This window comes from Lissotriton vulgaris, chromosome 4_1 (genome assembly GCF_964263255.1).
Source record: "Lissotriton vulgaris chromosome 4_1, aLisVul1.2, whole genome shotgun sequence".
NCBI lineage: Eukaryota > Metazoa > Chordata > Amphibia > Caudata > Salamandridae > Lissotriton > Lissotriton vulgaris.
In genome coordinates, this window is record NC_141691.1 from 25,291,693 (window position 1) to 25,363,781 (window position 72,089).

The window sequence follows — 72,089 nt, forward strand, 5'->3', positions numbered from 1 at the left end:
ACTGACGTTGCCTAAGCAAGTAGCGATTGTTAAATGTAGTGCGCATCGTAAGGTGACGGATGATGTTGGTCGTGGTAATGCGTTTGCAGATGAGATCGCCAAGGAGACTGCCCGGAACCTTAGCACTCGGATGTATGTGACGAGTTCGGTTAGGTGGCCTACAGAATCGAGCATGTGTGAGGACACTATCGAAAGTGTGAAAGAAATTCAGAATGAGGCCACCGAGACTGAAAAGATGAAGTGGAAAGAAAGCACGGGAAAGTTGGATGTGAATGGTTGCTGGATTGATTTGTCGGATCAGAAAAGATGGTTGTTGCCCGATGCGTATGTGCTGGCCGTTGTGACAATGGCACATGGGTTAGCACATATTAGCGCGAAAGGTATTTGTAAGTTGCTGTCTCCTGTATGGAAGAATTATGGTATCACGAAATGTGCTGAACGTCTGGTGAAGAATTGTATGGTGTGTATGATGTACAATCCTGGCAAAGGAACCCCAACTCCTCCTGGCAGTTTTGCTCCCCCTTCATGTCCCTTTGAGGTGATTCAATTGGACTTCATAAGATTCAGGCTACGACTGGTATTTCGTGGCCTGACGCTTTACCTTTAGCATTACTGTCAACTAGGGCGACTGTACACTCCCGAGTAGGGCTTAGTCCCTATGAAATAGTGTTCGGCCGTCCTGCGAATGTGTGGGGGGTTCCTAGGCCAGGAACGTTCTCTGATCTTGAGTATCCAATGTTGATCGATTATCTACATGACTTGACTGATAAACTGAGGTTAATTCACCAACAGGTTTACGACGCATTGCCGAAGCAGACGGAGGGTCCAGGCCACCAGCTCCAGCCCGGAGATTGGGTGGTGACAAGAAATTTTTCACGCAAGAATAACCTGGACCCAAGGTTTACTGGACCCTACCAGGTGCTCCTGGCCACGAGGACTGCTGTTCGTCTCGAGGGACGTAAGAATTGGGTGCATGCCACCCATACCAAAAAGGTCCCTATCCCTTTGTCGGCAGACCCGTGGGTAAGGAGAGGCATTGCATCAACTGAAACCGAAGGATTGCCAGCGTTTGTACCTTTCAGCGACGCGCAGCCTGTTGGAGAATCCTCAACACAGCAGAAAGACTCTGTTGAACAATTGTCATCAAAAGACTCGAGACCAGAACACTCAACTGATCAGCAGGACGCTGTCTCTTCAACGGATCCTTTGTTCGACGAGCAGACACGTCCTGGGAAAACGCGATACTTTCTACGATCCCGCACTAAAGACTAATAAAAGATCCTGTTCTTTGATAATTGCATTATCTTGTTTTCCACGACCAGTTTGAACATTCATATTGCTGTGATTATTCTTGTATATACACACTGAGCTTCATTCCTTATACTTTTTGCTTCCACAGCCGAGAGACTTTGTTTTTGTATATATATATATATATATTGTGCATTAAAGGCCGTAGGGCCGCGCGCGTACTTCCTTCTGGATAGTAGGTCCTGACGCTAGGTTAAAGGCCGTCGGTTCCTGGGAACTCCTAGGGATTGACTATTGCTACACAGAACGAAGTGCGTCAAGAAACGTTGCGGACGGTCGTAGGGAATGGCATTCTCGAAGCTGAACGATTTGGAAGGAGCCCAGGCTCATAGATTCAAGCTGCAGCAACTCAGTCGTACCAAATGTTTTATATTCCAACTGTTTGTATTGTTTTTGACTGCTTCTGCATTATTGGCAGGTGGGGTGTATTACACGATGTCTTACTTCTTACTTTCTGCTACACCTACTCCTACCCCTGACCCTAAACTTACCTCCACTGCTTCCCCTCATTCTTTTCATATGTTACCCGAACACGAACAGGCTAGACGTGTAGAATTCCGCAACAATTCCTTTATTCAGCTCCTTCATCAACATCAGTTAGTGGTTAACACTACTAATTGTTGGGTGTGTGGGTTGATGCCACATACTACGGATAAGGGAATTCCATATCTGGTGTTACCGTATAGTTCCCAAGGGTCTGCTCGAGCATTTCAAACAATGTTTCGAAGCGCACTGGGTTTCCACCCCATTCGAGAACCACGTTCCCCCTACTCTGGTCCTACTTCGTATCAAAAACCTTTGTCAATAGCAATAGAGGATTTAGATAGCGATATCTATGATCCCTCGCTTATTCCCGAAGAAGAGGTACAAGCCTATAGGGTCCTAAGTAGAGGTGAATATAGTGCGTTCACTAGCGAAAAGCAGCTTAAAAGATCGCCTCCAATATGGGTCGTACCCCACACTGGTAATTTCTGTCTCATGGGTCGTGGCCGAAGATCACAAGCCCGACTTGGAGCAAGTGCTTGCACTGAAAATTACATACTGCCGATGTTCTCGTCCCCTGTGTTTCTGGCTGCCAAGGGTACATACTTTATCTGCTATGATCGTGCATATGCATGGTTGCCCGCTGACTTCATGGGCTCATGCTTCATTGCAAATCTGTTGCCTCCGACGTTTACTGTAGATGCCGATTATCATAAGACTAGAGTTGTGCGAGGCGTAATTAGCGAAGAGGATACTGCCGGTCAAGAGGCAGGAGACTTTTTCAAGGGTTTCCTCCCGTTTTGGGGGCCTATGGTTAATAGTAGGAACCTGAGACAGTTGACTCGAGTGGTAGAATCGACAGCTAATATTACTGCCAGTGCCCTTGGTAATATCACCACAGAACTTCAGGCGGATAGACTTATGACGTTACAAAACCGTATGGTTTTAGATGTCATTTTAGCAGATCGAGGTGGGGTATGTAAGGTGATCCATTCGAGCTGCTGCATTTTCATTCCAGATAATGCTCCAACTGTTTATCAAGCCATCTCGAGGTTGCATAAAATCTCCGAATCCATACACGTGGAAGTAGGGGATTGGACGCTACTTGGATGGTTTTGGGGCCTGATGTCGACTTGGGGTTGGAAGATTCTGATGATCATCGGAGTCGTTGTGGTGTTCCTGTTCACGTGTTGCCTTTGTGTGCAGTGTGGTCCTGCCTTATGTGGCCTCTGTGCTACAGCGTGTATGAGACAGCCGCCTGTTACCAATGGGACTCGATTGGACAGAGCTCTGCTACAGCAACATCTCGATGGTCTGATGAATATCGAATATGATTCCGACTAGTGCTTGCCTACATGAGGGCAAAAGGAGCGTCTGAGGTTCCGTGACAATTGTAAGTGGTGCATTCGACTCGCACGAATATGGTCGAGTCTGGTATCTATGAACCGCAAATGACGAGTTTAATGAGTGTGCGCAGTTTCGCTGCGCTAACCTAAACCGTTCGTCTGTTACGTGGGTATTTCCATCTGTACCCACGGGTTCCATCTTAGATACGGCATCCATTTTGTCTCTTGCCCTCAAGTAGCCAGCGAACGGACGTTGTCCGCGTCGCGACCCTGGGACTCCCAAGATATTTGCGGAAGACACATGTTTGTAAGGGTCTTTATGACGAGGGGGATGCTACTGTAAGGCAGATGGCGCCGCTCGAGGCTCATCTTGCCGCACGGACTTATTGTCTCAGCCGTGCATCTCATTAGGCACGTCTCTTTGATGCCTGTATCTCGTGTTTCCCGATACCTCCCCTTTTACACCCTTTCCGATCTCCCCACTGTCTCCGTCTTCCTCTGCACCTGTCTTTGTTCCTATTTCGATCTGTTTATTACCGATTGGAATGCACTAATGTTGGGAAGATGGGTTCTTACAGTTGGGAACCGCCAAATGTTTCCGCACTTATGATCCGGACCTTGTGTGTTTCAAAGTGACCAAAGCGACCCCTCTGGGGGATGATGGTGGGAACCGGGTTGTAAACTTTTGTGTACCATGTTGTCTTATGGGTAAAAACTGTATAAAAGGAGCGATCTACAGAACCAATTTGAAGCAGTCTCCCCAAGTTGCACGTGTGTTGCTTGTCGTGACTACTGTATTCCCTGCAGTAAATAAACCTTGAATCTTTGACGCCGAAGGAAGTGTCCCGTGTCTCTGTCATTCGTACGCCGGAGCAGGTTACCCACGAAGGTTTCAGGTGTTGTGCCCTGGCACCGCTGGGTCCTACAGAACCCAGTCCTTCACTGCCCATGCCGCGAGTTCTGATTCAGTAGCTGATTTTTGAATATCTAGTATCTCTGCTCTAGCATCATACCATCGCTCAGCCTGTGATTGTGTCACGTACATGGGGGAGTCAGTTCGAGACATAGCCGTTTGTCTCGCTATGCTGTCCGCAAAAGCATTTCCTTGGCCCACTTTATCAGTGATCTTCTTGTGGGCACTGCATTTAATAATCGCTACTTTCTTGGGGCAAAGCAACGCGTTTAGGAGATCACGCACTAGTTCTCCGTGCATGATGTGTACTCCATGCGAAGTCAAAAACCCACGTTCTCTCCAGAGTAGCCCGAAGTCATGCGCTACTCCGAAGGCGTACCGGCTGTCTGTGTATATGTTCACACATAGGCCAGCACTCAATTCGCAGGCTCTTGTCAAAGCTATCAGCTCTGCTGCTTGAGCCGATTTCTGTGGTATTCTAGCTGTTTCTACCACTGTCTTGAGTGTCGTGATCGCATATGCTGCGGAAGTCGTACCATCTGGCAGCCTCAAACACGATCCATCAACCCACAGTTCCCCATCCACATCTGGAACTGGCATATCCTGTAAGTCGACACGAACCTTTGTCTGTTCCTCGGTCAGGAAAACACAATCATGATGTTTTTCTTCCTGGCCCCCCTCAACCGGATAGGGCAATAAAGTGGCAGGGTTCAGGGTAGCACATCTTTTCAATGTGATATGTGGCGCCAAAAGTGTAAGCTCATATCTTGTCAAACGTGCACTCGTGAGATACTGGGTTTTCGTCTGATTCAACAGGGCATCAACTGCATGGGGAACCAACACCAACAATTTGTGCGATAAAACTATTCCCTCACTCTGTCGTATAGCTACCGCTGTTGCTGCAACTGCTAGGAAACACCCAGGTAACCCTCGTGCTACAGGGTCAAGCACCGGCGAGAAGTATGCACATGGCCTTTGTTTGTCCCCGTGTGTCTGCACTAACACTGATAACGCGTACCCATCTTTTTCGTGCACATACAACGTGAAAATATTTGTATAATCTGGTGTACCTAACACGGGTGCAGGGCAAAGGGCCTGTCTCAGTTGTTCAAAGGCATGTTGACATTCATCTGTCCATTCAAGGGGCATTGGTGTGGTTTTGGACAGTAAAGCTAACAAAGGTTTGATAATATGTGAAAACCCCATGATCCACTGTCTACAGAAGGACGTTAATCCTATAAAAGCACGTACATCTCTCTGTGTGCGGGGGACTGGTGTATCTAAAATCGCCTGGATTCGATCTAATGTTAATGCACGCCCCTCCTTAGACAAAAGATGACCGAGGTAGGTCACCTTGGGTCTACAGTATTGGAGCTTCTTCTTCGAGACTTTATGATTATGCTGAGCCAAAAAGGAAAGTAAAGCAAGCGTACTCTCCTCACATTGTGCATAAGTGTCAGCAGCCAACAAAATGTTGTCAACATACTGAATAAGGGCAACTCCAGATTGCAACTGAAAGGAATCAAGCTGTCTTTTCAAAGCCTGGCTATAGATACTCGGACTCTCTGTGTAACCTTGAGGAACACGACAAAATCTATACGATTTATTATTTAACGTAAAGCCAAACAAATATCTGCTGTCAGGGTGAACAGGGATAGAAAAGAACGCATTTTTCAAGTCAATAACACTAAATGTTGTTGCCGTTGGTGGCACCAGTGTAAGCAATGTTGTGATGTCAGACACCTCCGGGTATTGGGGAATGACAATTTTGGTAATTTCTCTCAAATCAATAATAAAACGATAGACTTTGTCGTCAGTATCTTTCTTAAGGATCGGGAGAATAGGACTGTTACAAACATTATAGGGAACCTCCTCCACCACTCCTGCAGTGATCAAATCTTGGACAATCCGTGTCAGGGCAATTTCACCTTCCCTGGAAATCTTATACTGTGGCACACGTGGCAAAGAGACTCCCTCCTTTACAGTAATTCGAATAGGTGGAATACGCATCTCTCCCACATCCGTGTCTGAGGTCGCCCATAACGTATGCGGGAGAGAGGCCAAGGCTGCAGTGTCTTGTATAGTACAAAACCTGTCCGATTCAGGGTAATTGTCATTTTAAATAACCCGCACTCCCTCGGGAGAGCAGCGTATAGTTGCTCGGAAGTATTTAAGCAAGTCGATGCCCAGGATGTTATCTGGTGTATGGGGAGATAGCAAAAATTGACCAAAACTGAAACATTTATCGAGACAAAGTGCAAGAGGCTTCGATAATGGGCTGGGAGTGGGTGTGCCGTCAAACCCAATACATGTAATCATGACAGGGGAGCCCTCGGAACCAAGTTTTTAGACAAAGCGCTACGAGTAGCCCCTGTGTCGACTAGAAACTGATCAGTAGAACCCAAGATGCCCGCTGATACATATGGACCACTCTGATCTACTGGCACTTCAACTGATTCCTTACCCCATCCTACGCAATCCTATGCATGTACATAATCCTGATGCTCCACATTCTCGCCTTCCGATATCTGGTACTGGTTCCGTCTATCAAAGATGTTACGCTCATCCTGGCCATGGCCCCTCTCCTCAAACCTGCTACGATCACCTCCACTACCTCTCGCCCCCGAATAACTTCCCCTCGACCGTCCACCTCCACGACCACGCTGACTACGTTGCTCACGAAGTACCGGGCAATCATCAGCCCAATGCCCAAACTCCTTACAATAGGCACATTGGTCCTCCGCTATATCGTACGCCCGTACGACACATTACCCCCTCCTCGTCTGCCTCTATCATTCCCTCTAGATTGCGTTCCCCGAACCTGCGCCAACATCACCTTTGTTTTCAATTCCTTCGCCTTCTTATCAACACTTTCCTTAGCCTCCAATTCCTGTCGCTCATAATACTGAGCCATAGTTAACAAAGAAGCAGGGGTCGCCGTGGCCCAGGAACTTTCACTCGAGTTTAATCGTTTTGCAATCTCCGGTAGGAGATTAGCCACATACTTATCTACAAACAAATGCCTACCCGTATCGTCTGTTAACGATTGACCACTGTAATCGTGAAACGCCTCTTCGAAGCGTGTAAAGAAATCTGAAACCGTTTCATCTGACTTTTGTTTACACGAAGCTAACATGGTCCAATCAATCTTTTTAGAAGGAACAAGCGATTTTAATTTAATCAAAATAGCCGCCGGCAGGTTTAGGATCAACTCACATGGCTTGCATGCAGGTTCCCTATCTAAATCAGCTGCATTTATTTCTTTCCATGTTCCCCCAAGTATTGTTTCATCATTATTTTTACGAATTAGTCTCCACATGTCAGGCGGAAGAATTAACCCAAAAAACAAATCTATATCAACCAGAGTCATGACACAGGACGAAATAGCCCCTTCAACCCCTTCATAAAATGCTGCCGGGTTTTTACGAAGGTCAGGCAAAGAATTTTTCAACGCCATAACATCTGCTCTATTCCAAGGCGTATATACCCAATTATATATAAAATATCCCTTCGCATCCTTTGACATTTTATCATCATCTGTACCCTCCCCTTTAGGCGGAACATACAAAGGTGCGGCTTCACGCATAGGCATAACATGCACGTTAGAATTCTTATCTGAACCCCGGAGAGAACACTCCTTAGCCTGCCCAGTGGTCTCCGACCCGGACTCCTTATTCTTTTTCCGCTCGTCCCGCAATTTCGACGTCTCATCCCGCAGCTGGATCAGTTGCTTGTAAAAGGCATCGACATCTGAAAGATCAAATACACCTTTATCCAAATTCTCTTTTTTTTTTTTTTTTTTTTTTTTAACCGTATTTATTGTTTGCAAGAAGTGACAAAGTTCATACTAGATCAGTTCCATAATGAACATACAATTATAAATTCATAACATAGAGGAATACAGACATAAAACAATATTTCTTAAATCAAAAACTTCACATTACTTCTAAAGAAAAAAAAGAAGAAAAGAGGAAAGTAGAAAGATATCTGTATAGGCCTAATCATGGATCTTAACCCTCGAAAAATCCCTTCCATATCTTTTCTTTTTTCAATAGAGCATTAGGGCCTCTAAGTTTTGCTAGGGAGAGCTCCATTGTTCTAATTTCATATACCAATGCTAGCCAGTCAGCAACTATGGGGGGTTCTTTAGAGATCCAAACCCTGGCTATTATTAATCTAGCACATGCTATCAGAATCGTTAAAAGATCTTTGTTGGGACAGTTCATATCTTGAATATCTAACAGAACCCATTGTGCCGTGAAATCCAATGAACATATTTGGTAAAATTGAAGATAGTAGGATATACGATCCCAAAAATTTGAGAGTGCCGAGCAATAAAATAACATATGTTCGATCCCAGCCGCAGCAGTATCACATTTAGCACACTTGGATTTATCTGTCCAGGAGTTACCTTGTGACCAACTAGATATCCTTTGTGGCGTATAATATAGCTCCGTAACAGTCCTATAAAGTTGCATTTTCAAATTGGAAGAATGAACTATGTCATTTAAATGAGATAAGGCATTACCAATATGAACTGAATTAATGTTTTGATTTAGTCTACGAGACCATTTAGCTGCAATTTGGGTTGTGTTTTCATCTTTCACCTTAATAAGCCATTGATATCCCCATTTAATCAATGATTTAGTTTTTCCTGAATAAATACCCTCAAGAATTTCAGATTGACCAACTTCCATTATCTTCAATTTGTTCCAAAAAAAATCTCTAATCTGTCTATATTTAAAAAACATATCGTCAGTGAGCCCATATATAATTTTTAAATTATCGAAATCCATCAAGCCATTAATATCATACAAGTCTCCTAGCGTGCTTATACCTAATCTCATCCACCGATTTCCCACACCATCCGAGAAGATACCAGGCAGGCCCGGATTGTTCCATAGTCTAAGCTCAGCGTTGTAAAATGTGGAATTGCTAATGTGCAAGATTTTATCCCAAATTCTGATAGCATGCTTAGCCGTCTTAAACTTTACTCTTTTGAAGTAGTTAGGGTCATGAACCCGTAGTAAAAATTGATTGGCATCTGTTCCCAGCATATAATGATGAAAAAATAACGGAGGGGTGCTCTTTAATAGACTCCTAATGCGCAAAAAGAAAGAAGCCAAAAAATAAAAATTAAAATCCGGAAAATTAAGTCCCCCTTTAGAGATAGGTAATGTCAGAAATTTAATTGCCCTCCGTGCCTTTTTATACCCCCAAATAAAAGCGCTACAGATCCCATCTAATTTCTTAAAAAACAGTTTATTTGGCAGTAGCGGTATAGCTCTACACAGGTAAAGTAACTTAGGTAAGATTTTCATTTTAATCAGATTTACTCTCCCTAGTAGACTCAGAGGTATCTTATGCCATTTTTTAAGACTTGCAGTTGTCTCTTTGAGAAATGCCCCATAATTCATTTCAACTATTTTCTCCACTTTAGCCATAAGCTTAATACCTAGATATACCGCTTCTTTGCTGGTCTTATAAATACATGCAGCCGGGATGTAATTAAGTATGATTTGGGTTTTGTTGACATTTAGTTTATATCCTGAGATTTCCCCGAACTTGTGTGCTTCCTCTATAATTGCAGGCATAGCTTTACACACATCCGATGTATATATTGCGATGTCATCCGCAAAAGCTGTTAATTTAAGGGTTATGTCCCCATGTTGAGCAGGTATTATATTTGTTTGGGTATTTAAAGCATTAAAAAAGGGTTCTAAAGATAAAGCAAATAATAAAGGTGAAAGGGGGCATCCCTGCCTCGTACCTCTAGAAATCTTAAAATTATTGGAATCTATGCCTCCATAGCTAATCACCGCCCGTGGTTCATCATAGATTGACATAACCCAGTCTAGGTATGAACCTTTTATACCCATTTTTCCTAATACTGTCCATAAATAATCCCACCCCACTCGGTCGAATGCCTTTTCCGCATCTAACATTATCATACCGAGTGGGGTGTTAGTAGTTTCAGCTACATCCAAGACTGTTATAGAAGTATTAACATGCATGGTGGTATCTCTACCTATCACAAAGCCATGCTGTTGGGGATTTACAATATCTGGCATATGGGGCGCTAATCTATTAGCTAAGATTTTAGCAAAAATTTTCACATCCGAATTTAATAAAGATATGGGCCGATACGATCCACACTCTTTTTCTGGCTTCCCCTTTTTCAAAAAAAATATGATTTTAGCAAGTTTCCATGAAGAAGGAGCTTGTTTAGAAACAATAATAGAGTTAATAACTGTTTGTAATAAAGGAGCCAACTCTTGATAGCAAAGTTTATACATTTCCCCTGGTATGCAATCTTCCCCAACTGCCTTACCTACGGGTAAATGATCTATAGCTATTTTAATCTCCTCCATAGAGATATTTGAGTTTAAATGTTGAATTGTTTCTTGTTTAAGTTCTTGCGTTGAGTTCAAATGTTGATCAAGATATTTTTCGATATTTACTTGACTCGGTAGCTCCTCAGGGGTATATAGGTGCTGATAGAATTTAACAAATTGAGTTAAAATTTGATCCTCCTGCCCGTATAGCACAAGATCTGACCCCATTATTTCCTTTATTCTAGTTTTCGCTTTCTTGTCCGCGGTTTTATAGGCTAGTATTTTTCCGATACGGTCGCCCCCTTCATATTGATCTAATTTGTATTTATGAAGTCTAACCGCATATCTTTCCCTTAGCGTTTTCCTTAGTCCAGCTTGTATCCCTGCTAGTTGTGTTCTAATCTGATCAATATTATTTTTTGATTGCAGTGTTGCATCCGCCAGTAGTGATTCCAAATCTAATAATTTAGAAGTCATATCCTTATTCTGCTTGCGATTTTCTGTATTGAGCCTATATACATACTGTTGGACACAGCCTCTGATACTACACTTACAGGTGTCCCATACAGTATTAATACTCGCTGTATTGATATTTAGCGTAATAAACTCTTGTATATGATTTTTAATTGATGTGATGAACGTTGGGTCACTCAATAAGTGTCTAGGAAAGGTAAATTTTCTTGATTTTGCATTCTGATTATCAGTGTTAATTTCCATAAGAAGAGGATTATGATCCGATGTTACTTTGGGACAAATTTCAATCGTGCATTTTTCTAAAATGTTTTCTGAGGCCCATATCATGTCGATCCTAGAGCATGATCTGTGCGGGCGGAATAATAGGTATAACCTGGCGTCTTTGGGTGTTTAGACCGCCATATGTCTCTAATATTGTTTAATCTTGCCAATTCTAGAATTGCCATTCTAACTTTGTACATTCTTTTAAAATTCCTTGGCCCCGTAGAATCCATTTTATAATTCATCACACAGTTAAAATCTCCGGCAATTATAATTTCCCCTTCCCATTCTAGTAATTCTATGCTTAGATCTTCATACATTTTAGGTTTATCAATATTTGGGCCATAAACCACACAGAATACTAATTTAGCTTTAGCACCTTGAATCTGTGCTATTGCCCATCTGCCTCTATTATCAGTCGCAGTCTTTATTATATCTAATTGCAGTGTTCTTTGTTTCAGAATAGCGACCCCCCTTATGGTCTCATTCAACGAGGTACAGATAACCAATTCATAACCTAATTGTGTAAGCAATTTTTTATCCTGATATTTTATATGAGTTTCTGACAACAGCACTAAGTTCGGATTATACATTTTTATCTCTTCTTTTACTAGATTCCTTTTACTTTTATTATTTAGGCCATCTACATTCCAACATAAAATTCTTAACTTAAGCATTTATTAATTATTAAATTCATACATAGTAAATTCCTATTCCTATTCCTCTTTGTTTTAATCTTCATTAGCATTATATTGTCACCTTCTTTAAACCAAAATAAAACGTCAATACCTGCAAACACATTTTTCCTTTTAATCACCACCCCCACCCCTGACTCCCGTTGCCACCCTTGCCCTTGTGGCAACCCCACCCCCTCCCTTTCAGCACCCTGTTTCTAGGGGGGGAGCTCCCCTCTAGCATTGCTGCCGCTGGAATGGCAGCTCTGTGAAGAAGCATGCATGAGTGGTCGCTCAAACCTAAATTGAATCATACCTATAGCACCTTTAGTAACTATATTCAACTCATATTTCGGAGTATCGCAAAATATCAGCCTGTATTAGAGGAAGAAGAAAAAAAGAAGTGAAAAAAGAATGTATATACATATGCCTGTATCAAACCTGCCTTCTTTTATATTAGAGATTAGAAAATTAAGAAAAGGACACAGAAAGAAAAGAGCAAAAAAGGTATAGCACTAGTTCTCTTTTTCTTTTTGCTTTCTTCTTTCATTATCACATGAGAATTTTTCCAAGCATTGTTCCGCAGTTAAAGGATCAGTGAAAAAAACCACTTGTCCATCCCGGATAACTTTAAGGCGGGCAGGTTCTTGCAAATAGGCCAAGCATCCTATATTTTTGAAGGCATCAATTAATTTCCGAAGCTCCCACCGTTTATCCATAGTTACCTTAGTTAAATCAGACTTCACAAAAAAAGTGAAGTTATCAACGGTTACTGGATTATTTGGTTTAGCTTTTAGTGCAACTGCTTGTCGCAAAAGAAAGTTGCCGAAGTAAATCAAAAAAGGTCTTGGGAACTTGCTATTTGTATTCTTTTGAACTAACGGTAGTCTGTGTACCCTTTGGAGTTGGGAGTCCCAATCCCAGTCTGCGAGATCCACAAAGGCCCTTTGAAAAAATTTGACCACAAAAGCTCTCGGGTCTGATCCCTCAATACCTTCCGGTATTCCAAATAATCTAAGGTTTTGTCTTCGGGCCCTATTTTCCAAATCTTCCACTTTGGTTTCCAGTAGGGTCAATCTAGAAGTATTTTGTTTAATAGTTGAGGAGGCATGATTAACATCTTCTTCCACCTCCACTATTCGTGTTTTAATGTCTTCTATTTCTTTGCTTATTCCTCCTAGATTCTGACAAATGTCTCTCATAGTTCCTTGTAATTTAGTGTTATCCTCTCTCAATTGGAGGTATTGTTGTTGGCTCTCAACCCTCTGCTCTAGCAAAGTCTGCATAATTGCCTCCATTGATATGCCCTGTGGTGGTATAGAATTAAAAGTATGGAAGAAACTTGGCTGAGAGGAGTTCCCAGCTTGCAGTAAAGATCCTCCAGGTACTGGTACGTGCAGATTTAATTGTGTGTCTAATGACCCTGCAGCCGAAGAGTCCAATTCCACTACTTCTCCTGGATTATTTTCAGAATTCTTAACAGTTTGATCTAGTTGTAACTGTGTATTTCTCAAACTAGATACAATAGTTTCCTCGGGTACGTTTATCTCCTCACTATTTAGGTCCAACAGCTCACGATTAGGTTCCATACCTGATTTCTTGAGCTCATTTGATATAGTTTGCAGTGTAGAGATATCTGGAGCACCATTAGAAATAAAAGAAACTCCAGGGGTCTCTGAATGTGACTCTGGGTGCGTCCCAGCTTTTAAATCATTATTCTCCTCTTCAGAGACTAAAATCATAATATTTGAGACCTCTTGGTTCAAAGGGAGTACACTTCCATTAACATTGGTTAGGGGGTCAGTAGGCCTGTCCACATTTAGGCATGTATTGATGTTTAACTTATCCTCTTGATTTTTGCTCCGCTGCCCATTGAGCTCTTCCGGACTGGCCCCCGAGAGTCTTAAGGCCATATTCTTTACTCCGCCTTTAGCTTCTATCCACCTTCTCAATGGACTGTCATCAATTAAACGGCTTTTTTTATTTTCCACCATATCTTTACCTGTTGCCTTTAATAGGAGGAGTTTTTGCTTCGTCTTAACCTTTCTTTTAGCTTTCTTCGGTACCAATTTTTTATTAGTTTTATTAATTATCGCTTTAGAAGTCTCATTAAGCCCTTCTTCTTCTTCCGTTAGTTCCTCATATTCAACATTTGAATCTTCGTCTGTCTTAGTTCCAGATTCCTGACTCAAATCAATCTCACCCTCCTGCTCCTTTTCTTTTGGCTTATTTTTATCAACCTTCACACATATGGTACTACTAATATTAGAAAGCTCGGCGCCTCCCAGTAGATCTTGTAACTTCTGTGGTGGTTTATTGATTAAGTCAGTCTCGATATTAATCTGGACCAGCTTTGTTTCAGTAACTCCCTTAGTTTCCTTAGTTGCAGAATTTATAGTCCCCTTATCTAAAGGTACTTTATCAGGTACTTTATCAGATCCTTTCTTACCATGACACCTCTCAGTAGTAAGCCCAATATCCTGGGTGATTTCCTGCATGTTCATCTTTGCCTGTTCCACTCCAGATATTTTACCTTGTTCCTTGTTTCTGGCATATGTTTCATCGTTTTTGTTTTTATTTTTATTTTTATTTTTATCTCCTTTAATATTTTCATTGCTCTTGTCCTTTCCGAAAGACTGCTCCTCTGATACACTAACGTCCATATTTAGCACACCCTTGGCGTCCCCCTTAGCAGCCATGGTGGAATTTAGCACACCCTTGGTGCCCCCCTTAGCAGCCATGGTGGAATCATTCATCTCTCCTGAGCACAAACCCTTAACGACATCACTAGCTCCAAGGGTGTTCAAACCTGGGTTAGCAGTTCCATTTAAAGCCATTTGGTTAGTCTCCTTCTTATCCCCCAGGGTGCTTGCCTCCGTTACCCCTACAGCCACCGCAGTAATAGTACCTGTAAGTAGTTTCATAGGCGCCAAAGCGGTCTTCCTGGATCTTGTCCGACGTGAGGACATCGACTCGTGCCCCACTGCTGCTTCTATCCGTTCCGCTGGTCCCGCTGGTTCTCTTTCCCCAGCGCGTCCCTGCTGCCGTGTTCCTGTAAGAGCAGTCAGGTGTGTACACTGAAACGCCCAGCTGATCCAAACAGTGGAAGGCGGCGTAGTGCGAGAGAAGCACGCTGCACGGCTCCGGGAGCGAAGCAAGCTCCTGCCGTATTGCAGCAACTTCCACAACATTAAGTCCGCCAACCGGCAAGCGCCAACGCCAGTCTCCAGCCGATTTTCTTGTATCTCTCCACACGTAAGTACAGCTTGCTAAGTTATATATCGCCAAAAAACAATTTAGATCTTCCTTTTCATTCCTCCCTTGCTCCGCTCTCCGTACTCCGTCCTCCGTTGAAACTTTATTAAATAATAAATAAATCGCATTCCTTCGTTCTTCAGTCGGAGCGGACCACACAAGCAGCGTCTTCACTCGGCGGTGCTCAGCCCGCCATCTTGACTCCTCCCCGTATCAGATCGCAACACCCCTTTATCCAAATTCTCACGGTGAACAGACACAGCCTTAGATTCTAACGTATCCGAAAATTTACGGTACGTAGTAACAACTTCATCTGCCAAAGTAGCCAAAAAATACAGTAATTCTTGTTCCGTCCATTTACCCCTTTCAGTAACAACTTCAGCCAGAGTAACGAAATTTGTATTCACTTTACGGGCCCAACTACGCAAGTTCGCGGATTTCTCCGCAGAAAACCTGACACTCGACTTACTCCCTTTCCCCGACTTATCCTGTCCGTCATCATCCGAGTCCACAGTCGGAGCCGTAGGTGGAACGTATGGAGGCGGCGATCGATCTAGTAACGAAAAATCATCAATTTCATTATTAAGGACAGGATAAAGTGGTCGATGAATAGGGAATTGGCCACTCGTTTGCAATTTACGCTCCCGTTCCTCTCTCTCTCTCTTTTCCTAAGCCTCCTTTTCCTCAAGCTGTAAAGCCTTATCACGAGCAGCCTTGCGCTGCTTTTTGTCCGCCAAGGCAACCTCACGTTTCATTCGCTCACGCACCGCTTTCTCCCACATTCACATACAATCAAACATATTTTGTCTAGACCTTCGTTGAAACAAACACTGCTCCACAAACTGAACCTTTTGCAAATCGAACAACCCATGTAGTGGCCATTGGAATTCAGGATCGGTTCTGGTGTATTTATGCCATAATTTACTGTACATTATAGGGGGAAGACCAAATTTGATGTACATTTCACGGTTTGGAGTTCCTTCTGGGGGAGCCGGCTGTGATTCCGCTAACCTAATTGTGGTACCATTCCCAAGACAGCACATCCCTCGGAGTGTGCTTAAAACAGGCATGTTCAAAAAGTATCACGAAAGCGTGATACCGTATAAAATGGCACTTACAGTACTTCACACAAATGTGCCGCTCACAGTAGAAAACAAGATTAGAGAAACATCTCTACATGCCTGCCTATGTGAAGTGCACTACACATATGAATTCAAAGTTCACAAATTCACAAATGTTAGCTAACTCAAATCAAAGTCACAGTCACAGAACTTCGGCAAGCGTCCGTAGACTACCTTACCGATCACAAATCATAGAACTTCAGTAAGCGTCCGCAGACTACCTTACCGATCACAAATCATAGAACTTCAGTAAGCGTCCGCAGACTACCTTACCGATCACAATTCTTACCCAAATCTCAAAGATCCAGATTCCAACTGCCAAGGTCTTTAATCGAATCAGCCAAACAGCACTTATCCAGCAACGCAGACGATCAATAACTCAGTCGGAGACCGGCGCCACCTGGAAGGTCAGATCGGAAGGAAAGGAAGAAACACCGTGGGTGCCAAGACTCGGGTCACTCAGTGGCAGCGTACGCGTCCATGGCGAGTGTCCAAACCTTCGTCACGACCTCTCCTTCGGGCATCCGAGTCGCCGATGAGTCCCTTCATGGTCGCCAATTTGTGGTATCGGGTTCCCAAGGCCTACATGCTCCGTAGATAACCCACTTACACTGAAATAACTGTTGGCACGGAAACTGAAAAGTACAAAGAACAAGTTTATTAAAACCCCATGGGGTGGTGGTACATTCCTACAGCACCCTTCGGTAATGCAAGAAGTATCACACCGAACGTTGGTGTGATTCGATCTTTTATACAGTTTACAGGTAATAAAAAGATAGGCGGTACAAGTTACAGAGCTATATGTACATATATGGTCATTTTTGGAACACAGCCAACTCATGGGAGGGGTTACAATCTCACTGGTCAGTTGGGAAGCACATTCCTGAGGGGTGACTGGTCAGTTGGGACTGCGCATGTACAGGCTTGACCATTACTAAAAATAGCCTGTTGCTGGGCAAACTCGAGTGGTCAGTGGCACGGACAACGGACTAAAGGGCACGCTGGCCACGAGGCCGCTCATGATCTAAGATGGCCGCCGTAACAGACAAGATGGCGTTTTCTAATATAGCCAAGTTAAGGAGAATAACGTGTAGCAAAGCCAAACGCTAACCCAGCCATCGTCAAATTACGACACGGTATGGCTATGGCGATGTTGGGTGCTGATGATGTGTTCATCCATGTTTCTGTGAGGAGGGCGATGTCCGGTGACGCAGTGTCGAGTAGTTCCCAGAGAAAGTTGCGTGTCTGTGGATCGAGCAGGTGTTAAGCAGGATGCACTTCAGGTGGTTAGAGTCGGAGCTGTGTTTGGAGGAAGTGGATTTGGTGAGGGTCCTGGAGCAGTAGAACTTGCAGGAGAGGCAGGTGAAAGGGCCGTGGGTATGTCCTGGGGTGGCTACGCAGCATTGAGGTTTGCGTCCGGGTTTGAGGCGAGGAGAGTTGTGGCATCATATGTGACTCTAGTGAGTTGGGTGCGGTGGGGAACAGGGGGGCTGGCGCTGGGCGCGGGCCAGGCGTGGACGGGAGTAGACGGGCTTACCTTTGGCGCACCTTCGGCACGCATGGGGCGCGTCCGCTGCGCGTGAACACTCTGCGTCAATTGCTCTGCCATAAGTAGATAGTGGAGGGGGCGGGGCGAGGGATGGTCAGCTGGGAGGCGGGATGCGGGGTGGAGCTGCAGGCTGGGACGGCACAACAACAACAAGATGGCAGCAAAAGCGGAAGCTAGGACAACGAGGTTGGGGTGGGCAGAGTCGCCGGCACAGTTAGGCGAGAAAGCCGTGACCGTCTACCTACCTAAGTGTCTCAGTCATAGTCATTTGTCCCACTCCTGACCCCCACACAAAGATAGTTAGATATATATACCCAATGATTTTATCACACAACCCAGAACAGAGTTAAAGAACACCCTTTCGCTCATTCACTCGTTTCAGTCCACAACACCCAGACACTCAAAATAACCAGAGTCTATGTGCAAGTTCAAAAACTTTTTCTTAATAAGCTTTGTATTGTTGTAACTTGTACGTATTTCCATGAAAAACATCCACCTCCACCATGCAAAATGAAGAAGATTAAGTACTATACATTTTGTACATCTAGTGCACGATAGAGAAATGTGTGAATTGTGGTAGACCCCTCACCGTTGAACGTATACTGGTTACACATGCATCTTTCGAAAGCTCTGCAAATCTCTGGTTCGTAGAAAGCAATCTTCACATCTGCCTATGAGAAAAATGTTACACGTTAGACAGTGAATACAACTATGCCAGTTTTTAGCAGTCATGGCACAAAGTGCAACATGGAAAAGCAAAAGGGACTAACAATACTGGTATGTCAACCTCTTTAGTTGTATGCAACACTCGTGTGGCCTCATAGGTGTCTTTCTTACTGTGCAACAAGCTGAGAGGTAACATGGGCAAAGCAGTAGACCCAGATCTAAAATGGTTATATGGCTCAGGCCAACTTTCCAAAGACGAGATTAGGAGTAGAGATTAGATGACCCTGGGGACCATCTAATAAATTAAAACTAAACTCGGTCTAATGTGACTGCTGTACAGTAGGACACAATTTGGACTAGTTACAACAATTTATGTTGTATGTAACTGTTTTTTCAATCTTCCTTCCTGGTGAAAAAAGTACAACTAGTAAGATAGGGGGTGGTGTGCAGGCATCTAAAAAGGTGTACTTGCTTTTAAAGGTGCACAATCACTACCAACCACCAGTGCCGACGGGGCCAGCGGCGATGCAATTGCCATCCAGGAGGGGACAGTGACTGCGGCACCTGCAGGACCATCAGTGGGGGAGTAAACTACAGCGGTGGTGAGTTATATTCATCATTACTTATTTGCATTACTAGGTGGAAGGGGAACATTTCCCTCACTGTGCTATGAGACTTAAGAAAGTATGAATTTGAAGTTGTACTCAACAATATACAATGGTTGAAGAAGACACCCTTTGCACTCCGACACAGCTGTGAAAGTCATGGAGAAGACTAAAAGTCAGATCAGATGACCTTGAGGGATGTGTTGAACAAAAAGGGAAAGAAGTGAACTAGGGTGGGAGGACTAAAGAAATGTAATAATAAGACTACCATAGAAGGATACTTTGGAAGGTTCATGCACGTGGCTGATATTAATCCGATGCATGGGTTGTTGAAGGATGGGTAGAACTTAAAGGTGAAAAAAAATGCAGGCCTCGTTGGGCAAAACAATATGGGTGCATGGATACAGTGGATAGCAAGAATCATGAGCGGAGTTTGTGTCAATGAAACCCAAGGCAACGAAGGAGTGGATGCATGGGTGGTTGCTGATGAAAGTGAAACCAGCTAAGGCGATAATAAGGAATGATAAACATTTACTTTTAATATGTGGATGCCCCCTAAATGTATTGTATTCATCATAGGTGGAGACTGTCATTGAAAGCAGACTCTTACTTTGCAAATATAAAAGGAGATACAGAAAAGACTGATGTTCTTCTGTGTAGTCAAGTCCACCCATAGTACTAGGGCAAGTATAATGCCGTAAAAAACTTCAACAAACGCTACAGGCAGGGGAGGCAGGAGGATAGATTAGATAGATCCTAAAAGTTGAAACCAATTGAATGTACTGCGCTTGGTAGTGCTAATATGCAACAATGTATTGTTGAATTCATTTTGAAGAGTTTCAGTTACAATTCTGTTTCTTTTTTTATAGATACTCATACTCCTTCCCAAAAACCATCAAGGAAGGAGTCGGCAGCCAGGGCCCAGGAACGGAAATTGCAGGCCATTGTGGAGGAGTACCGCCAGCTGGTGGCCGAGGAGGAGGAAGAGGTGGCGGCAGTGGGATGGAATTGGGTGTTGGGGTTTTTTTTGTGAGACATTCTTTGGACTTGAACATTGGTTGGGGTTAGGGTGGGGATAGGGGTGGGATACGACTCAGATATTTTTTTTACATGAATAAATATTATTTATTTTCAACTTACACATTTGATGTTGTTTTGTGGTAGGTTTACTATAGATGCAGGGCAGCGGCCAGTGTTTGATTGAAATACTTTTTTTATTGATCACATGTGTAACATGCAAACAGATAGATGCAGTACCACTCACTGTCCTCCATTATACCTCCCAGCAAACTTCTCTTCTTACCTGTGATTGATGAAGATTAAGTTTGGGAAGGAGCAAGATGGCGGCCGTGACTCACAGCTGAGGTGCAGCGTCAAGCAGTGAAGGCTCTACCGGGACCATCCTAGGAAACACCCCGTGAAATTAAGGTGCTCAAGTCCGCTCAAGTCCGCAAAGTGATGTTGCTCGAGCGGAGGCTCTCTTCAGGACTACGAGCATCAGCGTGAGCTGTTATCTAAAAAGGCGTACGAGTCAAGGAGGGGGAAAGGAGTGAGCGAGATTCTATACCGCTTCATACTGTTCCACGCCGCTACACATAGAGCCAACCCAGCGGGGAAACTAGATGCCCTTGATCTCAACTTACCGCAAGGCACTGTCTCCCGGAACTCTGAGGGCTGCCGCTGCACTACTCCTGAGGATTGGGCTGGCTGGTAGAGACGCCGGCAGAGCCCGCAGAGCTCACGGACTCAGGGGGCGTGCCAATACCGATCATGTGAGCAGCGCTGGTCGTAGCAGTAGCAGTAGCGGTGAAAACAGCGCGGAAACCGCGCGGTGTGGAGACAGCCTACAGAACTATCAGAGCTATCAGCTGGAACGAGCGGAGCAGCAGTCTCTGATGTGTATGGCTACAAAGACTAATACGGGAGGTAAGCCGGCGTCTAGGAGGAGAAACGCCAATGTTAGGATAACCACAAGCGCCACAGAGATTACAAGTGCCATAATAGCTACTGCTGCAGAAGGAGCTATAGATATTGATAAAAACGTAGCAGAGTTATCTTCGAGGGCCCCGGAAAAACCACTAGCATCGGTGGTGAGCACCCCAAGGGGATGAGGCCCCCAGCAGTTAGAACGAGACAAGCTGCTGCTACAGCTGCCGCTACGGCTACAGTGAGCGTAGTTGAACTCATGAATCGTAAAGAGAAAGTCAAAAAACTGAAAAATAAAAATACGGAGATGGCTTACGCAGCAGGGTTAACACCTCTACCTATCGATGAGAGCTTGGAAGTTGAGCAAGAATCTTGTCAGGAGCTTGCTGTCTTGGTTGCAGTGGATGTTGATAATAGGGCTCAAGGGGAAGAGAGTCCCTCGACTTGTGCTGCCGTAGGTAAGGTGATTAATACATCTATGGCAGCTACCGAGATGGCAATAATGGCCTCAGCAGGGGCAATGGAGCAGCTATTTGAGCTTGAGCCTGAAGTCCCTTCTCAAGCTGCAGATATCAGCGTGAGTGTGCATCAAGCAGGTTCAGATGAGCATTCCCCTTTGGCCACAGGTGATGTATTCGCGGAGAATGCAGCGGCTAACCCCCCGGGGGTTCAAACCTCAGGTCAAGGCCAAGTTCTGAGAGGGGAAACCAATATGCAGAATGGCTTAACTGAGGGGGATAAGGAGAAACAGAAAGCGACCCAGAAGGGGAACCACCGCTGACTGTTAAAACAGTGCATTCTCAAAAAGGTCAAAAAGGTCAAGATGATTTAACATGGGATCACTCTCCTACTACCTCGCTACAGGGTAATTTAAACCAGGCGGCATACCTCGTGCAGGATCAGGTTACCCTACCAGCAACACAGGATACTACACAATTCTCAATGATCTCAATGATGTCAATGATGGAATCAATTCATCAAGGCATTACAGCACATCGTGAGGAAACTAGATCTGATAGCCTCAAGGCCCAGGCTACTATGAGGAAAATGAAAGGGGTGGTCAGGAAGCTCTCAAAAGCCTGTGAGAACGTGGGAGATAGGGTTCTAAATCTGGAAGAGAGGATTGTCACTACCGAAGCTGAGGTGGCAACTGCAACAAGGAAAGTGGAATCCCTAGACACACAAGCACAGGATGTCCAGTGGAAATTGGAGGACTTGGAAAATAGACTAAGAAGGAACAATCTTAGAGTCCTAGGGATCCCGGAAGGATGTGAGGGGCAAGATGTCAAGGCCTTTATTGTGAAAATCTTTGAGAAGGCCTTTCCGGATGTTGCGGGGTGGAATTGGACTACCGAAATCCAGAGAGCACATCGAACACCAGTCAGGTTGAGGCAGAACGCTAGAGCAGATGATAAGCCCAGAGCAATCTTGATATACATAGGGAACTTCCTGCTGCGTCAATCAATTGCAGAAAAAGCAAGACCAGATTCTAAGAGGGCTTTCGAGGGAGGTTTTTTCTTCGTAAGGCCAGACTTCTGCCACACCACTGTGGAACGGCGATGGAGATTAAGACAGTTAATTAAGCCTTTTCAGGACAAAAAGATACAGGTGTATCTTATCAATCCTGCTCAACTCAAAGTTATTCATCAGGGAAAGACTATCTATTTCTCCTCAGAAATTAAAGCTCGGGATTATCTAAATTCAGTATAGTTTTGGTTAATGCTTAAGCAGTATTCTTTAATTAGATTAGTCCTAGGGTGGTAGGATAGCGCTGGTTGGGGTCACTAAGGGCAATGTATGATTCTTAAAGGCTTGAGTTTTTGTTTGTTTTCACGGGCTAAATATTGTAATCAATTGGCTTTCATTTTTCGTTTGTTTTGGGAAAATTTCAGGGGAAAGGGGTTTCCAAATTAATATTTATGTTTGGATAAGAGCCCACTGCACGCTGCATCCATCACACGCACAGACTCAGTCTGCGCGCTCCTTCAGGGTGGGGGTCAGGGTCAGGGGCGGGTTCAGTGGGGGTCGTGCCGCGGGGTGGGAGGGTGGGACATGGGGGGGTGAAAGCAAAAAAAAAGAAAGTTCACATAGCCAAGGTGTATATTGATGAAGATGAAAGATTGTTAATGTTAATGTTTCTCCATTCATTTGAAGTCTTCAAGAGAATAATTGATTGGATAGACCAATGGTTACGTCTCATGCAGGGCTATGTCTAAGTTAAATGTAGTAAGTCTCAACATAGGTGGTCTGAATAATTGGAAAAAAAGAGGCAGGTTGGAGGAGTACATCAAAATAATAGGGGCCGATATTCTCTGCCTTCAAGAAACTCATCTACTGTGGAAAAAAAAACATTGGTTGAATCTAAAGGGGTATGAAATTTTTTCCTGCTCTTCACAAACATCTATGATAAAAGGGGTAGCAATCATCAGAAGGACAGGGCTGGGGGGGGTTAAAAGATGTAAGGCCGATACTTCTGGAAGGTGGGCAATATGTGAAATGAACATAGGTATCACTATATGTTCAATATACGGGTCTAACCTCGATGATCCAGCAGTGATCGATTATTTAGAGCAGGAGTTAACTAACTGGTCGGCACCAATAATAATCTGCGGAGATCTAAACATCTCAGCAGATTTTACAAACGGGAATGTGTACACAGGTCGGAAGCCAGGGGTATATAAAGCGTTATCCTCTGTTATACAATCCCATGGTTTGATAGATGTCTGGGGAAGTTTAAAGAGAGACAATCCAGGGTTTACGTATTTTTCTCATCCTTTTAATAAATATACTAAACTGGACTATTTCATGATAACAGCTAATTATCTTCCTAATGTGGAAATAGTAAGGTTACCTAAGATAATATCGGATCATAATCCCCTTGTTCTAACAATTGCTATCAGTAAACAAGGGAAAAAAGTTAGACCCTGGACTTTTGACAGGAAGCTCTTAATGGATAATAACTACATTTCACACTTGAAAACATGGTGTCAGTCATTTTTTGATGCAAATAGATATAGTGCTCCCCGCAACGTTGTCTGGGATAGTTTTAAAGCGGGACTGAGAGGTGAGACAATTAGTTACACTGGTCGAATGTGGAAGAGAACTAAGATAGAGAGGGAACGTCTATTGGGTAAATTGGCTGATGCAGAGGAACAGCATAGAAAAGATGTATGTCAGGGGATCCAGGGTAACTTAAGTCTAGAACGGCTGAATAGTATCAAGGCTGAACTCCAGATACAATTGGCAAAAAAAGCTGCAGCTGTATATCAAACACACAGGTCTGGAATGTATGAAGCAGGGGAAAGTGCTGGTAAAGTTTTAGCTCTGAGGATAAGGCAGACTGCATCAAGGAATATCATAACTGAAATAAAGGAAGGAGATCAAATTTATAAGAAGTCAGATGAAATTCTTGATGTCTTTAGAAGATTTTACCAAGATTTATATAAGGAAGAGTCGGAAAATGATGATCCGGGTATAAATTGGCCAGAAATGGGAACTAAACTTACCTCTAATGAGAGAGAAATATTGGAACGTAGTATAACTACAGATGAATTATCCGAGGCGCTACAGGATCTAGCAACTGGTAAGGCGGCAGGCCCCGATGCCATACCCTTGGAGGTATATAAATGTCTAAGGGAAGTAATAAAACCCCTACTATTGGACCTATTCAACGGGGTTATGAACACCGGGGGTATCCCGGAATCTTGGACCGAAACTAATATTGTGGTCTTCCATAAGAAGGGGAAACCGAAAGAGAGCCCCGGTTCATACAGACCAATATCGCTAATAAATAGTGACAATAAACTGTATGCGAAAATCATGGCGACACGGCTGGGTAGGATCATCGGGACCCTGGTCTCCCCCTGGCAGCATGGTTTTATTCCAGGTAGAGGCACGACCGACCACATAAGGAGAGCCATCACACTATTCGATATACATGCTGCCGATGGGGGGAGGGCCGCGATGACCCTCCTTGACGCGGAAAAAGCTTTCGACCGCGTCAGGTGGAGCTTTCTGTGGAGGGTGATGGGAGACAGAGGTTTTGGCCCTAGATTCCTACAGGCAATTCGGGCTATGTACCTGAACCCAACGGCTAGTATTCATCTTATGGGGGAGCACTCGGGGAAGATCCACATATCAAGGGGCACGCGACAAGGGTGCCCGTGCTCACCCATTCTTTTTGCATTGTATATAGATCCCTTAATAACTCTTCTAATGAACAGCAAAATTAAGCCAGTTGTTACCAATGGATTCCATACTAAGGTTCTCGCCTATGCGGACGATGTTGCTATTCTAACTACGGATCCTGATAGTGCATTGAATGAAATAGTTAGAATCACTTCAGAATTTGGTAGATTATCTGGATATCATCTTAACGTAGCCAAAACGCAGGTATTGTGCACCAGTAATATAATTAAAACAGATAATAGATATCTGGATTCAGTAGTCTACTTAGGTATCGTAATCAATGCCCAGCCAAGGGACATTATCAAAGATAATTTCGAGCCACTACTGGTCAAGATTAAACAGGATCTAAGGAGAATAGACAAACTTCATCTATCAGTTATAGGAAGGGTTAATGTCATTAAAATGTCTATCTTCCCTAAGATTTTATATAAATTTAGGTCCATCCCTTTCAGAATAGAAGATGTAATGATAAAGGAAATGGAGTCTATCTTCATGAACTTTGTATGGAAGTATGGCAAGGTCAGGAGATCTAATAAGCTTATGTCCCTTCCCCAAGAAAAGGGTGGGTTGGGAATACCCAATCTCAGGTTTTATAACTGGGCTTGCCTCCTTACAGAGATGTCTGTGCTCTTCTTCCCAGAGGATGCTAGATACAGTCACGGAGACATCCCCACTATTTATCACCTGGCACTGGGGGGGGGGGAAGCACATGGGATACTGTTGAGGAAACATGACAAGCGTTTCTTTAAAGCATTTGGTTATAAGATACTTGAAGATATTTGGGGGATATGGTCTTCTATATGTAAAAATCAGAACATCCCAAGATATAACCAGCATACCCTATTATGGAACTCAGATCTATTCCCGCATCTAAGTGATGATGGTCCATGGAAATATTGGGAAAAACAAGGGATTACCACATTAGGTCAAGTAATGGTAAAAGATGTTTGCAGGCCTCTTGAATTGTTGAGGACACGGTTCTCACTGCAAGGTGTTCAAGAATTTAAGTATATGCAGTTGGTTAACATTATTAAATCAAAAAGACCGTGTCTGAATATATCTAATGGATGTGCTCTATTAGACTATTTGAAAGGGGGAGGTCATAGAATCAAGGAATTGTACAGGATATTTATGGAGAATCTCCCCGATGATTTGATTAAGCCGGGGGAGAGCTGGGCCTCTAAATTGCAGGATCCAGACATTGATCTTGACAGAGCATTGGTAATGGACAAAAGGTTTTTGAGATCATCAAATCTAAGAGCACAGCATTTTAAGACCCTTTTTAACTTATACTATACACCAGCTAAATTGTTTAAATGGGGCAAGAGACTAGACCATAACTGTCCTAGGTGTGGTAATGGGCCAGCAGACGCATTGCATATGTTCTGTAGCTGTGTAAACTTGGGACCAATTAAAAAAGAAATTGAAAAGTATTTAGAGGGGCTGCTAGCTGTCAGAATAGACCTATCCCCTACTCTTTTAATATTTGGTTTTGATGCAAAGCTGGGTCTGAGCATAGAGATAGAGGCGCTGGTTTTTATATCGACAGCTGTTCTTAGGATACTAATTGCTGCTGCATGGAAGGATGTGGAGCCTCCAACTTTTCAAATGTGGATGTGTAGGTTGTTAGGGATCCATAATATTGAATCAGAACTGTATGCCCTCAAAGGAATTACATCTAGAGAAATGGGGCTACGGGTATGGGCACCAGTAGCTAGGTGGAGGAAGTCAAGGTGTGGGATACTATAGATTATATCGTGGGTTGTCGTGGTTTATGTTCCGAATGATTGGTTTTATCTCGCTTTAATCTTTGTCTTTCATGTTAAATATTGCTTCTGGTTAATGTTGTATCTATTGTATCTATACTATCGTATCTATTGTCAAGTGTATTTATATGTGTCTATATTTTATGTGGATATATTTATATATACTGCTGATTTTAATGTACGCTTTGCTGCTATGAACTTTCAATAGAAAAAATTAAAAAAAAAAAAAGATGAAGATTAAGTTTGACACAGCAAGGGCTGCATGGTTTCCAAAGACAACGGAGAATATGCCATGATTTTGTGATAGTAGTAGTACACTAGACACTGGCACTAGCATTGGCAAACAAAAATAAAGACAGTCATTTGCCTGAGAGAGAATGTGGGAGAAGTAGAAAAAAACAGTACATAAGACTGACAAAAAAATACAAACAATATTGCAACTACTAAATGAACTCAAAGAAATCAATGGTGTCGGGGACTGCCTTGTACAATAGTACATAAAGTGAGCTTGGGTGGGAAAGCAGAAGATGATCTTCGCCCTGCCTCATTGACATTTGATTTCATTAGTGTTGCTTCCACCACATCTGCCCCAGCAAGCGTGTGATCAATTGTTGGTGTAGATTTAATGTAGTAACATCACACCTCAATATAAAACCACACAGCCCGGGGGAAGAGGTTTAGGGTTTGATGAATGGATGGGAACGGGGGTTTGGGGAAAGGTTTGACAAAGAAAAACAGTACGCATGGAGACAATAAAAACAAAACAATGAAGACAATGATTGATGATCCACTAGTACCCAATAAATCTAAAGTTCAGAAAAACAAAATGCATGCATGATGAAGATAAGTTATAACTTGATGGTTACTAAAAAGTGGTACTTAACTACTACTACACAATTCAAAGGAAGTATTTCTTATATATGATATGAATATGACTTTTGAGTAGGCTGTATTCCCTCTGAGAAACCGTAATACCTGCTGTAGCGGGCTGAAAGCTAGCAAAGAAAAGTAAGCAATAGTTTAATTAAACAATGAATTAACAAACACAAGCGTAAAATAAATGAAGAGGAAAAAGGAATCCCAATAAATTACGAAAATTGTATTAAAGTTAATGTATGGCATCATTCATTTTCTATACCTGTCTTTCTCTACCTTGTGACTGTCAGATCACAGATGCAGCAGAGCCTTCTGAACATGATGACTGGTTTACTTTAATTTTGGAGCCCTGCTCAAGTTCTGACATTGACGAGTTGTATATGCCAATGCAGACAGAGGTGGTAGCCTTAAGACAGTGATGCGTTTCAGATTGGAAACAAAACAGAAGATGGCTATAGTCACGAACGTTTCACTTGTTATGGAGGGACGGTTAGGCGCTACATCCAATGTATGGCAAGATGGAAATGTATTTAGGGTGAGTCAGGAAGATGGAGCAGGACTGTGAGGAGTGGAGTGCAGAGTTAAATGCACAAATGTGCAACTCCAATTTGTAATTAAAAAAGTAAAAGAAAGGATGGTGTTGGTTTTGAAATTTGAACCAGAAAGACAGATACACACAAATAATGGAAGAGAGAATGTAGCAATTTAAAAGTCTAGTTGTCAGGGAAGAGGAGCTTGTCCTCAAACCCTGGTGGTTCTTCTGACATAAGTAGGTCATGTAACCCAGTAGTTATGTCTTCCGACTTGCTCTCCTCTTCCAGCTGTGATTCACGTTTTTTGTAGTTTGGTGGTATGGAGTGCTGATTCATTTTGATCATGGTTAACCTCTCCACGCTAATGGGCGAGAGACTGGTCCTTTTCACAGTTATAATGGCACCAGCAGCACTGAAAACACGCTCAGAAGAGACATTAGCAACAGGGCAAGCCAGATACTTTATCGCCAGCCTGCTAAGCACTGGTCAGTTGTTTCTTTTCCTATACCAATACACCAATGGGCTTTGCTACATGAACACCTCTGCTGTGTCATCCAGATAGGCCTGGACCATCCGCTCAATGTTCAGTGGTGCTCCGGTTTGCTTGTCCTCTTTTTGCTTTGTGACAGCAACGGAATGTTTGAAATGCGTGCAGATTCTTCTGCAAATGGTCAGTAATTTTCTGAATTTGCTTTCATTTTTCAGAAAGTATTAAACAACAATATTAATGCAATGTGCCTAACACAGGACCCTGAAATAGCGACCATCTTGCATGGCCATAACTACATTACTACCATTGTCGGTGGCAACAAAACCGATGTTAAGGCCTCTTGGTCACAGCCATTAAAAGACATTGGTGTTAAACTCAGCCAAAATGTTTGCAGCAGTATGTGATTTCTCCATAGCAAACATGGCCACAGTTGCATGTCTGCGAGTATCATTAAAAATCTCAGCAGTGTCAATGCCTGCAGATACCTTGTCTCTAACACCTGAAAAAGAGATCCAGTGTGCAGTGATGCACATGTAACAGTAGCTTGGCAACTGGTCCACATGTCTGTTGTCAGGTGGATACTATGAACAGCACTCTGCTGCAAGGCTTTTCCAAGCAATTCCATCACGTCGTGGAGTAGTGCTGGAACAGCAACTCTGGCAAAATAGTAGCGGCTGGGAGCATTCCATTTTGGGCAGGGGGTTGTCACAAATTCCATGAAACCCACCCCTTCAACCAAAGAAAAAGGGAGAAGGTCCAGTGCTAACATTTTAGCAAGCTTAGCATTGTACAAACGTGCTGTTGGGTGGTTGCGTTCGTACTTTACCTCCTGCCTAAACATGCTATGAATGATACGCTGCTTGGTATTTCCTTCAGTAATGCTCAATGCAATACTTCGCGTCGCAGACTTCGCACCCGTACTCCTTGGTGTCTCCGGGTTATTCTTACTCTGGTGCCACTGAGATGTTGCTGATGCGGAGGAATCGGGCTCTACCACTGCAGTGCTGGGGACAGGGGTACTTTGTATACCACTACCAGAAAGAATGTCTCCCTCTTCTTCCTGTTCGACCGTGAGTGGACCTTTTACTACTTCCCCACCAACATTAATGGTTCCTGCTTTCATGCTAAATAGGTGGTCCTCCCACTGGATTGGGTGATGTTTTTTCAAATGGGTCATTTGGCCTCCGATACCATATTTTGTACCAAGCTTACCACGACTAACAGAGGAATGACAAATGGAGCATATAGCAACGTTCTCCTCATTTGCGCTAATTGTAAAGAAGTCCCACATTGGGGAGCTTAACGTTTGTCTCCTGCTAGAGGTGCCACTTCCAATGCTGGATGAACTGGAGGTTGTGTGTTGAAATTCACTATGTGGCTGTGCAGTAGTACCACAACCTACTTCTGCTGAGGTGGAACTTGTGCTGGATGTAGGAGGCTGCCAGGCCTGTGCAAAAGTAAAAATGGAAGCTGGAGGTGGTTTTGCTTTTGGTGTGTCCTGTGTTGGAGGTATGCGTGCTACATCCCTACTAGTCACAGCCATTCCCGCTAGGGTTAAAATGTTAGTCTCCATGTTCTCAGACCCAGGAGTAATGCTTGTGACGACTGGGTCTGACTCGTCATCACCATCATTATCCGGCTGTTCAACATCGCACTCCGTAAGTGTAAGGCTTCCTGGAACCTTCCTTTTCCCTAGCTTGGTATTCTTGGGATGTCTCTCCCTCTCATGCTCAGATTGTTGTGGCTCCCAATTGAGATCAAGCTCATCGGAAGGGATGCTTGGCAAAGAACTTGATAGACTAACCCTCCTTTTCCTTGGTGGGGATTTGGAAAACAATAGATGTCCTGCATGAGGTGCTTCCTCTTCTTCTTCCTCTGCATCAGGCTCAATTTCCTGAACTGCCCCGACTTCGGGAGGAACAACAACTACTATTGCGGGTGGTGGCTGTTGAACAACAACTATTGCAGGCGGTGGTTGTGGTTGTTGTTTTCGAGGAACATCTACTATTGAGGGCGGTGCTTGTGGAACAGCTACTATTGCAGGCGGTGGTTGTGGTTGTGGTTGTTCTTTTCGTTGAGCATCTACTATTGCGGGCGGTGGTTGTTGAACAACTACTATTGCGGGCGGTGGCTCAGGGTGAACATCTACATTGTGGGCGGTGGTTGTGGATGATGTTTTGGAACATCTACTATTGTGGGCGGTGGTTGTTGTTCACCACTTTTCTGCTGTGTTCCCTCTTGCATAGATTGTGTACTACTTTGAGATAGCGCTAAGTTTAGGTCAGGCTCAGTATCACTTTAGTCATCAATGGAGCGCACACCGCTAGCCCCTCCTCCGGATTGCCCCTCGGGACTCTGGTACTTGTAGTTCCTTAGTGGATCACCCAGGTGGATGCAGGTCGGTGCTTGTTGGACTGATGAATCTCTAGACCCGATACATGTTTTAGGATATCGCCTGAGACCTGTCTCGGGTTTCGGGATGACTTCCCTCATCAGTAGAGAAAGATTGTTTAGGTGTGGAAGAGAAGGCCCAAACCTCAAGGGAGCCATATTTTGCTAATCAATCCAAAGCCATCCATGCCCTACATGATGTTACAATTACAACTTAAACAACTTTCATGCACCCAAGATGATGACTCTAGTAGTACCATTGGGCCTACTTACAGAGTAGGCCACAAGCTAGGAGGCATATGGCAAAAACAAAGTGGCTCTAAACACAAAATGGCCACCACCACCTGGACAAGCCACCAACAGAAAGTAAATGAACTCAAGCAGGCCTAAACTAACTACATGAACTACTAGGGTTACCTAATTTTACAAAAAAAGTGAAATTCCACTACAACAGAGTTTGCAATTGAATCCAATGCCATCGATGATGTTTTACAGGCATCACTGAAGGTTGTACCCGTGGGTACCTCTAGGCCTACTGGATGAAATTTCAAAGACATACAACTTGGCCCCTCATGAAAGTACAGGCCTCCCTCAATAATAATTTTTAAGAAAGATTGAGAAGCACAGAAAACTGTAGTTACAAAAACCCAAACCAAACAAACATTTACAGTACACCAATTCTCACACTTACTTGTAAAAGTAAAGTTCTAATCCAAAATTCCTCATAAATCCAATTCAAAATGCTATGATGCAGCAGACATACACTAAGAGTGATCCTTCCAGCTCCAAATCCAAATGAAAGTGAACAGCACATGGACAAAGCACTGGGAGGAGCCTGGTGGACAGGAAGAGGAAGTTGGAGACTGAGGGGTACTTCCTTTCTCTTGAAAAAAAAAAAAAGTAGAAACAAAAAGAGGACTCCTTGCCCAATAAAATACAGCCAAATCACAATCTGAGGGGTTTTCCTGAGCAAAATGATAATTTTTTAGAAGGTTTTAACATGCTCGAGAGATAATCTGTGCCAGATTGCAGTTTCTGCGTGTTGGGAAATGCGATTTTACCTACATGGCGCTTCTAGGAAGATCGCGTGTTCTAATGACTTGTTTGCGCGTCCGAATTACGTTATCACGTTCTCACAGCCGGATTCCAAACATCGAAGCGAGCGCGAACGAGAGAGAAAAGCGAGAAAGCGAACACAGAACCACGGTAAATCATTACCGCGCACCCGAGAACGCTATTGAGCGCGCGAGGAAGAAAAACTACTACGCTATGCTGTAGATTGCGAAGTAGTTGACAGCTTCGCACTCGCAGCAAAGTGCAGAGTTGCTGAAAATTTGCAAACTCCGCGAACAGGGCATAGTTCTCCGCCCAGGGTTAGAATAAAGTCTTTTCCATGTTATAGGTGGAAATCATTTGAACTAGCTAGTGAGTGAATAGTGGATGGTTAGGGTCCTTCCATGATGTCGTTATACAGAGACGCAGGATGGTCATAGCTACAAAGATACGTGCACCTCCATTGTTTCTGCAGAACAGTCGTAGGTGTTAGTTGAATGTCCTGTGATAGAACTTTACTGAAAAAGTCCTCTATCTGGCCCAATAGAGACCAGATTGGGGACAAGTAGCTCACATATGAATCAAGTCTGCGCTAAACAATGCACACCTGGGACAGAATGTTCCCGTCCCTGTCCCTCATTTTGCCACTCTACCAGGTGTTATGTATAAGAAAAAAGCAGTTTTAAAAATGTTTTACAGCAAATTGGCTAATAGCAAATCACCCCTAGCTGATTGTACTGCTTGATTAAATATGTTATAGGAGATAAATAGGTTATTTTGCCATTCATTGGCAGTGGCGAGCATGTCATCTGGAATCAAGCTAACTAGTTTAGTATATAGGTGTCTGTTCCTGGGCAGGGTAGAGTTTTGTAGTTTGTCAATAAAGTCTACTCTAGAGAAGCCAGCTGCCACCCCAGTTTTACGGGATAGAAAGTCTCTTATAGCCATGTATTTTAAACACTGATATTTCCCCATTTGAAATTTAGTTTTCAGAGACAGAAAGATTTTATACCATTGATAGCTATCAGGTCTCCCATTTTCACTATGCCTGCATGATACCATTCAGGTATATAGGAAGCGTTGAATATCGAAGGTAGATTGGGGTAGTTGTGAAAAGGGGTGTAATCATTTAAACTACCCAGTCCAAAGGTTTTCCGTATATTGGAGAAGACTTTGTAGGCATTGATTAAAGTCTTAAATCTCACCCGCTTGTAATAGCCATGGGAGAGCTGCCTCCAAAGGCATCCACGGGTCTCTGCCCCCAGAAGTATTTGGTAGGGTGATGGTAGACCTAAATCTGGGGTATGTGGATGTTTTGCAGCAATTCTGCACTGTATTGCATAGCTTCTGCCCAATAGTAGAATCACAGATTAGGTAATGCCCGGTGACATTTCATCTCCCTACAATGGTAAGATGCAAGTTGTTTAGTCATGTAAGTGCCCGTTTGGTTTCAATAGCTAGCGGGGTCAGATTTTTTTCTACAATTAGGTCAGTATCAGGCATTAAAGTGACACCAAGATATTTTGCAGACTGTACCACCCGGGTATCTGCCTAGTCACTTTGATTATTTTATTGATAATCTGAGTTTTACCTTGGTTAAGTGTGTTTCCTGATGCTTTCCCAAGTGTTTAGGCCTCCAGTTCTAGAGCGCTAATGGCAGACACAGGATCAGGGAGGTCCACTGAAGGATTATTGGCATAAGCTCACTCAATGCTCAAGTAGTTTGTTTTCTACAGCCTTTATAAAAGGGTCTACATAAAGAGCGAATAGCAGAGGTGAGCACGGACACCTTTGACGGGTCCCTCATGATATTTTGATCTACTCCATCGGGGTTTGATTAACTAATACGTTAGCAGTGGGATTGCTATAAAGAGCTTGTATGGCTTTTATTGTTTTTGGTCCAAAGCCCATTTTCTTCATACCAGTACAAAGGAATGCCCAGGAGACCTGATCAAACACGTTCTGATCGTCAAGTAGAAATACTGAGATCAGGTCTCCCGTTACTTGAGCTGCATCCAATAGTGTGATAGCTCTACGGATGTTCTTGGTTGTAATTTTTTTAGGTATAAACCCATGTTGCCATTGCGAAACCAGAGACTCTATTCTCAATGATAATCTTGCAGGAAATACCTCTCAGAGTCACAGTTAATTAGGGTAATTGATCAATGCGATCCCATTTCTTGAGGAGATTTGTCTTTTTTTGGGAAATATCACTATCTTGACATTTGACCAAGATTCTGGAGGAGGTGCTCCACTAAAGATAGATTCTACCAGTATAATCAGGATGTTTTTAATCTGGGGGACAGATATTTTATAAAACTCCACAGGTTTGTGGTCTGCTCCTGTTGCTTTCTCATCCAGAAGGCTTCCTAACGCTTTGGTTATCTCTTCCCATCCAGGGGGGTTTCTCAAGTTGGTCATAATCCTCAGGGTTAAGTGCTGCCAGGGTAAACTGATTTAAATAGGCCTGACTTTCCTCTTCTCTCAGTTTTGATGTCCCTAGGTAATCTTCTGAATAGAGATTCTGGTAAAAATCACAAAATGTGATCTTACTTGCAAATTGTGTGATCTCTCCAGTGCTAAACTGAATGGACTGAACTTCACTAGCAGACAGCTGTTGTCTTATTATGAGAGCAAGTTGGTGGCCTATGTTATCGCCACATGTGTATATTTTTTCTCCGGCAGAAGCCCATTTCTTAGCAATTTATTCAGCAAATACGGACCCTATTCCTGCCTTACTAGCTATTACTTCCAACTGAGCATTTTCAATTTCAGCCCCTAGATGAACTGCTAAGATTAGGATTAGTTTTATCTCTGTTTTATCAATTTTTTCATGAGCCCTTGCTAGTTGTACTTTATCTTTTTTGTTCTGTCTGATGGAATACCGCAGGATCTCGCCTCGAGTTACCACCTTCATTGCGTCCCATACAGATCTCACCGCAGCTGACCACATAATAATTTCCAAAAACTCTTTAATCCACCCCTGCATGTATGAACGGTAACTCTCATTATACAATACAGCTCTTTCGAAACTCCAATTTTCCCTCCTAATCCCTAGCCAACTAATATTCAAAATAAGGGGGGTGTGGTCTGACATAAATCGTGGGGCCACCTCAATAGAGCAGTTTTGAAGTACTGATGTAGACACAAGAAAATAATCTAACCTAGCAAGTGAGAGGTGTGGGGATGGGAAATATGTGTACCCCAGATGAGTGGGTTTTAGGTTGGCCCAGATGTCACTAAGCCCGAGTGATTGTATTAGATTAAGTAGGGCCTGAGAGATGTTGGGCTTCCTGCCTGTGTAGGACCAATGATCGGTTGCCTTCCAGTTGCTGGGTAAATTGATATTCAGATTCCCAGAGATTACCAGTGGTAAAGGCCAGTGGGCAGGTTCGCCTGCAATCCAGTTAATGACGCCAGGGTCATCAGTGTTACATCCATATATGGAGCATAGTGCATAGTATAAATGCCTAGTTAGGGAGGAGATGATACTCTGCGATACCCCACCTACCCAGAGGATCAGATTTTACCCTGTTGGAAGTCGATGGAAGTATTTATTAACCCAGCACTCCAACTACTCTCGTCTTTGCCTCCTGGGAGGTTTCCCCTATAACCATATAACCCAATGAGTTTAATAAGTGCTTCTGGGATCCCTCCACATGTGTTTCCTGCAGGGTGGTAAGTTCAGCTCCCAAAAAGCATAGACCCTGAGCTACTTTCTTCCATTTCAATGCATAATTTGGCCATTTAATAAAGGAATAAGCATGGGCGGATTTTGCGGATCCACGATCCGCAGATTTTGCGGATTTGCAGGTCGTGGATCCGCAAAATCCGCGGATTTTGCGGATTTGCGGATCCGCGGATTTGGGGTGGGGCTTCCATGCGAGTGCACATGCTTCTTGTGTGTATAAAAGGTCAGAGAAAGATCAGTTCAGCAGATGAAGAGAAATAAGCTCCTGGTCACAGAAACAGCACGGGTATTGCGCTCGTGAAAGTCACAGATGCAAAAGCCTCTATCCAGCATCACAGCTGATTTTCCACAGTAGAGTTGGTAAGAAGGCACACCTGTCCAGCCTCGACGACGCTCACGATTGTTTTTGGGCTAATGAATGAGTCACTGAATTTGAGCATCAACTAGTTCGAGCGACCATGTGTGTGTTACTATGCAATCGCCCCGAAGGGCGCAGGGGTCCCTTGAGTGAGCTGTCCATCATAGTGGGTGAATGGGGGGAAGACGGTGCAAACCGCGAGTGTGTGGGCGAGGCCCTACGGGCAGGGCTACCATGCGAGTTCACACATGCTTCTTGTGTGAATAAAAGGTCAGAGAAAGATCAGTTCAGCAGATGAAGAGAAATAAGCTCCTGGTCACAGAAACAGCACGGGTATTGCGCTCGTGAAAGTCACGGATGCAAAAGCCTCTATCCAGCATCACAGCTGATTTTCCACGGTAGATTTGTGAAGAAGGCACACCTGCCTCGACGACGCTCATGATTGTTTTTGGGCTGATGAATGAGTCACAGGAAGGGCATGTTGTAAATATTTTAGGATGGCGCCGGCAAGCTGCCACCGCCAACCTAAAATACTTACTAAATTAGCTTCAACAGGAAGCTCTAATAGATAAAATCGAGCACCTGCTCGATTTTATCTATTAGAGCTTCCTGTTGAAGCTAACTTAGTAACTATTTTAGGATGGCGCTGGCAGCTTGCCGGCGCCATCCTAAAATAGTTACAACAGGTTCAACTGTTGCCCCAGAATAATCCGCCGCTCGCGGATTTGCGAATTCTCTGTAAATTCGCAGGAGTTCGCGAATCGCGAATTTACCGAAAATTCGCAAAATCCGCGAGCGGAACAGATTTTCCGCTCATAAAGGAACATTGATTATTCATATTATCTGTACATTTTTTGAGTGATTATCCCCTAGCTGTATATCATGTGCTATCAAACATTTGGTGAAACCCACAATATGCTAATTATGTTTTTTTTACTTTTTTGCAAATTTCTTTTTCCTGTTTTCTTTTCTTTTGTCTTTTGATTTAGCCCTCTGTTTTGCATTTTGTTTTCATTTTCTGCTATCAAATTTACCAGTGTGGTGAGCCCCATCACTGACAATTTGTAATGCCCCTCCCCCCCATAGTTAGAGCCATCATGGAGACCCTGAATGATGCTTGTCAATTGGGATGCATCGCCACTAGGCCACACCCTTATATCAAACAAGAGGCATTATTTGTCTTTTTATGTAAATTTGTGCAACTCATGATGATGATTCAAATGATGGGGTCGTCTCTTGATGGTGTCTGTAGAAATACCTGTCAGCAACACACCCGATTTAATTATATCTATCCCACGGCATGAGGTACTGACATACTTAACTGAGTTAACTGGTAGGCTGGTTCCAAGGAGGCAACACATTACTTACTTGATCTATCTACAAGCACAAAAAAAATAAACATGTATTTGCTTTTGTGGACTGAGCACTAGTATTGGTGAATCACCATATAGACATGTCTTGGTTGGACTCAGAATTTCCAGACTGGTTGAGAGATATAACGAAATCGACATTTCCTGAAAATTATATGTTTTCTAGGGTGCATACAGAATATAGACGTAGTGTTCATTATGAATTATAGAATATATTGGAGAAGGGCATTATTTTGATTACACACGGGCTGAGGAAACGCCGTTTGTCATTTTCCCTATCGGTAAGGAGTATGGGATCCAAGACCGGGGTTGAGAAGGGCATTATTTTGATATATAGGAGCACTATCAAGCAATTAGGTGAAGCTCATTTTATTCTCACATGCTCGTGATGTTGGAAGTTTAGCCATGAGAGAAATGAAAGGGGTTTTTAAAGCAGCAAAACCTTCACAGTGAAAGAGGAGATATATCGGTCATTGAATACTCTGCAATAAAGGAAAGTGATTGTTAAGAACGCTTTAAATAGGCGAGATACAATATGCATGTACATTGAGAATGCTCTATCCCCTGCAGTGAAAATTATTGAAGGGAAGGAAAAGTGACTCACCTCTGGAGTCATTCAGAAACCCACGAGGGTTCCATCCTCTCGACTGGTATGAGCCAAGTTGGTCGATTGAGGGTAAATACTGTGTAATTATGTGCGTTCTGGGATCACTCATACTTAAGGCTTTTCTCTAAAGGCTTTTTTATTAGGAAGGTTGACAATTATGTGTTTTTGTACAGTTGTGAAGACTACGCATGTCCAATGCAGTGGCTTAAAAATTTTTGACGCCCTGAAGAAATTGCCTAAATGTGAATGGCAATGAAACATGTCGGCAAGTAGAGTATGGTTAGATAAGCAGCAGCCATATTCACTTTTTTAGAGCCCACAACCAACACAAAAGAGACAGAATAATGTAAAGATCCGTGTTGTTTGTGTTTTTTGTTTGTTTTGACACTATTTGTGTTGTTTGTGGTTCCTATACACTGCACTTTTTCACAAACTCATTCTTTGTTTGTTATTGGACACATCTCTTCCTTTTGAGCTTGATGGTGATGAGATCAGAGCAATCCTGGTGAGTACCTGCCAGGTTCCAGTTGGTGGTGCGCCCGTGAGGCGCCATCTTGCTCACACACTTTTTTCTGTCTATCTGAGTTTGGCACATAGGTGTGTGTTATTTGTTGTCTCACAACTGTCGTTTTATATTAAGGCATTGGGCAATTTTTAAATATGGCACAATATGTATGTACCTCCTACCTCATTATTTAAAATAGAGGAGTTAGTTGCAAAAGTTTTGCAACATATGGAACAACGTTAAATAAATAATTTATAGGTTCCTCTGTGGTCTAGGTCATTTATGTGAAAGCCATATTTGCAAGCCCCTTGTCAAGAGTTTTAAAGATTCCATAATATTAACATCCTCTTGCCATACATTTGTTACCCATTTTCCTTGACATCTGCATCATCTGGAAATGTCTCGCTTAGAGGTGCATAAAATTGACTAATAGGCGTTTTATTTTTCATTCTTTCAATAAGCGGGATCCTACCAAGTTGTTGTTCAAATCGAGGTCCTTGCTTATTAAAATAACTATGATTTGAAGAAATTTAAAGAATTCATGTTTAGCCAAACCAAATTTTACTTGTAATTCTGTAAATGTTACCAACTGTCCATCATCACACAGATCCCCTAAACAGTGAATTCCTTTTAAGCTCCATCTATCGGAAACTTGATCACAAAAGATTATTGGGAGTAGCCCTGGAGCTAAGAATGGAGTGTATACATTCAACTTAGAAATACCTAGTTGCCACTTGACCTGTTTCCAAAAAGAATAGGCGGCCTTAAGTATTTTAAATATAGTTTTCTTAAAGTAACTTGGTTCTACTATTTTAACAAGACATTCTCTCTCCTCATCACCCAGCCCAAATTCATAAAATGATGGTCTGTGGCAGGGCAGGATTTTGGCCCTGTCCTCAAATTCCAGGGGACTGATTAATTGCAGGACCTCTGCCTAATTATACATCATAATGAATGGCATACCCCAGCCACCATGATCTTTTGCCAACATCATCTTCTTATAGGCCCTTCTCTGCTGGCTATTCCCCCTCAAAAATATAGAACTGATCCTCTCTAGCTTCTTAAAACACAACACTGGAAATTCGAGAGGGATTTTTCTAAACATGTATAAAAACATAGGTAGTACCATAATTTTTAATACGTTTGATCTGCCATGAAGAGATAAGTGCAGGTGATCCAGCCTCTCCAAAGTTGAATTCACAATAATGAGCACAGGCTTCATATTTAGCTCTGGGATTTTACTGACTGGCAATGTGATTTTAATTCCTAAATATTTATCTTCGGAAACAGTTGTTATATTTTAAGGAGGATTACAACCTATATAGAGTACCTGTGTATGGGAAATATTTAATTTATACCCGGAGAAGGGCCCAAACTGAGACACCAATTTATTTATTGCTGTTAGTGCAGTGGCAATATCTCTTGTAACAATAAATATATCATCAGCATATGCCAGTGTTCTTCAGTCCGCCGTTCAACTGGTTTTATATATTTAGCCTAATTTAACTTGTTAAAAAAAATCAATATGCAATGCAAATAATAAAGGTGAACACGGGCATCCTTGTTGTGTACCTCAACAAATCATAAACAGGCCCGACTCTGGACCAGAAATGTGTATGCTGGCTTCCGGAGTCATATATATTGTCTTCAGTGCTTGCCTGATCGTTGAACGAAATCCCATCAGTCTTAAAACCTCCCACATATATGGCCAGGGTACCCTGTCTAATGCTTTTTCAGCATCTAACAGGATTACCCCCATTGTGGAATTGGTTGCTTGTGCCCAATCCACAAAAGATATCACACGCCTTACGTGGTCTGCTGTATGCCTGGCAGGGATAAATGTGTGTTGGAAAATTTGAAACCAGTGCAGAGATGACACCAGCTAGGCGCATCGCTATAATCTTAGGAGACATTTTACTGTTGGAGTTGATTAATGAAATCGGTCTATATGACTAAGGTAGTAGATCAGGTTTGTCCTTTTTCAAGAAAACAATAATGGTAGTCTTACACCAAGACACTGGTGCAATCCCCGTTTGCGCTGCATAAAATAAGAACATCAAGACTGCTTTCAAAACATGCCGACAGGTCCTATAAAATTCAAGCGGGATACCTTCGGGTCCCACCGCCTTACCGATAGCCAATGATGTTTTTGCTGCCTCCACTACTTCCAAGTAATATCAAAATCCAGTCCTCCAATTTTCCTTCAACTACAATAATATCGTCCTCAGTATACAGTTGATTATAACATTTGCCAAACACCACCAGCACTTCAACTGGTTTATCCCGAATGTGCCCCAGATCATCCTGAATCTCATTTGTCTATTGGCAACCTCTTTCTGATGTAATCTTTTGGCCAATATTCAGCCAGAATTTTCACCAACGTTGTACTTTTCAGACCTATATACTGCAATTCTAGCAGCTAATTTTGTATCTAAATTCTGATATAACCTCATTTTTTGACAGTTATATACCTTAAGATTTGTTCGATGTCTTGACCATTAATAACTGCCCCATAAGCTAATTTCTAAAATGCATTAAGTTGTTCATCTCGTGCAGCACTTCACTCTGCAGTTTTCGCAGTTTATTGATAGAATAACTGAGTGTTTCTCCATGGACCCCTGCCTTGAATGCATCCCAAACCATAGGACCTAAGGGAGCGCCCCAATTATTGTTAAAAAATTCATTGATCCATTCACACATATGTTCACAATATATAGGATCAACAAATAGTTTACGTTCAAAGGTTCAAGCTACTGAAGGCGATCTGCAGCTGACATCTAGTTCTAACACAATAGCGTTATGATCTTATATTATATTGGGCTTACTATCAACCCAGGCCTTCTTACTTGCTCTGCTGTTATAAAAAAATAATCCAAATGCAGAAGCTTTCTGTGAGGTACAGAATAAAAGGAATCCCCCGAAGCTCCCTTACCTTTCACCCACCATACATCCACCAACGCAAATTCTTTAACAAGCCCTCTGGTGGCTTTGAAAACCTTATTTTTCTTCCCATCATAAGGATGCTTGCTTGTTATATCAAAACCACCCACCAAAAGGAGATTAAAGTCTCCACAGAGGATCAGTGGAGCAAGCCATGCCACTAGCTCAATGCTCAAATCATTTATCGGATCTGAATAGTCCAGATTGGTACGATTAATTGAACAAATCGTTATTGGGACACCCTCTATCCATAATTAAATTATCACCCACCCCCGTAAAGATCTTCCTTAACTGGTTTATACTCCCCCACCCAAATCCATTCAGGATTGCTACCCCTCTCATCATTGAGCCTTGCCAAATACAACCCAAGAGCTTCATGCCCAAATCCTTAAGCTACCTCCTGTTGTTCCATCCAATATGAGTCTCTTGTACACAGAGCAGATCTAATTTCATTCAATCAACAATCCTTCAGGCCACAAACATTCCATGAATACACAGAAAATTTACTCATCAGGATAAAAAATGTCTTTAAAAATACCTTGCTTGCTTTGCCTCAACTCTATAATGTTTTCCAATAATATGAAACATGATTTTGAAAAGTGTATTCACCATACCCTTATTGCTGCATCTATTCCATAGCCATTCTGTACGATTACTTGCCCCACCACCCTCACCACCCTTACCACCCCAAGAGGGCCCTCCTTCCCCACACCCATCCAAATGAGGCATAAGGACTGAATATTCCCTACTGGTGATGGAGAGAAAGGATTGTGTACACCCCACTGAACCCCCTATCCCGTAGCATGAAATAAAAGCGTGAAGACTGACTATACCACAGCCTTACCTCTATATCACCATCAACGCTTATGGTTTTCACCCCCTGCGCTGAAAATCTGTAAATCCCAATAATCATGATGAGCTCAGCTCGGCATGAGTGTACGAGAGGTGTACCTCATGATGAGCTGAGCTCGTCATGAGCGTCGAAGGTGATATTGTACCCAGAAATTCCCTTGCAGCAATCTCAGAGATAAAGAACAGCATTTTGTCTTTGTGGATAATTTAAAGTTTCAATGGTTTAGGTAGGTTGGCCTGTGCCCCTTTGTCTGGAAATAAAGGAATCAGCTGGCGCAAATGCCACCTCTGCTGAACTGTGGCCTGACAAAAATCTGTTCACGCTAAGAAATTGCAACCATTTCCCCTTCTCTTATGATCTGGCCTTGCTAAATCATACAAACACTCTCGGAGCAGAACGTTATTCAAGCAAATCAGTATAGCCCTAGGTTTACTATCTGGCCCCCTTGTGACTCCCAGTACATAAAAAGGGAATATATGTACTCTCTCTGCAGCTCAAATTCGCAGTTCCATTGAGTCAATTCAGGGAAGGCTTCTGAAAATAAGTCAATGACAAATTGTCGAACATCTTTGCCTTCTTTTCCCTCCGGAACACCAAGTACCCGTAAATTGTTTCTTCTAGAATGGTTCTCTAGGTTGATGAGCTTCCAATTGATATCATCCCTCAAACAATGTAGAGTAGTCACATCCACTTTCCGCTGCATAATCTCATCCTCGATTATGGAAATTCTTGCCTCCGCTGCCCTGATTAAAGCAGACATCTCTGTGCATGTCTTAATGACACGACACATCATATTTTGGAGTTTGCAGACTGCGTCCAGTGTGCGGAAACCCTCTGCTTTAGTCTCCTCATGATGTGTCATTATGGCTTGATAGATAATAGACAAGGTGACCTCCTTCTCTGTCAAGAAACTAGAACTATTGGTCTCTCCATTTGCTCCAATGCAGCCACCCATGCCACCATTCATCTCCCCAAGGTTTGGTGAAAATGAATAATCCCACACTAGTACCCCAGCTTTATCAGGTCCTTCCTTGGACACTGATTTGGAGGCTTCCCTTGCCTTCCTCACTGTTCCTTGTATCAGCAGAAGCTGCCAAGCTAATTTCATCATCATCCTGCAAGACCGAGCTAGTCATACTTCTATCGTCTGCCCAGTTTGCTGACTCTGACGTTGAATACAATTTTCCACCGAGTGACCAGAGTCAACATCTTTTGCCACCTCTCTACCAATATTTTCCATACTCGCACCAGTCTCCTACTGTGCTTCTCCAGGATTGCCACTGGCCATCGTTGAGGGCGGAACCCCCTGAAGATTAACTACGACCTCTGGTGTCGGCTGAAAAGGAGCAGCCATTTCTGACTCATTATACGTATCCTTATCCATATTGTGATTCCCAGCTGGGGATCTTCTATTCCAAAATCTGGAACACTTATAGTCTCTGTATTCACTGTTAACCCCGTTGCCCCTTGCTGTAGGGGAGAATTCTGATTTGTACTGGGCACAGATAAGTCAATTGATAATGCAGATGCATTTGCTACTTTGTGAGCAAATGGAGAGGTTACCATCTCTTCTGGTGAGACTGAATCCAGGCGCTTACCTTTCATTTGCAGATTTTTAAAGAACGTTTAAATTTACAGTGGCATCATCTACAGGCCGGGTGGCCCCCAAAGGAGAGGTAACCTTTTCCTGCCAGACGCGTAAGGGGGAGCCGATGTGGCTGCTGCAGCCCCGGAGTCTTAGGGCCCTTAGTGATGTTGGATGCAATTACTGGCTGAAAGTTCTGGCCCGGGCTTTCCAATAGACGCTCTGCCTGAATCGCAGTTCCGGCCAAAACCTCCGTCTCTCGCAGCTGAAAACCAAGCACTCCAAAGAGTAACCAACACCCGCAGTGAATCCTCTCTGATACAGGTGAAGTAAGAACCAAAGCATTCCCCAATGGACTGACAGGGGTTCCAGCGGTGTTCCTTACTTTCACCAGGAGGGTAGAAAGGGGGTTAAACAGCAGAGAGAATACACAGCCTGTCTCACTCGTTCACTGGCATGACCTCCATCTTACCTCCATGCTCCCGCAGGCTTGCAGTGCGTTGCAACATATTTAAAACGTGATATATCTAGGGAGATGTGAAGCACACACTACATTATTCCTGAATCACTTTTTTTCAACGCCCCTGAGTCAAAACCTTATTTGCTTAAAGCAGGTGTAATAAATGACGCAGCATGTCAGGAATAGATATTACTAACCATTGCTTGAGTAGAGTCGAGCTTGTGACATGACTTCAGCAATTCAATGTTTGTTTGCCAAAAGATGCATCACACATCTGTCTATCATTGCGCCATGGTGGGCTGCATTGTAAGTGTGATGCATCCTTGGTGGCGCAAGGGTGTTTTTACAGGACACAAATGAACAGACAGATTTCAGCTAATAAGCAGAGATGCACCTGTTCTTGTAAATCTGCCCCTCAGTACATTTCTACTGGGAACAAACCTGTGGACTTCAACATGTATCACCATGTTGATTAATTGAATTGCTTCTTCTCGTGGTAGCAATAGTGCTCTGAATGCACGCCTGCATTCCCCTCAATAGGTAAATCCCGTATATCAGTGTTGGGGCGCCCCTTTACTGGGGCAGCTGTAGCCCCTTTATAAGTCACAAAACAACAACAAACAACAAAACTTGCCCTACTTGTCCATCGTTGTGCCATACTTGAAAATCCCAAATGACACTGAAACAAAGAGTAAGCAGACCATTGGAACAATGTTAGTTGCTCAGATGATTTGAAGGTGGGTTTGTGCTTGTTCACAAAACTACTTCATAAATACACAAAAACCCTTTTTTCTGCTCACACCTTTTGGCACCCACCACCTGAATGAAGACTGCAATTTCTGGTCTATCATTTACTACTGTCACAGATTATATTGCACAACAAGTTTACACATCTCAGCATAAAAAAAGCTCAAAAAATATCCACACACTGCAACTTTTGGTCTACCTGCTCAGGCCTAGGAGACTACCTGCCCCAGAGAGATCATTGGACTTTTGTTAGGGTCTTAATATATCTTCTTGAATCCAGTATAATAACAGTCTTATACAGCCTCAGACATCAACACTCTCTGCACCTAACCTTCAAATGTCAAGACACATCATGAAACAATCATACTAAATATGTTTGCCTCGTCACAACTTGCTGTGTTTGATCATTTTTATGAGTGTGATGCTCCCTCAGGATATTAGCTCTGATTGCTAGAGCCATGATACAGAAAATTAATGTTTAAAATACACATATCCAACATGCCAAGCAGGAAGTGATGTCTGGCTTCAAAGTGCTCAGACAGCTGATTGCGAGACTTATGATTAAACACAAACATTAATCAACTCTTGTGCACAGCCCTGCAATGCAGAAATATTGACAGCATAAAGGCCACCCAAAAATTCACAGTATCGAGGTGCTTCATAAAACACTGATCAACCAGCAGATTTTTTTGAACTATCTTGCATGGTAGGGCGCTGATCCCACCCGGGACTAGTGGCGGGGCACGCTGTCTCTGACTGGGCTACAATTGGTCAGGCCGCTTCGCTGCAGGCATCGCCGGGGAGCCCGTTGCTTGGCCGAGTCTCCTCCCGGAAGCAACCGGAGCAGAGGCCTTGTGTCTGAGGGTCCTGGTAAGACGGCTGGATCAGCATGGGAAGATAGCTGCCCGCTCCCAATGCCCAATCAGCACCTGCAACTAGACCGACACAAGGCTGGGTATTGAGGCCTACATATCGTAAATGAGGCCTGAGTGCCAGCGCTGCCCCTGCTGTACACATACTTACCGGCACCCCTTCTGGCATTTTAGTGGCAGGCCTCAGGGGAAGAGTAGCCCAAGAGCCAAAACAGAGAGAGACATCATTTACGCCCCACTGAGCTATCTAATCTGCCTACTACAGGCTGGGGTCCCCGGTACGAGGCATCAATATCCAAAACCTACATTGTGTGAGCCGCCACCACTGTGGGAGGGTGTGACTGCCCGAAGTGACTGAAATCTTTTGAAATTGGGCACACACCACGCCAGTGGATTTTTGAGCCCACATAGAACATCGACAGAGGCAGTGTGTCAGTATTCGGGGATAAAAAGGTGGCCCAAACAACAGAGAGACAATCAGCTGTGCAAAGAAGGTTGTCCCCTTGCCCCCCCCCATACTACAAACTCAGGGCAACCACCATCACGTTTGCATCTTGGATTACACATTCTCAAACATCGAAATAAAAACTTCACAGAAAGGAAGGTCGTTCGTACCTACCAGTCATACATATTGTTTAGAATTATAGATAAGCCTTTTCAAGCTAATGAGAAATTTATGCCTGAGAAATTGTTTTGAAAATGTAGCAACAGAATGTTATGACAGCGGAGAAGATCTTTTACAAGATCTAAAACCGTAGAGTTTGTACATCACACCAGTCAGTCACAAAAATGTCAAAGTATTTGAATCTCCACATACTGAAACTAAACTTTAAAAATCGAGAAACCGCAAAGAAATATGGAATTCTATTAAATCTAGCAATAAATCCAGCTCCCACAGGTCAAAGGGCAGACAAGGGAGGTGCCCTCGTTGTGATGAACACAACATATTATGAATCAGGAGTGGAAGCTCATTTAGCAGATGAACAAACATTTGCTAAACTGGACACCAATCGCACAGACCAATTCATGAACATACTAAAGTCCATTGTGAATAAAGCCATAGACAACAGTGTTGATAATGAGAAAGTCAAAAGGTTTCTGATGCATACACACCTAAGGAGTCCAGTAATATACACGCTCCCAAAAATACACAACAAAGCATTCAATCCACCTTTTTGTCGAATAGTTACAATGAAAAGTAGCCTAGATGAACCTATTGGGAACTTCCTAGACCACTATCTACAACTAAGTACGACTAAATGAGCACCTACATAAGAGACACAAAATAAATCAAGTTAACATCATTGAAGAAGAATGAATCTTGTTATGTACAATCGATGTGAGGTCACTATATACCTTAATTCCGCACCAACTAGGTATGGACCTTATAGTCCACTCAGGCTTTCATCCATTTGAGGTCGATAAAATGAGTACCATTGAGTTCAGTAACAATATACATCTGTTATTTTAGCGCCAAGATACCCCGCTGCTGGGGCGAACATGCGCTTTCCAAATACACCTGTTATGTTAGACGAAACATTGTTGCAAACTGATTTGTATCATGACCTTAAAAGCTTCCTCTTGGTACTTTTGCGAATCACATGGTATCAAAGCTACTTCAGATGGAAAGATGAATGGTTTGCACAATTACCTCGGACGTCCATGGGAAGCTGTGCAGCTCAAACATATGCAAATATATTTATGAGTAGATTCGAGGAAGAACATATCTTATTAACACCCACATGGAAACTCCAAACTCAATTATTTGTACATTACATCAACAATATTTTCCCCCTGTGGAACGGTACCCACTCGGAAATATCTGATGCTTTGGTGAATCTCAATCAAGTGCATAACAGGATTGAAGTTACACAAGAGAGGATTAGAAACAGATATCTATAGAAAGAAAACTGATAGAAGTAATTTGCTTCACTTCAGCAGTTTCCACCAACAATCTTTAAAAACCACCTTCCATATTCACACTTAATTAGAGTAAGGAGGATTGTATCCAATACGGAAACGTCCATTGAACAAACTGAAGCAATGCTAATCAGATTTAAAGAACGTGGTTACCCATAAAGCATACTTGATCAAGCAAGAATACGATGTCAACATAAGACACAAGAGGAATTACTAACCAGCAAAGAGGTATCTTCTTGCAACTGCATGGTTGTAGTCACCACATTTCCAACTCTTAGTAGTTCATATAAAAGGATAATCAAACGACATTGGTCTATCTTGAGTTTAGAACTGGATTTCAATTTTCTATTTACACAAGAACCAATCTTTGAATATTAGGACATTTAAAACCTAGGTGAAATACTTTAAACTCCATTGACACATATTGATCAACAAGAATACAAAGGGACCACACCCTGATGAAATTGCAGTAATTGTCCTAATATAATACCACAGGAACCTATGTCACACACCCCATGAAGGGTCACGAGATCAAACTGAAAGTAACGGCAGCATGTGATGCTGCTAATGTTGTTTACTTATTAAAGTGTCCATGTGGTAAGATCTATATTGGCAAGACTCAAAGGAAGAGAAAGGTCAGGATAAATGAGCACAAAAGCAACATAAGAACTATCACTTAAAATCAACAGTTGCTTGTCATTTCATGGAAGCTAGGCACAAAATAGGCCAATTAAAATGTCAGTTTCTGGAAGCAGTTGAGGAAATAGAAGGACGACAACATTAAAACTACTTGTTACAACACAAAAACATTTGTATCAGACATCTGGATGCACTTAAGCCATCAGGATTGAACTTTAGAATAGAATTACTGTGTTATCTATAAAAGATTGCAGATTCCTACCACGTTCATCACACTTTTCAATAATTTACCTCTGATTAACTGTGATACTCTGGCATAAAGCTCCATCCTATCTACAAGACCTGGTACATAGATATGAACCTAGTAGAGCTCTACGCTCCGAAGGAACGGGCATGCTGAAGGTTCCCCGTGTAAAAAGAGCCAAAATGGAAGGTCGCTCTTTTAGAGTCGAAGTGGCTCTAAACTGGAATAGACTCCCGATTGGCCTCAGACTGGAAGGATCGGAGGCCAAGTTCAGAAGTATTTTAAAAACCCACTTGTACAATCTTTAAAGAACGTTGTTACCCATAACGCACACTTGATCAAGCAGAATACGCTGTCAACATAAGACACAAGAGGAATTACTAACCACCAAAGAGGTATCTTCTGTCAACCGCATGGTTGTAGTATCCACATTTTCAATTCTTAGAAGTTCATATAAAAGGAGAATCAAACAACATTGGTCTATCTTGAGTTTAGAACCGGATTTCAATCATTTTTTTACACAAGAACCAAACTTTCAATATAAGGGAAGTAAAAACCTAGGTCAACTTCTTAAAACTCATTTGAAACATATTGATCAACAAGAATACAAAGGGACCACACCCTGCGGGAATTGCAGTAATTGTCATAATATAATACCAGGAACCTACGTCACACACCCCATGAAGGGGCACAAGATCAAACTGAAAATAACGTCAGCATGTGATGCTGCTAATGCTGTTTACATATTAAAGTGTCCATGCGGTAAGATCTATATTGACAAGACTCAAAGGTTGATAAAGGTCAGGATAAATGAGCACAAAAGCAATATAAGAACTCATCAGTTAAAATCGACAGTTGCTTGTCATTTTATGGAAGCTAGGCACAAAATCAGCCAATTACAATTTCAGATTCTGGAAACAGTCGAGAAAATAGAAGGAAGACAACATCATAACTACTTATTATAACGCAAAAACTTTTGGATCAGACATCTGGATGCATTTAAGCCTTCAGGATTGAATGATAGAACGGAATTCCTGTGTTATCTATAAAAGAGAGCTGGTTCCTACCACGTTCATCACACTTTTTATTCATTTAACTGTGATTACATTTTTGGTTAACTTTATATCCATTTATATCCATCTATATGGCCATGTTTGTAATGTTCATGGTTCTTTAATGTACATCAGTTTACTTGATTTACACTTTTTCACAAAGATAATGCATGAGCATTTTCAATAAGTTTATCAGAACATTGATATGTTTAAGCATGGCCGCTTTTATCTACCGACACCTGAGTAACTCTTTACTCTTCACACTTAGTCCCATCTTTATTCCCATTTCCCTGTGATTCGCAATACGAGACTAACATACATGCATGTTTAGATTCTCCTCATTGACAGATACAAAGTTACAAGCACACCTTTATCATCCAAACTAATCACCACGATGATTCGAGTTAGTATACTTGATATGGAAGCTCTAATGCTCGTTACACTTTTTTATGGCTTGGTTTTGGAGACTTTCTGGCACTTTTAGATATCACCTCACAAATATATAAAGATACACACTTTAATCACACCAATGTTATTCTTGTCAGGTGTACCTTTGAGTGAATGAACACAATTTATATCTCGCCTTGAATACAAAGTATGATATTCTCCGCACCAGCCTCATGACTTTCGTTTTCCTTTCGTCCACATTCTTTAATTATACAGATGAGCACTCTGGTTTATTCAACCCTATGTAAAGCTGCCAGCTCACATTTAACCCACACTCACCCTTGAAGTACGATTCTCTTTTATTCACAAGCACCAGTATTTGACTAAATCAAGTTCATTTCTAATTCTTTCAAATAACTTTGTATAGGTTTCCTCACTGTATTTCATGTCCTATTACAAATTGACCCCTTGATGAGGGGCAGAATGCGCAAAATGCAAAGGGATGTCTTAAAACTTTGGAATTTTTCATTCATGCTTGAAACAGAAGATCATGTTGCAATGCATTCTGGACATTGAAGCATCTGGTTAAATACCATGATTTGACTAAAAGATCAATTAATTTTCTTGGATCATACATCTAAGAAGTAACAAATGTAAAATTTGGATTACTGTATTTATTTAAAACTTCGATGAAAAACATCCTTTGCTTTGTGCCTAGGGGGACTCTCCCTAATTCTAGGAGGTACTATTGATTTTCTGTTTTTGTATATGTTCTGGTATTGAGTGTGGAGACAGCTGATAGCCAGAAACCGGTCCTAGGATGCTTGATTCCGGTCCAGGGAAGACATGGCTTGGCAGTTCGGGCTAGACTGTTCCCATGAGGCACAGGGTCAAGACTGATTTGCATATGACCATATCTGAACTGGGGTGGCTTGGTGAGCAAAATAACGATGGATTAAGCCCAGATATGTGACTGGGACGAATGTTTTGCCATAGTGCAACATTCCATCCATCTTCTTGTTTGTTTTGCTATGGAGTGTGACAACCCAGTAGCTCAAAATACACAGATTAAGGGGCTCATTAGGATCGCGGACGGACTTGTGTCCGTCCGTGACCCCAGAGCAGGAGGGAACCTCCGCATGGCATGCGGAGTTCCCTCCTGTGCAATTAGGATGTGACCGCCACCCTGGCGGTCACATCCTCTATTTTTAACATTGCGGCGGGTGCGGCTTCATGCTGCACCCGCGTCAATGTTAAAAATGCACGCATTGCATGTGCATGCAGAAAGAGGCAGGCACTGCGCGGTGCCTGCCGCTTTCTGCATGCAAATGCAGGGGGGTACCATAGGTACCCCCCATGTGCACCCCCCACAACCCTTCACCTAGGGGGCCCGCAACGGGCCCCCGCAGTGAAGTTCCGTATGCTTTTCCACGGCGGAAAACCCGCCGCGGAAAATCATAATTTACTGGCCATCCTAATATGGTGGACGGTGTCTGGAAGACACCGTCACCATATTAGAGCTTTTCCACCGGGGTTGTAAGCCGACCGCGGCGGAAAAGCTGCGGACGGAAACCAGGACCCACCAGCCATCCTAATGTGGCGGTGGGTCTTTGGTCAGTCCGCTGCGGTTTTTCCGCATCCTCAGGGCCGGCGGTGGCTTCCGCCGGCCCTGAGGATGCGGAAAAACAGCAATCCTAATGACCCCCTATATGTGAAACATTTTTAATTTAAACTGATATACAATTAGCTGTGTATGTACTTCAACTTACTGATTGATTTATGATTAACTTGCTTTTTTAGAATGTAGAGAACATTTTATTGTACCTCATGAACTGTATACAATGACGGCATAAAATTTGTACATCAAGAGTTTCTGAGCAGACGCTTTCTGTGCAGCCTCTCCCAGCTGCAGCGTTTAATTGAACCAATTTGTTCCTGTTTTGCCAAAGGCCTCTTGTATTTTCATTTATTTGAGCCAAATTTGTATTCAAGCAACACTCATTTTCTTGAAGATATGTCTGTGACCCTTTTGATGGCACCTGCACACTATAGTTCTAATACTATTTCAAAGGTCTTCCTCACTGATAATGTTTTATCAATATACTTTATTGGATATAAATATCATTAAAAAACAGACATACACATACATTATGGCAATGAAACAATAATATTTAAAAGGGACGATTTGTAGCTATTTCATGCAGTAAAAATACACAATTAAAAGACAATAAAAAGCACATACATACAAGTTAAAAACAGGGTATTTAGGCATCTCTAAATTATTAGCAATGGTACAATACAAACATTCAATTCCAGCTTAAACTTGTTTGTACTGATAATGTTCTAGTATTCAAGCACCACTGTTTGACCTTGTAGAAATAGAGGTCCTGTATCCAAGATTATCCTTCAAGATACCGTCCAAAGCCAATCTTGGTTATTCTAGCCTCTCGAGAAGCAGATGCATCATGCCTGTAGTTGAGAAGTGCCAAGGATCGCTGCTACTGCAGCATGTGTTTACCTTATAGAGGGAACACTTCCTCCATGGTTCATCTGCTCACAACAGGTCAAGCTGTCAACTAGATATGCAGTTTGCTAATTCTTCACAAGAAACAGTATTTCACAAGTTGTTCTACTGTATGCTCTCCTAGTGTAGTGCATAGAAGTAGGCTTAGGGTGCTAGGCCTTTAGATGACATATAAAACAGGTTGGAAATGTACATTTTTTAGTCGGTCTTATGACATTGTGTGAATATTTTAGGTATAGTAAGAAATCCCAGGTTCACCCTGTTGTACTTTTTTGGTAACTGTTAGTAAACCAGAACCAATCATTTCATTTCAACTAGCCATTGAGTGGAGTTATGTGGGACAACAATTACCGGTTGTTCACATTCAGTGTTTGTGCATTAATGTAAGTTCACCTAGGTCATTCATTTTTGGGAATCAATCCGTGTGGGGCTATGCCAGAGTAGTAGTTTACACAAGAGGACCATTATTTAGACTTTATCTATACTTTGTCGATATTGCGATGGAGTATGCTTGCTGTCAATATATATAATGCCCATCATTTTTTAATATGTCTGATCCAGTCTCCTGGTGTGATGTTTGTGAACTATGAATAAGGCTTCTCTGTTGCCAATTCATTCACCACAAATCTAACCTTTTACAGTCTGTGGATTGTACCACTTCCAGGGCTGTATTACACTACGTGCCCTCAGGGTACAATGGGCATTTAAGCCCACTTTGTGTGTCCTTGACCAATTTGGTATTACAGAAGGGGCCACAGACACGTGTGCGGCCTATTCTGTAATACTGATAGTGGGTCATTTCCTCATTTACATTGAGTCGTGTCCCATGCAAATGAGGGAATCCCTTTGCTTCTGCGTCCACGCTCTATTGCAGCCACAGGTGAAGAAGCTCTCAGGAGTCACACTGGTAATGCATTAACTAAAATGTGATGCACTGTCAGTGGGTCCCTGATACTAGTCCTCTGGAAGGGTGAAAGGGGATCCTTTAACTTTGGTCCAACCAGATATTCCTTTGCAGGTGAGTGCAGTCAGTGACTGCAGCTGCCTGAAAGGGGATCTCTAATCCTCTTTAAACATGCAGGTGGGTAACGACCTGCACTATGGAATACACTGAGCATCTTCAAAGCAGCCGCTCTGTTTTTCACATGAATGCACCGTCCCCAGGGCAGTGAGAGTTTACGGTTGCCCTAAGGGCAGCGCATTCACCATAATACACCTTGTGTTCCTTCATTACAGTGGGTGCCCCTTTTACACCATGATGCATGCACGCATAGCAGAGGCAGCACCAATAAATGTAAGATCGATGTATGCTGTAACCTATGCATGCACAGTAATATCAATAGCAGTAAATCCAATAATGATGTACACCGTACCTTATGCCCAAATAATGACATGAATTCCAGTAAATGAAATGTTGATATACGATGCAACAACTATACCTGGATAAATGAGAATACCAGTAAATATGATATCAATGACCGCCATGTTAGACTTGCTAACACTCAAAATTGTTGTTTCATTGCTCTTGGACTTTTCCGAGATGACCTCTACGTCAACCCCAAATCAGAGATACGTTGTCAGACAGGTCCTGCAACACAAACCCAAACCTATCAATTGACGACTCACAGGTGGGATTACACTTATCCCAAAGGCAAATGCGCACCCATGGAAAACCCGATCCGACCCAATGATAGGTAGTCACACCACAAACAGGCCCTAGGAGATTTGTCCTAATAAAACACATTATGTGAGAGGTTTGCATTTCCAAAATACCACAAAAGTTAGATGCCACATGTAGTTAGAAACACTCAGATGCCATAAGTAGTTAGAAACACTCAGCCATTCAGGACACAACATGCACACCATATGAGATGATCAAGCACTCACCACACCGGACATCTGGAAATTCACACACTGGCCCACATTAGCTCGCCTTAAATTCACCGGCTACCTATTCCAACTTTATCTGATGGTATTTATTCCTATGATGCTTTTTAAATTGTACCCACAAAATGTGTTTATGTGCAGCTAAAATGTCTGTAATTTCAGACTTTCTTCAGAAACAAAATCTGTGTTCATGTTTTGACAAAAAACATCTTGTCTTTTTATTTATTTAAGGTAACATATTTGAGCAACATTATATTTCTTCTTTATTTCTTTAATGTCATGTTTTATTTGTATGTAAGATTTATGTTCTTTTTGGATTCTTAGGGCCTTATTAGAGCAAACTTTTCAATGCCCTGACGTACTTCCTTGGGCCATTCTTTATGTTGGATTACATTTTCAACCACTGCTAGATTCCTTCAAAATTGATCCCCTGATTGGTTAGTATGTATTCCAAAATATTAATAACATTTATGCATGTATCACAACCAGAGGAACTCATCTACATTAAGTGGGATTTCTCAGGTGAACCCTCAAAATTCTTTCACAAATGTTCCAAATGTACAATGCGTTTTAAACGTGCAAATACCTAAATCAACCACACATCCATTTGAATATCCGCTCCAATGACAAGATTAACAAGATTGTATGGTTAGCCAACATGCTCGCTTATTGAATTATATTTCTAGAGTACTTTGAACACCATAATCATTTCTTGATACATACAGCATTGCGATGAGTCAGAGAATGAGTTACATATAAGCCTGAGGTTAACCTCTTTTAGATATGAGATTGAGGAAATAGGGTTAATTTAGAGGCAATGTGTAAAGTATTCTAACAATACCAAAACAATAATAAAGTAAAAATAAAACACAGATTCAGAAAAATAGAAAGAATTTGAATATATACGATCACGCCACAAAAAAACAAATCCTTTAATGAAAATTCAAGATCAGAGTTGCTAAATTTTGATTAATGTCAAGAGGAATTAGGTGTGGTGATCTGATTGAGCTTACCTACTCTCATGTTAACGCTGACTGTAATGGAATGTAAACAACAAAAAACCAAAACGAGCACCAACGTTGCCAACTAATTACTATAAGGGACTGAAAGTGACCACACAACATACTGATCTAAATAGTAAGTCGTAAGACATATATTTTAGTCCAGAATAAATCAATTATTTTAATCTCATATTTTGTCAATACATGTTTAGAACAAAATCACATATTTATAAAAATTGCTTACTTCACTCCACATTTATTCACGACAACACTTCTTACATTCAATACAGTCATTCAACCATGCATACACATTGTACAACAAATAGAATCAATTTACATCAGTTTTTACAAAAAGTATTTACAACCATTAATACACAAAAACAGCACAGGAAATCAATTCAATTTTTGAGTAATTTTTTGTTTTAGAACAACCCTCCTAATGCTGTATGAAAAACGGTCTACGCGTTTTGAAAACCCTTTGCTCAAGGGAATTCTCTTCAGGACCACGTAGCTGAACGATGCTCGTTTTCTTAAAGTCTGGGCTAAATGCCGTTTTCAACCAACTTGTATCTCATGGAGTGTGGAATGGGGAATTTGTACTTTGGCGTGTTGATTAGTCCAACCAAAGGTGTGGGAGCGGGCGAAATAATCTACCCGTATTTATCTGTTACTGCTCCGTGGGTCTTCATTTGCTAACGCCGTCTTCCTCCGTGTCTCGTTGCGGCCTTCCGCTTTGGTGCACGTTTCTTTTCTTTTTGACCTTGATTAGATGCATGAGGCATTTTTATCCATATACAATTTATATGAACCATTGTCCATTTTTGACGTAAGCATCTTCAGGAAAAAAGCAGCTTGGCGATATTAGAATTTGAATGACTTAATGAATTTCATGACAAAATAATTATTGTTTTCATTTTCTTACAGTTCCCCTGAAGAAGGGAATCTTCCTGAAATGCATTGGGCTTAAATTATTTTTGTTTGTGTGGTAAATACAGGGTTTTTCCACAATTTGTTGTCTTGAACTCAAACATCCGTGTTAATATTGTTTATTTGTCAATAACATTGTCAGGATCTTTCAAAAGTGATTTGCATTTTACATGTAACTTCATGAAAATGACAATGATTACATTTTGTTAATGATTTGTTTCTGAGAATTATTTTTTTATTTGATTAATGAGATTTAAGTTTGGATTCAAATTCTTTCACTTCAATACTTTAATTGTAGCTGTGCGTTTGGCATACCAGTGGTCTTCCACTAGCTGTTGATTCAGATACAGCATTGTCAGGGGTGTAAGATGATTTAACTTTTGCCTTAGATTTTGAAATGGAGGTAAACAATGTTCTGTCTGATAGCTATTGGAGGAGGTCTCATCGCAACTGATAGCTTTGGGCAGAAAAGGTGCAAGTGGGAGAAATTGAAACTTTGCCTATAGAAAAGGTCCCTCGATGATGATTTTTTTTCTACCTTTGTCTCTTAGGCCAGTATATTGGAGAAGACTTTGAAGGCATTGATTAAAGTTGTATCTCTCTCCCGCTTGTAATAGCCATGGGAGAGCTGCGTCCAAATGCATCCGCAAGTCTCATCCCCCAGAAGCATTTGATAGGGTGATGGGAGACCTAAATCTGGGGTATGTGGATGTTCTTGAATCTATTCTGCATTGTAATGCATAGCTGCTGCCCAATAGTAGAGTCTCAGATTGGGTAATGCCCAGCCCCCCTCTCTCGGGGAAGAGATAGGAGTTTGAAAGCTCGCCTTGGTCAAATTGGAAAAAAACATGATCAAATTTCTGTAGTATTACTTTACTCAACTCCAAGGGAATACATCTAAAAAAGTAGAGCAGTTTTGGAAAGTGAGTCATCTTAATGACATTGCATTTCCCTACAATGGTAAGAGGCAAGTTCTTTAGTCGTATAAGTGCCAGCTTGGTTTAAATAGTTAGCGAGGTCAGATTTTTTTCTACAAGTAAGTCAGTATCAGCCTTTAAAGTGACCCCAAGATATTCTGCAGATTGTACCACCCGGGTTTCTGCCAAGTCAATTTGATTATTGCTGATAATCTTGGTTAAGGGCAGGGCCGGACTGGCTACCTAGCAGTTGTGTGTGCTGCTGAGCTGGGGGCTAATTTATCTGTGGTGTGGGCTTATTTCTTTGATGGGGACCTGGGTGCACTTTGAAATAAAAAAAGCAAAACAAATTTTGTTTTGCACACACGGGTCCCCATCACCGAAATCACCCCCCTGCTCGGCAGCACACACAATTGCCCGGTAGCCAGTCAGGCCCTGGTTAAGGATGTACCCTGATGCTTTCCCAAATTTTTGGGCCTCCAGTTCTAGTGCGCTAATGGCAGAGACAGGATCAGGGGTGACCACTGCAGGATCATTGCAAAAACAACAGGTGATGGACTGAATGAGGATCAATGTCACACATTCAACCCAGTCAAAATATCTGGGTCTTATCCATCGTTTTTTTGCACTCCACACCACCCTGGGTTAGACAATGGTGATATGCAAATCAGCTCTGACCCTGTGCCCCTTGGGAACAGTCCAGTCCGAACTACAAAAGCCATGTCCTTCCCAGAACGGAATCAAGCATCCGAAAACCGGACCGGTTTCGAGGTAACACCTCTCATCAGCCCGGCTAGCTTGACTCCAGTGGTGTGGAGTGCCTGGGACCCACGTCTGGGCATCCCCAGTACACTTATAGCAAATCTTTTGACTGGGTTGAATGTGTGACATTGATCCTCATTCGGTCCATCACCTGTTGTTTCTGCAAACTCGCTATAAGTGTACTGGGGATGCCCAGACGTGGGTCCCAGGCACTCCACACCACTGGAGTCAAGCTAGCCGGGCTGATGAGAGGTGTTACCTCAAAACCGGTCCGGTCTTAGGATGCTTGATTCCGTTCTGGGAAGGACATGGCTTTTGTAGTTCGGACTGGACTGTTCCCATGGGGCACAGGGTCAGAGCTGATTTGCATATCGCCATTGTCTAACCCAGGGTGGTGTGGAGTGCAAAAAAACGATGGATTAGGACCCAGATCTTTTGACTGGCTTGAATGTGTGACATTGATCCTCATTTGGTCCAACACCTGTTGTTTTTGCAAACTCGCTATAAGTGTACTGGGGATGCCCAGACGTGGGTCCCAGGCACTCCACACCACTGGAGTCAAGCTAGCCGGGCTGATGAGAGGTGTTACCTCGAAACCGGTCCGGTCCTCGGATGCTTGATTCCGTTCTGGGAAGGACATGGCTTTTGTAGTTCGGACTGGACTGTTCCCATGGGGCACAGGGTCAGAGCTGATTTGCATATCGCCATTGTCTAACCCAGGGTGGTGTGGAGTGCAAAAAAATGATGGATTAGGACCCAGATCTTTTGACTGGGTTGAATGTGTGACATTGATCCTCATTCGGTCCATCACCTGTTGTTTTTGCAAACTCGCTATAAGTGTACTGGGGATGCCCAGACGTGGGTCCCAGGCACTCCACACCACTGGAGTCAAGCTAGCCGGGCTGATGAGAGGTGTTACCTCGAAACCGGTCCGGTCCTCGGATGCTTGATTCCGTTCTGGGAAGGACATGGCTTTTGTAGTTCGGACTGGACTGTTCCCATGGGGCACAGGGTCAGAGCTGATTTGCATATCGCCATTGTCTAACCCAGGGTGGTGTGGAGTGCAAAAAAACGATGGATTAGGATCCAGATCTTTTGACTGGGTTGAATGTGTGACATTGATCCTCATTCGGTCCATCACCTGTTGTTTTTGCAAACACTGCAGGATCATTGGCACAAGCTTGATGCTCAAATAGTTTAACTGTTTTTTATAGTCTTTATAAAAGGGTCTATATAAAGAGCGAATAGAAGAGGTGAGAACGGACACCCTTAACAGGTCCCTCGTGATATTTTGATCTACTCCGTCGAGGTCCGATTAACTAATATGATAGTAGTTGGATTGCTATAAAGAGCTTGTATAGCTTGTGCTGTTTTTGGTCCAAAGCCCATTTTCTTCATAACAGCCCAACGGAATGCCAGGACACCCAATCAAATGCTTTCTCAGCGTCAAGTAGAATTAACGAGATCGGTCTCCAGTTAATTGAGCTACATCCAATAGTGTGATAGCTCTACGGATGTGCTCGGCTGTACTTTTTTTAGCTATAAACCCATGTTGCCATTGCAAAACCAGAGACTCTAGTCTCATGATAATCTTGCAGCAAATACCCTGGCATATATATGTCAAAGTCACAGTTAATTAGGGTGATTGGTCAATACGATCCCATTTCTAGAGGAGATCTGTCTTTTTTTGGAAATATCACTATCTTGGCATAAGACCAAGATTCTTGAAGGGGTGCTCCACTAAAGATAGATTCTACCAGTATAATAACGAAGTTTTTAATCTGGGGGACAAATATTTTTATAAAACTCCACTGGTATGTGGTCTGCTCTTGTCGCTTTCCCACCCAGACGGCTTCCTAAGGATTTGTCTATCTCTTCCCATCTGGGGGGTTTCTCAAGTTGGTCATAATCCTCAGAGTTAAGTGCTGCCAGGGTAATCTGATCTAAATAGGCCTGACTTTCCTCTTCTCTCAGTTTTAATGTCTCTATGTTTTCTTCTGTATAGAGATTCTGGTAAAAATCACAAAATGTATTATTGATCTTACTTGCATCTTTTGTGATCTCTCCAGTGCTAAGCTGAATAGACTGCATTTCACTAGCAGACACCTGTTGTCTAATTCTGAGAGCAAGTTGGTGATCGATGTTATTGCCACATTTGTATATTTTTTCCCTGGCATTTCTTAGCAATTTATTCAGCAAATACTGACCCTATTTATGCCTTAATAGCTATTACTTCCAACTGAGCAATTTTTATTTCTGGGATTAGTTTTTCCTCTGCGTTTTTAATTTTGTCATGAGTCCTTGCTAGCTGTACTTTATATTTTTTGTTCTGTCTCATGGCTTACCGCAGGGTCTTGCCTCAAACGCCCACCTTCATTGTGTTCCATACAGTTCTCACCTCAGCTGACCCATAATAATTTCCAAAAACTCCAATTCGAGTTTTCCCTCCTAAGCCCTAGTCCATTAATGTTCAAAATAAGGGGGGTGTGGTCTAACATAAATTGTGGGCCATCTCAATTGAGCAGTTTTGAAGTACTGATGTAGACACAAGAACATTATCTAATCTAGCAAATGAGAGGGGTGGGGATGAGAAATATGTGTACCCCAGATGAGTCGGTTGTAGATTGGCCCAGATGTCACTAAGCCAGTGTATTTGTATTAGATTATGTAGGACCTGATAGATTTTGGGCTTCCTACCTGTGTAGGACCAATGATAGGTTTCCTTCCAGTTGCTGGGTAAATTAATATTCAGATCCCCATAGATTACCAGTGTTAAAGGCCAGTGGTAAAGTGAGCCTGAAATCCAGTTAATGACCCCAGGGTCATCAGTGTTACTTCCATATATGGAGCATAATGCATAGTATAAGTGCCGAGTTAGGGGGAGATAATACTCTGTGATACAGATTTTACCCTGTTGGTAGTCACTGGAAGTATTTATTGACCCAGCACTCCAACTCCTCTCGTCTTTGCCCCCTGGGAGGTTCCCCCTATAACCCTATAACCCAATGAATTTAATAAGTGCTTCTGGGATCCATCCACATGTGTTTCTTGCAGGGTGGTAAATTCAGCTCCCAAAAAGCGTAGACCCTGAGCTACTTCCTTCCATTTCAAGGCATCATTTAGGCCATGTATTAAAGGACACAATTTTTAAGGAACATTGATTATTCATATTATCTGTACATTTTTTGGGTGCTTTTTCCCTATCTGTATATCCTGTGCTATCAAACATTTGGTGAATCCCACAATATGCTAATATTTTTATTTTTACTTTTTTGCACATTTCTTCCCTTTCCTGTTTTCTTTTCTTTTGTCTTGTGATTTACCCCTCTTTATTTGCATTTTATTTTTATTATCTGATATCAAATTTACCAGTGTTGTGAGCCCCATCACTATTATTTTGTGACTCTCTGAATGATAGTTGTCAAGTGGGATACATTGCTGCTAGTCTACACCCTTAGATCAAACAGGAGGCATTATCGGTCTTTTTATGTAAATTTGTGTGACTCACCCCTTGGGGCTTAGAAATCTTAGATATAAGTCTGATAATGCCTCTTGTTTAAATATTGAACTTTCAGAAGACAAATGTTTCAAATGCTGTGGTTGTCTCTGGGTGGCAGAAACACACCCAATATAATTATATATATATCCCTTGGCATGAGGTACTGACATACTTAACTAAGTTAACAGGTAGGCTGGTTCCAAGGAGGCAACACATTAACTTACTCAGTCTATCTACATGCACGCAAAATAATAAACATGTATGTGCTTTTGTGGACTGAGCACTAGTATTGGTGAAGCACCATATAGTCATGTCTTGGAAGGCCTCACTTGCATCATTATTTCTGTGCATACAGAAGATAGATGTAGTGTTCATTGTAAATTATAGAATATATTGGAGCTCAAACCTGATATACGTAAATGCAATTATCTAGACATTGTACTGGATGCTGGATCAACTAAATGGGCCTCAGTTATGATATGCAGTTATGTTGCAAAATTCATTACATTCAGGGGCAGATTTACAAGCCCCTTGCAGCAACTTTACGCTGCTGTTGCCTCACTTCTGTGATGCAGCGGCATTGTGAACAATGCACCACATTGCAAAATATTTACAGCAAGACGCATCTAGGGAGATGTAAAGTATGCACTATTTTATTCCTGAGTCAAAACGTTTTTTGTTTAAAGCAGGAATAAGAAATGACGCGTCATGTTAGGAATAGGCATTCCTTTTTTCCCCCCTTTAATGCAAGGAATACACTTTGAGCAGCAGAAAAAAACGAAAACAAGTCAAAGAGATATTAAGAGCAAACAGTATTAATACAAACTATAAAAAAGATGAGTTAAAGCACGCTCGTTACATCACAAAACAAAATGGTAAATTACACTTCTCAAAAGTTTTTGCCATTACACCAGCCCCTATTTACACTTGAATCCAGTCAGTTATAGCAGACCAGATCTTGGCTCCCATTGCGCTCCTCCTACTCCCCTTAATCTTATAGATTCTTAGTTCCAAATTATATTTTGCTAGTAGTCTTGAGCGCCGGCACGAAAATGTTGGTGGGTCAAGGCTAATCCACTCATGGCACTTGATCTAGTCTGACGCAAAGGTATCCGGACTATCCCCATCAGAACCACTTCCCCAGTTATAGACACGGGTGATCCCATTGTTATTCCTAAAAATCGCTCAATTGCACACAAAAACAAACATATGAACTGTATCCGCTGCATATAAACCTCATCAATTTCATTTAGTCCCGGCGGATGTCCCCCATTTTGAAATCTCCCTTTGGGTATAATACATGTCATATGTAGCCGTATAATGCTGAGTACGCATACTCCCAGTCAACAAAACTTGATCAGTGAGCTTTAAAGATTCCATAATATTAACATCCTCTTGCCATAATTTCATTACCCATTTTCTTTGACATACATCTGCATCATCTGGAAATGTCTCCATTAGATGTGAATAAAAATGACCAATAGGCGTTTTATTTTTCATTCTTTCAATAGGCGGGATCCTACCAAGTTGTTTTTCAAATCCAGGTCCTTGCTTATTAAAATAACTACGGATTTGAAGAAATGTAAATAATTCATGTTTAGCCAAACCCGATTTTACTTGATATTCTGCAAATGTTACCAACTGTTCATCATCACACAGATCCCCTAAACAGTGAATTCCTTTTAAGCTCCATCCATTGGACACTTGATCACGAAAGATTATTGGGAGTTGCCCTGGAGATGAGAATGGAGTGTATGCATTCAACTTTGAAATACCTAGTTTCCAATTGACCTGTTGACAAAAAAAAGATGAGGGCGGCCTTAAGTATTTTAAATTGAGTTTTCTTAAAGTAACTTGGTTCTAAAATGTTAACAAGTCTTCCCTAGCCCCATCACCCAGCCCAAATTCATAAATTGATGGTCTGTGGCAGGGCAAGATTTTGGCCCTGTCCCCAACTACCAGGGGACTGATGAATTACAGGACCACTGCCCAATTATACATTATAAAGTATGCCATCCCCAGCCATCTTCTTATAGGCCCTTCTCTGCTGGATATACCCCCACAAAAATCTAAAACTGATCCTCTCTACCTTCTTAAAACACAATACTGGAAATTCGAGAGGGATTGTTCTAAACATGTATAAAAGCGTAGGTAGTACCATCATTTTTATTACGTTTGATATACCATAAAGAGGTAAGTGCAGGTGATCCAGCCTCTCCAAAGTTGAATTCACCATAGTGAGCACAGGATTCATATTTAGCTCTGGGATCTTACTAACTGGCAAAGGGATTTTAATTCCCAAATATTTAACTTCTGAAGCAGCTGTTATATTTTCAGGAGGATCCCCACCTAAGTATAGCACCTGCATTATTGGAAATATTACTGCAGTTCAACTGGTTTTATATCTTTAGCCTGATTTAATTTATTAAATAAACATCAATATATAATGCAAATAATAAAGGTATACACAGGCATCCTTGCCGTGTACCTGGACCAATCGTAAATAGGCACGACTCTTGATCTGAAAATAAGTCAATGACAAATTGTCGATTATCTTTGTCTTCTTTTCGTTCCGGAACACCAAGTACCAGGTTCTCTATGTCAACGAGCTTCCAATTTATATCATCCATCAAAGAATGTAGAGAAGATACAACCGCTTTCCGCTGCACAATCTCATCCTCAATTATAGAAATGCTTGCCTCCGCTGCCCCGATACTAGCAGATGTCTCTGTGCAAGTCTTAATGACACAACGCACCATATTTTGGAGTTTGCGGACTGTGCCCTGTGTGATGAAACCCTTTGCTTTAGTCTCCTCACAATGTGTCATTATGGCTAGATATATATTAGAAAAGGTAACCTCCTTCTCTGTCAAGACATCAGAACTATTGGTCTCTCAATTTGCTCCAATGCAGCCACCCAGACCGCAATTCATCTCCCCAAGTTCTGGTGAAAATAAATAATTTCACACTAGTGACCCAGCTTTATTGGGTCCTTCCTTGGACACTGATTTGAAGAATTCCGTTGCCTTTCATCATCTTCCAACTTCTATCGTCTGCTCAGTCTCCTCCAACACTTTCATTCTCCAGGATTCCCACTGGCCATCGTTGAGGGCGGAACCCCTTAAAGATTAACCACAACCTCCGGTGTCTGCAGAAAAAGACAAAAGGGGTGAATTCTGATTTGTACTGGGCACAGATATGTCTATTGATAATGCAGGTGCATTTGGCACTTTGTCAGCAAATGGAGAGGTTACTATCCCTCCTGGTGAGACTGTATCCAGGCTCCTACCTTTCATTTGCAGACTTTTTAAAGATCCCGGGAACTTTTTATTTTACACTGGAGCCATCTAAAGTCCGGGTTGCCCCCAACAGAGAGAAAACCTTTTCCTGCCAGATGCCAGCAGCACTGTTGCGTATGTTACCAGCAGAGGCTGAGACATGTAAAGGGCTAGTCGATGTGGCTGCTGCAGCCACCCGATTCTTAGGGCCTTTAGTGATCTTGTGTGCCATTACTGGCTGCATGTTCTGGCCGGGGTTATCCCATAGACCCTCTGCCTGAACCCCAGCTTCAGCCGCAACCTCCGCCTTTAGCCACCAAAAACCAAGCACTCCAAAGCGCGACCAACAACCGCGGTGAAGTAAAGCACGCAAAGACCGTAGAAATCCTCTCCAATACAGGTGAAGCAAGAACAAAAGCATTCCCCAAAGCACTGACGGCGTTTCAGTGGTGTTCCTACCTTTCGATAGCCGCAATGAGGTGATAAAGGGGGGTTAAACAGCAGAGAACATACACAGCATGTCTCACTAGGTCACTAGCATGACCGCCATCTTGCTTCCAAGCTCCCACTGGCCTGCAGTGCGTCGTAAACAGTGCACCACGTTGCAACATATTTAAAACGTGATGCATATAGGGAGATGTGAAGCACGCACTAGATTATTGCTGAGTCACTTTTACAACGCCCCTGAGTCAAAACCTTTCTTGCTTAAAGGAATAAGAAATTCCTAACCATTGCTAGAGTTGAGTCGAGCTTGCGACATGACTCCAGCAATGCACTGTTTGTTTGACAAAAGATGCATCACACAGCTGTCTATCCCTGCGCCATGGTGGGCTGCATTGTAAGTGTGATGCATCCATTGTGAAGCAAGGGTTTAATTACAGGACACAAATGAACTGACACATCTCAACTAATATGCAGAGATGCTCCTGTTCTTGTAAATCTGCCACTCAGTACATTTCTACTGGGAATAAACCTGTGGACTTCAACATGTATCACCATGTTAATTACTTGAATTGCTCCTTCTCCTGGTAGCAATTGGGCTCTGAATGCACGCCTGCATTCCCCTCAATAGGTAAATCCCCTATACCAGCGCCGGGATGCCCCATTTACTAGGGCAGCTGTAGCCGTTTTAGAAGTCACAAAACAACAACAAACAAAACAACTTGCCCTACTTGTCCATCTTTGTGCCATACTTGAAAATCCCAAATGACACTGAAACAAAGAGTAAGCAGACCATTGGAACAAAGTTAGTTGCTTAGTTAATTTGAAGGTGGGTGTGTGCTTGTTCACAAAATTACTTCATAAATACAAAAAAAACATTTTTATGCTCTCCCCTGTCGACGCCCACCACCTGAATGAAGACTGCATTTTTTGGTCTATCATTTCCTACTGTCACAGATTATATCGCACAAGATTACACATCTATGCATTAAAAAAAGATGTTCAAACAGTATGTTATGTTATGTTATGTTACTTGATTTTTTGAGCGCACAGCTGCCCCAGCAAAGGGGCGTCCCGGTGCTATAACTGAAAAGGCAACATAACTAACAGAGTAGAAAAGGTAAGGAAATTTTAATAAGGCAGGGGGAAAAGATACGTTTTAATAGCTTTCCTGAAAGCAAAAAGCTCTTCTAAAGATCGAATGAGCGCAGGAAGCGCATTCCATAGCTTGGAGGCCAACACAGTGAAAGAGCAACCACCTAGTCTGCATTTTTTGAAGCGCGGAACGAGTGCTAAATTTTGACCCGCAGAGCGGAGGCTGCGATATGGCGTGTACAGGGTCAGAAGATGCTGAAGAATGGTAGGGGTGTCGGTTTTAAGAATTTTGAACGCGAAACACAGAGTCTTAAACTCTATGCATCTTATTACTGGCAGCCAGTGTAATTTAAAAATTGTGCTGCGGGCTGAACAGAACCGTGGCAGACCTACCAGAGCCCTGGCAGCCGCGTTCTGCACCCGTTGGAGTCGCTGGACCTCCGCCTGATTAGCACCCAAAAACAGTGAACTCGCATAGTCAAGCCTTGATGCAATGCTGGCTTGAATCACCAACTGGCGGGTGGAGGCATCAAAAAATTTGAGGATGGGCCTCAAACCACGCAGGATGCCGAAGCATGTAGATGCCACCTTCTTAGTATGACACGAGAAGGTAAGTTTGGAGTCCAGCCACACGCCAAGATTTTTAAGTTCGGAGACCGGCTTAGGAGTGGGTCCCAACTTGTTAGGCCACCATCTCGCACCCCACAGATCCGGATGTTTCCCTAAAACCATCACCTCAGTTTTGAGGGCCTTGAGCTGTAAACAGTTGGTGGTAAGCCAGACGGCAACAGCCCTCAGACCATCCGCAAAGTTTGATGCCAATTGGTCAGAGTCCCCATTGAGAACCACTGCCAGCTGGGTATCATCGGCGTATGATACCATTGTGAGACCCCAACTCTTCGCAACCGCTGCCAATGGTTGGACGTATAAGTTGAAAAGAGTGGAGCTCAACGCCGATCCCGGCGGAAATCCTTGAGTGATGGCATGAGGTTTTGACCTGAACGGTGGCACTACTACCTGAAATGATCGTTCCGAGAGAAACGAATGGAACCAATCCAGCGCCTTGCCAGATATGCCAGCCTCACCAAGCCTGCGGATAAGAATGGAATGGGATACAGTGTCAAAGGCGGCACTGAGGTCTAATAAGATCAGTGCCGCCGTTTGACCTGCATCTAGTACAGAGCGGAGATGTTCAACCATATATAGGAGTGCAGTCTCTGTACTATGCCCAGATCTAAAACCATTCTGTGTGGGATCCAGTAGGTGTGCAGAGGTCAGATGTTTCGTTAAGATGTTATTCACATGAGCCTCTGTGATCTTTGTCACCCATGGAAGGAGGGAGATAGGTCGATAGCTCTCAGGCTTCACTGGATCCATTCCCGGCTTCTTTATAATGGGCATGACACAGGCAGCCTTCCAGCTAGGTGGCACTGACCCGGTGGTAAGGGATTGATCCACCAATTGTCAAATCGGTGGGAGGCAGATGGACGCCGAGTCCAAGAACTGGGCCGGTCTCAAAGGGTCATCCGGCGAGCCAGACTTAACCTTGGCCACTAGGAGATTGAACTCCAGTTCCGATGGTATGGGGAGCGTGGCCAAGCACTGTGATGTACGCAATGTAAAAGTCGTACTGTCAGAATCAGCTTTGGGAAAAGAGCGGTAGATGGTGTTTACTTTCTCCACAAAGAAGCTAGCTAACAACTCACAGTGAGCAAGGGAGCAAATCTCCGTAGTAGGAAGTCTGTTCGCAGTGAGCTCCTTCAAGACCTTGGAGACCAGTTTGGACGGATTGGAGCTCGCCTGGAACTCTCTAGCATAGTAGTCAGCCCGAGCCCGGCAGACAGCTCTATGATATATCTTTACCCTAGCCAGATCTCTGTCATAGTTTTTCCTCCATGCTCTTTCGGCTTGACGGCAGGTGGCTTTAGTCCGCCTAAGTGCCTCCGAGTACCAGGGGTTATGCTGAGAAGATCGATTTCTGCTCCAGTTGGCCGGAATAAGTGCATCGAGCGCTTGAACAATCCAGGCGCAAAAGATGTTGTACCCAGTTGCAACGTCATCTTTAAGAACCAGAGGAGTGGTGGCCAAAAGACGGTGGAAGTCCTCCAATTTGAGCTTTTTCCAGGGGCGCCTGAAAGATGTTTTATCAGGCTTCCCGGTGGAGCGTGTTACCATTGTAACATAGAGCTCAATGAGATGGTGATCGCTCCATCCCATAGGTCTAGGGGGAGAGACCTCGACCAGTTGGAGGTTAGTAAAAACCGGGTCAAGAATATGACCACCCTCATGGGTCGAAAGACAGACCAATTGGGATAGCTGCACTGCTTCAAGATCATCCAGCAAGCTACTAACCACTGGTGACTCCATGGCATCAAAATGTATGTTAAGATCGCCGATGATGGTAATATTGGAGGAGGACAGAGACAGAGAGCTGACCAGCTCTGAAAGAGCTTTCCTAAAGGCACAGTCACTCCCTGGGGGGCGATATATCAGAAGGCCTGATATTGTTTGAGTCTGACCAATGCTGATGGAAAAATGGGCACACTCAGCACCGATCAAGTCCATGGGCTTCCAGGTACAAGTGTGGCAATTTTTAAAAGCCACAGCTATACCACCTCCTCTCCCCTTGCGATTTAAGGTGTGGATTGCGTAGCCAGGCACTGCAACTTTTGTTCAACCTGCTCAGGCCTGGGAGACTACCTGCCCCACAGAGCTCATTGGACTTTTGTTAGGGTCTTAATATAACTTATTGGGTCCTGTTTGTGTATCAAGATTTGGACAGTCTTATACAGCCTCAGACTTCAATACTCTCTGCATAACAAAAAGCTAACTCTCTTCACCTAACCTTCAAATTTCAAGACTCATAATAAAACAATCAAACTAAATATGTTTGCCTCGTCACAACTTGCTATGTTTGATCATTTTTATGTTTGTGGTGATCCCTCAGGATATTAGCTCTGACTGCTCGAGCCATGATACACAAAATGAATGTATAAACTACACATATCCACCATGCCAAACAGGAAGAAATGTCTGGCATCAAAGTGCTCGGACAGCTGATTAAGAGACTTATGATTAAACACAAACATTAATCATCTCTTGTGCACAGACCTGCAATGCAGAAAAACTGACAGCAAAAAGGCTGGTCAACCAGCAGGTTTTTGATAACTATCTTGCATGATGTGGGGCACGCTGTGTCTGACTGGACCACAATTAGTCGTGCCGCTTCGCTGCAGGCATCACCAGGGAGCCTGTTGCTTGGCCAAGTCTCCGTCCACGACCAACCGTCATTGTGTGAGCCACCGGCACCGCGTGCCTTGGAGACCCAGACATAGTGGGCAGGTGTGACTGCCCGAAGTGACTGAAATCTTTTGAAATTGGACACACACTATGCCGGTGGACTTGTGAGCCCACAGAGAACATCAACAGAGGCAGTGTGTCAGTATTCGAGGATCAAAAGGAGGCCCATATAACAGAGAGACAATCAGTTCTGCAAACGAGGTTGTCCCTATGCTCCCCATACTACAAACTCAGGGCAGCCACCATCATGTTGGCATCTTGGATTACACATTCTCAAACATCGAATTAAAAACTTTACAGAAATGAAGGTCGTTCGTACCTACCAGTTATACCTCCTGTTTAGAATTAGAGATAAGCCGTTTCAAGCTAATGAGAAATTTACACCTGAGAATTTATTTTGAAAATGTAGCTACAGAATGATATGACAGCGGAGAAGATCTTTTACGAGATTTAAAACTGTAGAGTTTGTACACCACAGCAGTCTGTCACAAAAGTTTCAACGTATTTGAATCTCCAGTGAAACAGGACACACTGAAACTGAACTTAAAAAACCGAATAACCTCACCTAAAAAGAATATGAAATTCTATTAAATCTAGCAATAAATCGATCTATCTCATGTCAAAGGGCAGACAAGGGAGGTGCCCTGGTTGTGATGAACACAACATATTATGAATCAGGAGTGGAAGCTCATTTAGCAGATGAACAAACATTTGCTAAACTGGACACCAATCGCACAGACCAATTCCTGAACATACTTAAGTCCATTGTGAATAAAGCCATAGACAACTTTATGATTAATGAGAAAGTCAAAAGGTTTCTGATACCTACACACCCAAGAAGTCCAGTCATATACAGTAATATACATGCTCCCAAAAATACACAAGAACGCATTCAATCCACCTTTTTTTCCAATAATTACGACAAAAAGTAACCTACATGAATCTATTGGGAAGCTCATAGACCGCTATCTACAACCAAGCGTGAATAAATGAGCACCAACATAAGAGATACAAAACAGTTTTTGACTAAAATAAATCAAGTTAACATCATTAAAGGAGAATGAATCTTGTTATGTACAATCGATGTGAGGTTGCTATATATTCAATTCTGCACCAACTAGGTATGGAAGCTATAGTTCACTCATTCTTGCATCCATTTGAGGTCGATAAAATGAGTACCCTTGAGCTGGGTAACAATATACATCTGTTATTTCAGCGGCAAGATACCCCGTTTCGGGGGTGAACGTGCGCTTTCCAAATACACCTGTTATGTTAGACGAAACATTGTTGCAAACAGAAATGGATCATGACCTTAAAAGCTTCCTCTGGGAACTTTTGCAATTCAGATTGAATCAAAGCTACTTCAGATGGAAAGATGAATGGTTTGCACAATGAACTGGGACTTCCTTGGGAAGCTGTGCAGTTCCAGCAAATGCAAATATCTTTATGAGTAGATTTGAGGAAGAGCATATCTTATCAACACCTACATGAAAACTCCAAACTCAATTATTTGTAAATTACATCAACAATATTTTCACCCTGTGGAACGGTACCCACTCAGAAATATCTGATGCTTTGGTGAATCTTAATCAAGTGCATAGCAGGATTCATTTTACACGTAAACTTCAGGAGCATTCCATTACAGTTTTGGATGTTAAAATCAGAAGAGCGGATCAGAAACAGATATCTATAGAAAGAAAACTGATAGTAGTAATTTGCTTCAATACAGCAGTTCCACCAACAATCTTTAAAAAACCACCTTCCATATTCACAATTAATTATAGTAATGAGGATTGTATCCAATACGGAAACATCCACTGAATGAAATGAAGAAATGCTAATCAGATTTAAAGAACGTGGTTACCCATAAAGCATACTTGATCAAGCAAGAATATGATGTTAAAATAAGACACAAGAGGAATTACAAACCACCAAAGAGGTATTGTTCATTAACCACATGGTTGTAGTATCCACATTTTCAAGTCTTAGAAGTTCATATAAAGGTCCCTCGAATT